The sequence below is a fragment of the Citrus clementina genome, unplaced genomic scaffold, assembly GCF_000493195.1.
Source record: "Citrus clementina cultivar Clemenules unplaced genomic scaffold, Citrus_clementina_v1.0 scaffold_2, whole genome shotgun sequence".
Classification (NCBI taxonomy): Eukaryota; Viridiplantae; Streptophyta; class Magnoliopsida; order Sapindales; family Rutaceae; genus Citrus; species Citrus x clementina.
Window position 1 is genome coordinate 32,616,135 of NW_006262688.1, and position 60,948 is coordinate 32,677,082.

The following is a 60,948-nucleotide window of genomic DNA, read 5'->3' on the forward strand; positions in this document are numbered from 1 at the left end:
AAACCATTTTTGAAGTAATAATTATTTTTCCTATTAATCGCAATGCTTGAGCAGCTCATTCGTCTTCCTGGCTCGTCAATCGTAGCAGGCTTGTCACACAAATATCTAATAATCTAGTTCGACAAAGCACGGGCAATTTCAGCACAGCATGTCTTGTAGCGCATAATCTACAATTCAGCCTTAGCTACTATTGCGCATTATACTTCAACTTCTCGCACCTGAGAATCAACAACCTCTGCTCCGCCCCAACTTTTTAAAACGAAGATCTTGTGGCTGCTATATACGCCGGCGCAGGACTTAGGTCCAAACTATTCCGGAACAAAAATTGCAACGCAGCACATTCATTATAAGATCCCCAATGCTTCACTTCTCAGCGAGCTTCGTAAAGAAGCTAAGTCAATAAGAACACATTTGAGTGACCTTCTGCAGTAATGGTGGATGCTATCATTGTGGTACAGTGACTCAGTGAGAGAACAAAATTATTTTAAAATTACTAATGGGATTGTTTGAGAGATAGGAGCTGATGAAATAATTTGATGGTTTGGACGGCCTTGGTTCCTTTACAATGTACGTCATACGCGCAAGCATCATCAAGTTATCGCGTCATGGGAATTTCCACTGGCGATTGGTCTGGGATTCTTTCGTTGTTCAATCTAAGTGCAAGTGACGTCTTTTTGTATGCGAGAGAAGTCCTTTTTCATCAACATACATAGTACGTACATCATTCACTAATTCCAACAGGGTACGAAACAGCGTTTAAGCTTTACAGAAGTGGATGATGCATCGTGTGTGTAAATATATAGGACAGACTGATTTAAGTAGCTAACTCGGCTATATATCTGATTTAAAGCCCTGGTGCCGGCCTACTCATGGTCATGGACAATTGGAATGCCAACAAACTGCTTATGATGATTTCATTTAGACAGTTCACTGAAAGAAAAAATCTCGAGATTTGATCAAATAACAAAAATTATTCAATCTATGTGAATTCGTCTAATCTATTAGCCTTTCAAAATACTTAAAATTTCAATAAGGAATTGAGCAGCTTCTTGCTTTGAAATCTCATCAAGAGTCATCAAACATAGATATATCAAATAAAGAAAAAGAAAACAGGTACCTGTCTCGAGATCCTCTATGCTAGCGGACATCAATGGCCGTGACAGTAACGTTGTTAATAGGACATCTATGTTGACTCCCAGAGGACTCGGAATCCAGGGCACTCTGCCCTTACTGTGAATACAGGTTGCTTTGGAACTGGTAGATCAACAATTTCACTACTAAGCATTGATATAACAGTCGATATGCTTGCCCTATCGTGCACATATTCTTGCACACACAACAATCCCACATGTATGCATCTTAAAATCTCCAGTTCGAAGTCTGATTCCAATAGCACTGGATCCATTAACGTGACAATGATGTCTTCATTTCACAATTTCTATGCCTGTATTGGGAAACATTGGTTTTAACGTCTATCTTGTGAGAGCAACAGTATGAAATAAGTTGTTGAGACTTACAAAGCTTAGAAGATTCAAACAATCATTCTCAGGATTAAAACTTGGGCATCTTCTACTGCTGACTCTCTCTACCAACGATACTCCAAAACTGAAAACATATGATTTCTCAGAGAATGGCCCTGCCATTGCATACTCAAAAGGACATGTAGCCACTGCATGTCATCAAAATATTGTCAACTCAAACCAAATGTACCATTGAGTTGAATTAACTCCAAGCACACGTCCCAACTACCCTCGCAGTGTTGGCTTGATCTTGATTGCCTCAAAAAATCCTTGCCATTCCAAAATCTAAAATTTTTGGATTAGTTCTTCATCCAATAAGATGTTATTTGCCTTTAGATCTCTATGTATGATCCGCAGTCCAGAATCCCTATGAAGGTAAAGGAGACCTCGACTGATTCCACTAATGATCTTGAAGTGTTTTCTTCGGTCCAGAAGTTCTTGCAACATTCGATCTTGAAGAATTGTGTAATCCGTAACATGAGGAAAAAAATGTGTTAATACACAAAATATTTCATGCGTGGGAAATGGCAAATGAGCAGAGTTTTTCTAGTTTGTTTCCTAATTTATTGATAAGATGTTAAAAATGTGGTAAGAAATTCTCTTCTTTGCCAATTTCACCACTTGAGCTTATCCTTACACATTGGAGTTGTTTCTTTCTGACACAACCGCTACTCCAGTTTCCTCTTTCTATTCCTCCACATTTTGGCTCAAAACCTTTCATGCAGCTGCAAATTGGTTTTTTCCTCTGAGTTGCATCTTCCAATCGCCGCACACTTGCCATAAACATTGCACTCGGTTTCTGGATATGAAGTTAGTAACCCCCCAATCATTCTCCCCATCAACCCGATTTGTTTTCACAAGTTTCCCTTGTGAGTTCAAGACAAAGATTGAGAATGGGTCGTTTGCAATTGGGTAACTGATATTATTTCTTCCTTCTTCATTATCTACAACAAAATTAAATCCATCACCATTAGCAGAATTCATGTTAGGTACTCCAATAAATATCCGACCATTCCATGGACCGCTTCGCCAGTGAGGGTGTTCCAAATAAAAACTTCAGTAATGTTTAAATGATCAATCCCAGCTGAGAACTGAGAAGCTTCCAATGGATGGATCAAAGGGGCCTTTCCATGATGCCAGCTGCACTTTCTTATCTGTTCTTACATCATCACTAAGTTTCATATTTGTCAAGAGCGTATCCGTCTTGGAAACTTTCTCATATGCTTATTCTACGTCAGGTGTCACTCAAGACAAGATTCCCAGAATCTAAAAGCTGAGCGGCTGTTTTAGGCTTAGTTACTGAATTTTCAACAGTCGATGACCAAAGAACCTCTTCCTGGCCATTCAAAAGTAGAAGTTTGCCATCCTCAGATATGGTGACGATCCCAGATGAATCGTTGAGAGGCTTGTTTCTGTTGGCTACCCAAATGACAGTTGCATGGGTGTCATTGTACCAAATTCCAACATAGCGATTGGTCAAAATAACTAGGGCTGAAAAATCCCAGCTGAAGACACTGCAATTGGAGATGATCGTTTCAGGATCTCTTATGAAATTAGAAAATGTTATGGTATCAATGGCAGTGCAAAAATATGAACAAGAACAAGACAATAGCTGCACAGCAAGGGCTACTGAAATTCTGCGGTTGATACGTTCCATAACATAACGTAGTTAATTGCTTCTTGTTGATCTTTATGAAACTCAAATCTTGAGCTTGATTAATTTGTCGACTTTTTCTTAAGGCAAAATAATTTGTTTATATCTATTTCTGTTCCACGTTTCAATTGGGTAGCTTTAATTAACCTAGATTGGTCAATGCTCCCCTAATTGAATAGCTTTGAGGTTGGAAAGTGTATCAAAATGATTGATATTGATTACTGAATGAAGATCATGAAACGATGAAAAACAACAGAAGTATTAGCTGTTTACGATAAAAATAAAAAAATAAATAATAAAAGGAACTTAATTTTAAGTGGGCCTTTAAATTAATACTAATTGTCAGACCACAAAACCATGCATTGACTTAGGAACTTTCAAGGAAATAGCAAGATGAGGGAATTGACGTTTATGCTAATGTTTGATAAAATCTTAAAAGCCTAAAAGAAAGAAATCTTGCAGCCTGCATTATTCTATTTCTATTCAACATTCAATATTAAATTAGTGATATTAGTATTAAGGGGAAGGCAGTTATAAGGCTTTCTTTAATTTATATTGAAAGTTGAAACAAGACTTCGCCTTGTTGGCAAGCTCTCTTCATGTTCCCATTGCATCTGTTGTAAAATAGCATTGATCGCCGACTTTTAGAAATTCATACCGGTGCCTGATTATTGATTTCATATAAATTCAGACCATATAAGGGGAGCGACTTTGTGGGAAATTTCATTTTGTAATCTAAATTCCAGAGTTATCAATATTATATTAATGATGCGTAAGTTGAATTCTCTTTATCTCCTTGAGAAATTTTATTTGAATCAATCAATACCCAAAATTTTAATATTGATTGCATGAATTTAATTGTATACATTACTGGTGCCTTTAATTTCAATCAGAATCAAACTCATGTAATCATGTTTACTTGTTAAAATAAAAGGAGGAATGAAATTCATTTTGGTGGGTTCCTAGGGATGGCAAAATCCTCCACGGATTTGGGGTCCCATGGAGCCCCACCTTAAATGGAAAAAATTTTGAATAATTTTTGGGGAATGGGGTGGGGAGTGGAGGAAAAATAATCTCCAAATTCTTAATGGGGTGAGGTTTGGTTTTGTACTCCCCACCCCCACCCCAATCCCCATTATATATAAATATGTTTTTAATTCTTATTTAATAATTTTTATTATATCAATTATAATGTCAATTAATAATTTTTTTAAATTTTTATGCAATATAAACAAGATATGAATGAAATAAAATCCTATAATATTTTTCAACTCTGAAATATTGTTATATTTTCTTTTCTCTTTTAAGGTGCTATACTCTTTAAATATTTTTCACTTTTAATATCATTTTAAGATATTGTTTCAAACTTTTAGATATTTTTTTTAAAAGAATTTAAATACTTTATAATATGATGATAATTTTATTTTAAGTCTATAATTTTTAACTTACTAAAATAATATATTTATACATATTATAAAATAGATAAATGGGGAATGAGGTGGGGATGGGGGAATCATTCCCCACATGGGATTCTCCATCCCCACCCCATTAAATTTATTGGGGAATGAGGTGGGGAATGGAGGCAAAAATTTCTAACGGGGTGGAGAATGGGGTAGGCCTCCCCACCCCCACCCCACCCCATTGTCATCCCTTGATAAATTTAGAAATTGGGAATGGAAATTGATTCCCAAAGCAAAAACTTCATAAAATACCCCACTTAAATTACATTGTCACAACTTTCTCCTCTATTTAAATAATACAAAAAATGAAAGCGAAAATCACAGCAAGCAACCAAAACCCAAATCTCCTCGCGTAGCACCTCGAAATTGCGTCATCTTTCATTCGGCAGCATCTTTGGTGTCTTTCATTGTTGATTTGAAGATGGAAAAGAAGAAGAAATGATAAAGAATAGAAACAAAAGAAAAATGAGAAGAAGAAACCAAGAAGAAGAAGAAGTAACGAAGAATTTGCATAAGAGAGAGAGAAAATAATAATAATAAAAAATAAAAAGAGAGAAAATAACAACAACAACTATTAGTATTAGATCAGAATTCTCTCATGATCTAATCATATTCTGAGCAAATAATTCAATTACTAATGGGTAGTTAATAAATAAAAATAAATAAAAAAAGTTGAATCTTACCCATACAATACTACTAAAAGACACATGTCAGAAAATCTTGAAAAGTTTAGAAGAGAATCATTTTCCATTAGTATGATCACTAACAATAATTTTCTTAATAATAATAATAATCATAATCATTATAATGAATAATAAAAATATGGTAATAATAAATTATAGATATTTTAGTAATTTGAAATAATTCATATTGATTCTAAGGTAGAGTAAACACATCAATGTTAATATAGCTTATTTATATTTCAATTTCTACAGTTAAAGTAAATAATTTATTTTTATTTTTATTCCCTAATTTGATTCAAATCAATTTATATTCCAATCCATTACAATTCTAACCCATTCTAATTACAGATCAGTAAATTCACCATGCATATAATCTTTATCGTATGAAGAGGTCAAAAACTATAATTCTAATTTATTTAGCCAATCTAGGTGTTTCCTACTTCCATCTAAAATAAAAGCCTTTGACATCTCAAATTAGTGATAATAGTTTATGTGATAATTCACTTAATAGAAAAACTTGAAAAGCGCTACTTTTCAAAAAAAAAAAAACATTCATAAAAAAAAAAAGAAAAGAAAAGAAAAGAGAGAGATGGGGATGGGGAGAGAATTTCATCAACCTGCTAACATCTCTAACTTATTAAACATTTATATATAAATAATTTTTTTAAAAAAATCAAACATACACACTACCCCATGCATTACCCAAAAGAAGAAAATAAAAAACAAACAAACAAAATATCTTCATCATCGAGGGGGCTCACGTGCATGTCAAGACTCAGGAAAGAGCCAATAGTACTGACCAGTGACCTAACTCATCTTCATCGAAGCTACGCACAACTTTCGCATCGCAGTAGTAAATGGCAGTAACTTAAATCAAATCTTATTTTATTCTATTTTAACTATACTCTTAGTTAGCTATTGCAAAAAAAAAAAAAAAAAAAAAAAAGATATGCACTCCACTTTCGTCCCACTAGAATGAATTTATAAGGCGATTTTATTATTTATTCAAATTTCAAAAATATTAATTACGGTTTCTATTTACTTTTATCCGAGGTTAGAGCTTAAGTTTCTATTTAATATCATATAAAGCAAAGACCATTTCTATTTCTACCCTACAAGGCTAACGCTATGTTTTTGGCGGCAATGTGTACACACATTTTGGGAAGGTGTCAGGCTATGTATAATTAAAAATAAATAAAAAATAAAAAATTCCTGTCTGGAAACAATACCAATTAAAGTTGTAGCATGGCGTTTTAGTAAATTGCCGTCCAAAACAAAACTTTAATGATTTTACCTTATGAATAGGAAAACGCTTGCCATGACCAAAAATAAACCTGGTGGCACCTTCCCATGCAACTTCGAGGAAGGAGAACCCTTTTCAGTAGACGAATCATACTCAGCAAAATGCCGGCAACTTCTACAGCTTCTGCAACTTACCTGTACCTTCGTTGTCATTCATCTCTCCACTCTTTCCTAGAACGCCTTTTTTTTTCCTCATTTTTTTTCTTTCCCCTTAAGCTTTCCTTTGTATTTCTCTTAATTTACACATCGCACACTTTACGTATATTATAAATACACCGCACCCGCATTCTCAGTTCTCACATTTCAGTAGTAATTAGTTGTTCAAAGCTAGCTCTAGCCTTAATTATTGAACAATGGCGTCTGCAAATAGTGGGGTTGTGTTTGAAGATTTCTTTCCTGCCATGGTCGAGAAATTGGGAGCTGAAGGGTTCATGCAGGAGCTGTCTAACGGGTTTCGTTTGCTAATGGATGAGGGCAAAGGTTTGATCACTTTTGAGAGCCTGAAGAAGAACTCTGCCTTGCTTGGATTACAAGACATGAGTGACGAAGAGTTGATGTGCATGTTGAGAGAAGGTGATCTTGACGGAGACGGGGCTTTGAACGAAATGGAGTTTTGTACTTTGATGTTTAGGTTGAGTCCTGGCTTGATGAAAAATTCTACCAATTTGTTCTTAGAAGCTTTAAATGTTGATGATTTTTAAATTGTACTTTGCTCATCATCTAGAGCTTCCTTCCTTATTATTTCTGAATCTTTATGTCTCTGGCTATATATATACATTACTTTGTAATGCATGTTAATTATTAATTAGATATAGGTATATCACTCTTCTTAAGCCGTAACAACGCAGTTGAGATGGCACCTATCTGTGACCTAACCTCCAATCATCCTCCTTGAACGGCTTTATCTGACCACCTTTGATGGTTTGAATCATCGCGCAGTGATTGTGGACACATTACATATCTATGCCCGCAGGACGATATCAGCATTACCCGATCATCTGCTGTTTTCGTATATTCACAAATTAACTAACAAATGGGCTTCAACGAGCCAAGCCCAGCCGAGTCATGCATCGCAACTTCAAAATTAATACGGGAAGAATGAGGATACATATCACTTCTGCTGAACCAAATACATGTTGCCATGTGGCTACCATTTTTTGCAAATTAAAGAGGAACGGAAACAAATTGTTTGGTGGAAGAAGACGCCCGGCCCCAACGTAAAATGGAAACAATTCTCTGGTTGAAACTGTTCCTAACAGAAAAGGGAAACAATTTTCTGGCCACGGGCTGCACACATTCAATGGAGGGCATGCTTGCCACTTATGTCCATGAAAAGATCATTTTGACTGATCAGTCAACATCATCACCATTGATGGGGACTCTACGTGAGTTGTATCTGTCATTCATACAATCCTATATTTGAAATTTTATCTTCACGCAGAGGATTTATAATTTTACTCAACGGGAAAGATGTTTCAGAGTCAAAATCTATTTCAGAATTAAAATCTTACAACACACACGGTTTAATTCCCTGCATTCTATTTGATTGTCAGTGTAAATGGCAAAGAGTATAACCACTTACTCTATACCAAATGTCTATAAAAAATATAATAAAAACACATGAAAGGATGTCTTCATTAGGGATGGCAAAACACCGGGCAGGGTCCGGTCTACAATGACCGGACCCCGCCCGGATGCAACCGGTCCGAATCTGGGTCTGGGTCGGGTTTTAATTCGGGTACCCGAATTTTATATTTTTTAATATTATATGTATATATATTTTTTATTTTTTGGTAATTTTATAAGTTTTAAATTTATTTCAATAAATTTTGACATGAAAATATAAACTTTAAGTGCTTAAAACTTTATATATGTATAATAAATTAGTCAAATAAATATAAATATTTAAAATAATATATATTTTATAATATTTTTTTAATAAAATCCGGGTTCCGGGTTTATCAAGTGATGTTCAAGACCGACCCGGCTTCATACCCGGGCCGGGTAATACTCGGCCCACAATGCCCGGGTACAGTCCAGGTCCAGACCGGACGGGTATTTTTGCCACCTCTAGTCTTCATATTACTCCAATCAGGGGTTTAAGACACAACAAATACGTGACAATATAAATATCACATGACAACTTATATTAAACTTCAAAATTTATAAATCGAACCCAAAACATTATCAATAAGTGACACGTGATTACTAACAAAATCACATGTCAATGGTTGAAATAAAGACAAAAATGGTTAACAAATCTTACGACATAAGGTAAAATAAAATGATGAATAGTGAAAATTTAAATCTAAAATTAAATCTCTCACCAAGTCTGCTTCTTTCGATCTATAAATACAAGCCAAAAAGATTTAGAAAGGACTTTTGGCTAATTTTTCTCACCCAAGTAAGAGAAATAAGATCTCATATCTATATAAGTTCATAAAATAAATATTGACAAAAGTATCAGTGCCTTCGTGGGTACATATACTCCAGTCTAATTTGTGAAGATATTTCAAAAACAAACCAAAAAACACTCAATCTAATAGCACAAACAGATATAATTCTTTAATTGAATTTCTAATCTAAACATATCCGGAACGTTGAAGGTTTTTTGAACATTTAATTACCCGTGATCTGCAACAAAATATTCACGTCGATGGATGCAAGTATGCATTAAAGTTGCTATTGTTATTCAGCAAAGTAGATTGATTTTTACCATTCTAAAAACTGGGTTTCGATGTGTTCTATGATATGACAATGGGAACAAGTTCAGTGGCACCTTAGGTATCCAACTGTATCCGGCAATTTATTAAGACTTAGATGGTCATGGCCTAGGAGCCACACATATTAGAGTCTTAAATAGCAGTTGAACTCAAGGGTTAGACACTAACACCAACAAAACCAAACAAAACAAAGCATAAAATTAAATAACTTTTTACTTGAGATTAACCCGTAATGAGCTTCCTGACCACGGACACATCAAAATAAATCCACACATCCTAACGACCCAATTTGAAAAATTCAGACAGTTAATGATAATTTATAATTTTATACAATCTATCTCGAAACTCGAATGGGTCGACATGTGTCAACGTCACCGGGCACCATCATTTGAAATACTTGAACAAGATAAAACAATAATAATGCCAAAAGGGCTAGAGTCTTATATTTCATTTTCGATATGTGTCTAAATACAGAGAAGAAAGTGATTAGTGGAAATAATTTCAGCCAGAAGATTGAAGCAAATTAAGAAGCAAGTCAAGTTAGGTCCAGTGCTTGACATCCATGTTAGCATCGGAACTAAAACACCTTGTGGATATCATGTGACGTGGGAAGATCTAAGTGGGCATTCAATTTCCAATATCCAATAGCTCACCAAACACACACCTAAGGAAGTACAGATTTAACTTAATACATCAAATTCGTTAATTTAATCACTCCATTATTTGATTGATAAAAGCATTTTCAAATGAAATTTTACATTTCATTTAAAGAGCCACGTCGATTTAAACTTTTAAGATTTTTCAAATGAGATTGTCCTTGTCTCAAAGGTGATTTATCTCTTTTTAATTAGTGATATATTTTTTACCTCATCATTATTAAAGAAAAAAAGTGCTACAATTATTATTATTTTAATAAAAGAAAAAATTTAATTAAAATAAGATTATTTATTTTTATTTAAAGAATTTTTGGAAAGGAGTTCTTGAATGGTCTAATAACCAATTATTAAAAATCTATTTTGGAACCAACAAAGTGTTGGCTCCACTGGCAATGGAGTCCCCTTAAGTGGCTTGATTGAGTTTGCTCCCCAGTTCGAGTCGCAGGGAAGTCGCCTTTGTTGGGAGAACATGTGCCTCTCGGTTCGAGCGGGGACTTCTAGTCTGGGTTGTGGTACGGGCTTAAAGGTGCCTCCTACAGTTGGAGCCCTCCCCAGGATATTTCGTGGTCAAAAACTAAAAAAAAAAAAAAATCCATTTTGAAGGGGGCAAAATAGTCAAATATTAACTAACTGCAAGTTGCCCTGATCCCTGAACCATGTGTTTAGTTAAGCTTTAAGCACAAGGTTGTCTAACATAGACAAGAGCAAAACAGGGGTATATAACATATTGGTTTGGAGTAGCAAGTGTAAGATTAAAATCTCTTTAGTTTTCTTTGAAAATGAAAAAGTGTGAGCTCTGTGGGTCTCCAGCCAAGATGTTCTGTGAATCTGATCAAGCTAGCCTGTGTTGGGACTGTGACACCAAAGTTCATGGTGCCAATTTTTTAGTGGCTAAGCATTCAAGAACTCTTCTTTGTCATGTCTGTCAATCTTTAACTCCCTGGAATGGCTCAGGGCCAAAACTCGGCCCCACTATATCTGTCTGCAATGTTTGTGTTGGTGACGGCAGTGGTTCTACTTCTAGAGAAGAAACGAATCGTGGAGAAACATATACTGATGATGATTATGATGATGCCAATGAAGAAGAAGATGATGATGATGATGGGGGTGATGAAGATGAAGATGATGATGAAGAAAATCAAGTTGTGCCATGGTCATCGACACCGCCGCCTCAAGTTTCAAGCTCTTCAACAAGTGATCAAGAATTTGCAAGTAAGTTTTGTAATGGTGGAGAGGGCACTTATTCTGAATCCCAGATGTCATTCTCTTTGAAGCATGTGCGTAATGAGATTACAAAGTTTCATTCTCGTCAAGTATGTTGTTTCTATTACTCCTGAATCTTACTAGATCTTCTTGGCAAACTTGAAATCTTCCATTAATATTATTAAATTGTTCTTGAAGCAGGATTATCATCAAGGGTACTCATCATCTTCTCAACAAAACAAGAATCCATACTTTTGAAATACATCTATGTATATCTCAGCTTGCTTTAAGTACCTTCTGGGCTAATGATGAACTAAAAAAGAAGTGAAGCAGCGTCAAGATCGAAGACCAATATAGTTAATCAATCCATTTTTCTGAGATAGCAAGAATAATGATTCATCACATCTCATGGGCCAAAAGAGAAAGAGAAATTTCGGGAGTTGTTGATGGCATTTTCATTGACTAATAGCTGCTTAAGATGATGAGGTATTTGACTTTTAAGTTATCTAGTTCAAGTCTTATTACATTGATGATCGATGTTGTCTCTTTTTGAGTCCTAAAGATTCACATCCTTTCTTCAATATCTTTCATGTAATGTTCTTTGATGTTTATATGAGTTTGTACCTTAAAAATTAACCTCCATGTTATCTTAATTCCGGGTCACTTGCTGGATATTTCATTGCCACACATAATGCTGCCATTAGCAAATGCCCATTCATAAAGCACACGAAATATCGGGTAATGGCCAGGCCATTATCATGAATGCATTGAGTTCCAAGACAAAAAGTGGGGGAAAAAAAAGAGTGGGACCCTAGTTCTACAAAGAATGTGGATATAATTGGCTAAGTCTCCAATTTGGATTCATCCTTAGACCGATGAAATACAAGTGAACAATCAACCAAAACCACTGAACTTTTTAATTCTAGAGAGGAAGGTGGTATTCATTGTTTCTTTAGCATGCGCCACAAGTTTTTTGGTTGTGCTTCTGTTTTTGAGAACCCTTTTGCACACCAGTGAAAATTCAAGGTACATTCCATTCCTTTGAAACGCTGAGATCATAATAAATTATCGAATGGTTTTCATTTACAGTTGGACTTGTGGCTCTCAAGCTACACTTTTTCTTTTTCTTTTTTTAATATTTTAAATTGGAAGGTTCGATCTGGGCTTTAAAATGGCCTATTTCTCTGCCAAGTATCCAGTAACATGCAACTTTAATGGAAGATTGTCAAACGTTCTTTTGTCAATCAACAACCTGAACCTGAACCAACAGAGGAAGACAGAGAAATAGTCTCCATTAGAATAAAGAGTCTTTTTTTTATTATTATGGTAATCTTAATTCTTAAACAGGAATCTTTGGATTATAATCTCAAGATAATTTTCACAATAAACATTTCATCTCCTTATCAGATCTATCAACACAACCGACCATCACTCTTGATTTATTTAGTAGTCCTTAAGTGATAATTCGACACCTCCACGTGATTACCATAACCCATGGATTTGTATTTTAATTGCAAGTTGATATCGATCTCTGTTCCTTAAAACAGAGTCATTATTCATGATAAAGGCTTGGACAAAAAAGAAGGAATCAATAAAGGAGAAAATTTAAGTGGTTATGCGATATGTTCTAAAATCGTAAGTATCCTATGGATAAAATCAAATAGATATTTGGAAATATTGGATCCCCCTTTGGAATGATAATAGGTTAGGATTCCATTACTAGCTACAACGACCTACCATAGATATTTTGAGTCAACATATGATAGCCGCAAATTTAATTATTCTTCTCAAAGAACATTGGCCCCCCTTTTTTCTCTTGCAATTATAGCCACTTGTACTCTCTTTATATAGAGAATATAAATACATACCTCTTCCAAATTCCAATTAATTCGAGTTGCATGCATGACATATAAATATTTAATTCACCCAAATACAGAAAGCATAGGCTCAGAGTGCTTCCATTTGTAGGAGATTCTCTGAGAGTTTCACATTTGTTTACATTCCATATCCATATGCAGCCAGCAATTATCGTTTCGTATATAGCACATCAAATGCTTTTGACCTTCCCGAAAAGCTCAAGGACCTTCGATATCCCTCACTCTCAGTTACTCTTCCGTCCGTGTCTCTCTGTGTGTGGTGCGCGCACATTTTAATTTTTAATATTTTTTCCCTGGAGACAAATTCTGGGAGGCTGAAGATCATACCATCAATGCTGGAACCCCCTGAAGCCACATCTTGCACCCCCGTGTAACATTTTGTCATTCTTTGCATCCAACATCAGGCTTGTTTCTTTATAAGACAACGACACTTGAAATCAGCTTCTCACCTTATAACAGTGTCGCAAGTCATCTCATGACAAACATTTTTCTCTCATCTTTTTTCTCAATTTTTCTTGTCTCTAAACATTAAGAGCAATGTGGATAAAGTCATTATAACAGTGGGTATGACATGCTACAATGCTAGAATCCAAATGCAAAATCACCTTACTTCCAAACCAGTACCGAAAACACATGAGATACCAAACCCCATTTACAGCAGCAGTATCACATATATTATGTATTAAAACTAAAAGCTTAAAGTTGCAAACTGGTAGAAAGGTTTCTAATAGACAATTTCCATTACAAGATTAAAAAAAGGGTAAACACTACTTACACTAAAATACCAAGAAGGAACCAAAAGAAATGATTTGTTATCCAAACTTCACAGGTATTCAAGGCAACAAGCAAATGAAGAAAACATAATCAACTGCTTCCACACTTATTCACAAGACATGTTCACACACCCACAAGCACCCCTCCAATTTTTGAAACCTGGCGTCTCCTTATCTGCTCAAGAAGCTTTCTCAATATCTGTGACAAATGAAATATTGCTCTCAATATCAAGTTTCACTTTAAAAAAAAGGGACAACGATTGCAGTACACATGACTAAAGGTGAACCAAAAGAGAATGGAAATAGACGGAGAGGGGAGAACAATTCCGGCACTTAGTGCATACCATTAACTTTCGTTTTAGCCTCTACTAGTTGGCTCTACACCAGTTGGGAGTGAAATATACTAGTATCATAAACATCAAAGTTTTTCACCATTAAAAAGTTGTCCACCAGTACCTACCCACTATACCATCTAAAACACGAGCAATGTTCTAGCAATATGAACTAGATGAATCTATATGAAACAGTCTTCCTACATAGTTTGCCTACAAGCAAAGATAGTCATAAAAAATCAAGGAATGTCAATCTATCTCGCTTTTTTGTTAGGGAACCCACAACTTCAGGAACCATATTTTCACCAACAGTAGAAGGCAGTCTCCACAACTTGAGATTGCAACACCAACATTCTTCGATATCATCATCTCAATGGAAAGTGGCAACCACACACCACAACAAAGATTCCATCACTAACCCATAGTCCTCATTTATCTCTTATTCACGGATTCAAAATCTCCAGCCTCAACAATAATGAACTACCAATCCTAAGAGGGTACCAAAACTGCAAGGCAACCTGCAGAAATACTTAGTCTGAACATAGAGAAAATACAAAAAAATATTATCAACTAACAAATTTTGCATGCTCAAGATGCTCCAACAAATATTCCAATTGTCTGCAAATACTTTGAATAACAGAGTATCAGAGAAACACTGTTGTCACTGCAGTATGCTTGTCATTCTAGCAAATGTCTGGATGCATGAATCAGTGCAACGTGGTATTTGCTAATAGAAAATTCATTGTTTGATAAAACTGGTTGCTTCACTACATTTTCACACATTTTTTCATTTAAACTAAGCATCACAGAGACCACAATCACCAATATTATCCTTGAAGTTATCACTCAGATAAGCAGTTCTCAGAATGATGCTGCATTTGCCATGATCCCCCATTTTAGTAAAAGAAACAACCAAAAGGAAAACAAAAACCTTCTGTCCCCATTTTACTTCACTCACTCTTAGGCAAACATGACAGGATCAGGACATTCACATTCAAAATTCATACTTCGCTGTACCAAGTTTGCCCTCATCTTCTGAAGTTGCTTTGCTTTTTGCAGAAACATACACAATTCACATTAAAATTTAAGATTCTAATAGAAATCCAAGTTACAATTCCCTTTTGAGTTTTGGTCATATACAAATATTTCAGGAACCTAGAACTAAAACCTGATTACTGTTTATGACAGTAGATATAATTACAAGTCCATATATTCTCATATATTTAATATTGTAACAAAACCAACATGGATTCAAGAATCTATCATTGAATAGAAGCAAGAACTCAGTAACAAACTCTTTTTGCATCAATGAGGAACACTGGTTGCTATAGAACTTTTTCTAAAGGACAAAATTATTCTCAAGACTAATGAAGCCTCATAAAGATATATGTCTACCCAAAGTCCCAATTCAAGAAGAAATCAACAAAACAATAAAAGCAGCTCTTGTAAGGATTTACTTGAGAGAGATCCCTCCAACCCTAGGCCACTCACAAAAGGACACAATACTTCAACGGTTAAAGCAACAATTAATTTCTACACAGAAGATACTTCACAAGATAGAAGATTCCATATTGATCTTCATACCAAAAAAGAATCGAATGAAAGTGCTCCACCAAACAACTATATAGTAAAAGTGACGTAAGAATTCAATTATCGGACCTTAAATCCAGTTTCTGTTACTTCTTGTTTCTTGTCTTCATTTAAAAAAAAGGAGAAAATTAAATTCCCTTTGATTTCCTAGATATCAAATTGTTAATAAGTCCAAATGGATGCTGAATTTGCATCATGAATGTTGGAATACTGAACTCAAAACCCGGAAAAAGGTTGAAACTGTTTCTAAACTACACTTTCAAAGTAGACATGTCCCCAAAACCTGGAACTTTGAAATAGTGCTTGCAATGGTGCCATGAAATTTAATTAAATGGGAGGGTCAAGGAAAGAAAGATTGTTGCACTGCATGTGCTTTGAATACAATGCCCATTAACTTATCTTGAAATGCTGAGATGAAAAATAATTTTTTTGCATAAGTGAAGTACCGACAAATGCATGAATGAAGCGGAAACGATAAATTACATTGTAACAGATGAACTGACCACAAACAGACAATACTTAAAATGATGCGGAATCTAGGAGTGCATCTTCTTTCTTTTTTCGGAATAAGACACATCAGCAATTCTAAATGGACTATCAGCAGGAAAAACAAAAAAAAAAAGAGTTTACAACTTGGGAAAGGAGGTGCCCTAGAAATAGAAGTATTTTGAAGAAGATAAATTGATACAAAACTGCAACACCTTTTATGGACTGTAAACAGGAAAATAAAAATTATGCATACTTGCCCAACCAAAAAAAAAAAAAAAAGGGACATTTCCATATGACAAAGGCAACAGTCTCTAAAAACTTAAAGCACTATGAACTAAAACTAGAGTGTCCTCATTTTCCCTTTCATCCAAATAGAATGATCCAGAATTGCTAATTTCTGGGACTAACCATTTGATGCAACAAAATGAAAAATGGTCAAGAAAAACATGGTTAACAACTGATACTCTATAGCAACACAATGTCAGGACTGAAACACTGATCATCATACAAAATGATCTTCAGTTAAACAGAAACCTGTAAGTATATACAAGGAGTGAAAATTTTATAATGAATAATTATTATACACTGTCAATATCAGCAATAAGAACTGCCTAGACCACAATTAAAAATGAGGCAACAATCGCAATAAAGACCATAATCTGGGAAACAAAAATGAAAGAAAACTTGAAGCATTTGACGTTGAAAGTAGGATGAAATTGTAAAAGAAACCTGAATGTTTATCGAAAGCATCATGGTACTCCTGCTCATCCTCTTCCGCAACCGTACAGAGCTCATTCTCTCGACCAAGTTTCACTCCATCGGATTTGGAGGCAGCATCAGCATCACCATCAGCAGCGTCTTTGTCATCAGAAAACCTAACAACAATAACAGGACAAACACAGTGATGCACACAATAATCACTCACACTCCCTAGCCTACTCTTACTACTCTTCTTTGCAGCACCAAAGCCTCTGCTTCCCATAATCACCGCACTCAGCCCCAGCCTCTCCACCTCCAAACACAGCCTCTCCTTCATATCATGATCCTTCACTATGTGGATCTTGAACGGTATCTGCGCCTCCACCAGCGGCTGCGCCAGATCGTTGGCTTTAGTCGTCGTGAACTGATCAAAATCATCCTCCAGCTTCCGCTGCGACTCCTCCGACTCGCTCATTTCCAACGACACCTCTATCGCGCCCCAGTCCGCACCGTACAGCACGCTCGTGGGACGCACGTGCAGCAGAACCACGGCGTCCCCCGGGCGCAAGTAATTCTGCACCGCCCATTTCACGGCGAACGCGCTCTCGTCGCTCAGATCCACGGCGATCCCGATCTTGCGGTGGGCCCCACCGGTCGTTGGAGAAGATAGTGGGAATCTCGGGGAGGACGGTTGGACTATCACCGCCGTTGCTTGGCGGTCCGATAATTCCGGCGGGTGTTTTGGCGACGTCATGCTATATTTATGTAAGTATATAATTAAGAGCTACAACAGAGTTATAATTTAGTTTTTCGTAATTGATTGAGGGAGAAATGAAACGCGGAGCGGCAGAGGGACGCGGGGGTGCTGTGCATTTAATAATATTTTATTTAAGTTTAACGGGGGCGAGTTGCTGCAGAGGGAGCCACGTTGGAAGGTATCAGCAGTATCAGTGGCAAGTGCTTGGCACATTTTTTTTTTTTTTTATTAGTAGAATTTTCTAATATTTTGTTTTACCTGTTGTCTTGTCCTTCGTCTGCCAAAATTGTTGTCTTTGTTGTTCTAATAAACTAAAAAAAATTAAAAAAATATATATATTATTTTATGTTGTATTAAGATTTATATTTTTTTATCATCTAACTTATTCTTCATTTTAATACAGTCAAAAATCTTTAATTAAAAATTAACTCTTGTATAGATAAAATTATTAAACCTGATAACTTAATAATATTTTTGGCTCGGTCATTAAATCATATGTCTTAATAACTTTCTTAGATTTTAATAAATTCAAAATTTTGATTTGAGATATTTCTAATTAAAAGATAATCTTTATTTTTAAAATTTTGTTAAATTATGTATTGAAAACACACACACACACACACACATATATATATATATATAAAAGAATTGTATACTTATTGTTTCAAAAGTATAAAATAAGAATTATGATTAGGGTACGAATTCATAGGGTTATTTAGTTCAAAGATAATACAGACAGAACTTCAAAATTAAAATCACTCCGTAATTTTATGTGAACTATTGTGAAATATAGTATAATCGGTTCGTACGTTGCTATAGAAGTATTAATCAATAAAAAAAGAAAATTAATATTAAATTGTATATAATTACTCCTCAGTTACTAAATCTAGATTACTCCTCAGTTACTAAATCTAGAATACTCCTTAGCCTTGTTAGGAAAAATGAGAATGCGAAAGGCGAATTGAAAAATCATCCTACGTAATGTGCGCTAAATTACTGTGGTCCACACCACATGGTGGGCTGTCTCTCTCCCGCATTATGAAAAGTAAAAAAATCGAGGTAGAAAAATTGTTTAGGAAGCACCCGGGTAGCAGCAATGCACGGGCTCTGTGAACGATCTGATCCGATCCATCTGGATGACCAATCTTTGGCATGTCATAGGAGCTTTTCGACATAAAGGATAACAATTATAAGACACAGTTTTGGGCTGTACGACATTAACGACAACAAGAGTTCTTACTAGAGAATTTTGAACTGCTGAAAATTAAAGAGTCAAGTGTCCTGACAGAATTTCAATAATGTTCAGTAATATCAGATGCAATGCTTACCCTACATAGCATTCACATAAATTGAAAGAGTTGATGCCGGTAAAAGCTTGTCAATGGGAATCAAGAAAGTGCAGAATCTGTGTTGATTTGTGTTATATATTTACATCCATTCAAGAAGCATATATAAAAGCTTCAGGCCTCGATGGATCTCCTACGATTACAATCTGAGAGTAAGGGCGACAATAACAAAATTTCTAACTTCCAGATAGATCTTAATTTCTAGGTGCGGTGAAGCTCACAGAAGTACATTTTGTGCAACAGCCCTCCCTATCTGATAGAAAAGGATCCATGATCTTGAACCGATCTTATCTGGGATCGCAAATCCCAAGTTTGTCTATGAAGAGCAGATCTAATTGTATTAGTGTCTATAATTGATTTACAATTCTCTGATGAATTTTCTACACATTGGAATTACACTAATAACCAAAAAATTAGGGATGACAAATAGCGGTTTCAAGTGCTAATGGCTTTGCCGCTTTGGCGGATGTTAAATAAAATTTTATTGAAACAGAAATAGACTTGCACAGGGTATCATCTTTACATGCGTATGTTACTATCTTTAAAACATTTGACAATGAAGCTATATATAAACAACTGTTGCAAAAATGATAGCCTTCTATCAAAATTCCCAAAATTTTATAAGTTTTGGTCTCTTCATATGTGAAAGTAATACGCTATTAATGTCGCATGAGTTGGAGTCAGACATTCAATGGTGAAGTGGTCATTGTCAAACGCCTTTTATAATGAGAGCAACGGTTATTTCACAACTATTTGATGCAATATCAATAGATTGTAATATAATATTTTAAAAAAACGTTTGAGTATTTTATAACCCACCATAAACTAGTGTTGTTTGTATAGAATTTAGTTTTAGTGTAATCAAAATCTGACGATCAGAAAATTAATAATTCTCACCTCCCTTCGCAATTTTAAACAAAGAAATTAAAGACCTATTTGAAATTATTTTTTAAAGGGCCAAAAGTGATTTTAAAATGCTAAAAACTTATTTTAGTGCTTGGTTAATTTTAATAAAAATTATTTTTGACAAAATTATCTCATTTTACAACATATTCTGAAAGTAAAAAAGGAGCAGTTTTTAAAAATTTAATTTTGATAATCATTTTATGCATACCTAATACACTTCCATATATAACTCCACGTGCATTATAAAAATTCAAAATTATCTTTATTCAATTAGCAAATAATTTGAAGAGATTATATTATTACCAATTATATTGAGATAATGAAATAAAAATAAAAATAATATAAAATATATATTATTTTATTTATCAATTATTATATATAAACAATAAAAGATCTTATATATATTTTATAAATGTACAAAATAAATTTTATTTAACATTATATTCATTTTAGTCATTTACATTCTAATAGTAGTTTAACTACAAGATTTTCCAAACACAAACGAGTGATCTTAAAAATCACAGCACTTTCAAAAATAAATTTTATCAAACATTTAACTCATAGCTGATTTTTTTTTTTAACATAGTTAACGTCAGCTATTTTAAAAGTAACAATATTATCAAACTCTTCCTAAATATTTACTATTAGGAACATGCCGGTTGATTTTTCCATCAAGTAATTAAATTTTTTTGGACCGTTCATTGGGGTTGAAGATATAATATATTATCATACCCTATTTATTGCTATCATACAATTTTTATTTACTTTAATCGCTATAAAATATAATTTTTTTACAATATCCGTAAATATGTTGTAAGTATAGAATTATAACAAGAAGTAAAAGAATGTGTATAAGAGCTGAACTAGGGAGCATGATGTTATTACTCCTTGTGAGAATAAATCTCAATTCGGATAGTATCATGGTACAACTTATACAAGGCGAGAATTCACATATTTATAGCAATCAGAGACCAATACTAATTAGCCATGTCATGCTAGACACGTAATGCAACTTAAATACCTAACTTAGATCGGTTATTTTCGGTTTGGCTTGTAATATGTATATAAGCACTTGATGGTTTAGCCGAGAGTTGGCAATCTGGGTCAGGATTTGTTTGTTCAATTTGATTCTATTTGATACAAACTAAATAGGTTTGACTTTAAAAATATTGATTTATTTAATAAATAGATGAATCCATTTCGATTTGCTAATTAAAATAATCGAAACCGAGTTTGAGGATATTGATTCATTCATTTGTTCATGACTCATGTAATAAATTGATCATAAGCGAATCCAATATGAACCGTTCCTTTAAATTTCATTTATTATTAATTTAATTATATTTCTTATTTATCCTTAAATATGTATGAAAAAAATTTAAAGTTTGAAGGTTAATTTAGTGATTATAAATGATAATAAGTTTATATTTTGTAGGATGTTAAATTTGTGGTCTTTTTATGTTTTATTTTACTTAATTTTATTTATTAATTATATTTTTATAAACGAGTTCATATGCAATTTAATTTGGTATGGATTCATTATATGATAAATGAATCAAATATTCATTTAATAAATAATTTGAATCTAAATATTGAGATTTCAATTCGTTTAATAAATGAATCAAATCTAAATTATTAGAGTATTGACCTAATTCATTTGCGATTTGATTCGACTTAATTCATTTGTTGGTTTTGCATCCAATCAATCCAAGCAGTGTTTAAAGACATGCCATGCGTGCGTCACTCAAGTGCATGTAGCCAAAACAACCATGATCAGATTAGGCACGTGGTAGAGCTTATTCTTCCCAGGACATCACTCTTTGGTTATTCAGCCATATCTGACCACGTGTCTTTTGCTTACTGCATACTTGCAAACCAAACTGACCAATGGTGGATAGCCGCCAATATCACAACAAAATACAATTAGTATACTAAAATGACCAGAACCCTTAAATATCTCTTAAAAAGGGTGTTTTTTTTTGGTTAATTTTTTTTAATTAGAAAAAAAAGCAAAGAAAAGAATGCTTAATATCATTCATATTGTCGTTGGCCCTTTAGCGGTTTAGCCCATTCCCTTAATTCAAAAACTCGCCAGGAACTCGTTTTCCTTTTGAGAATTTGAATGGGCGATAAGAATTAAGGGAACTGCCCCAAACTCATAAACATATCCCATGCTTTGATTGAAGAGGTTTCTGGGCCTTGTTGGGAAACGTTTTGGGTTTTACTAAATTTAATGTCCTAATAAAATATTAAATCATAAAAATTTCAAAAAGAAAAAACATAAGAAAATGATACTTACACCAGATCAAACCCCGAATTAAACGCGTCGTTTTACTCAAGCAAAAAACGCACCATTTTTGCCAAGTTAGTTTATTTCCCATTTCCGTGCTCACAACCCAAGTTATTTCCCCTTGCCATCACGCGTGAAATTGCGCACAACTCACAACTATTCAGAATTTACAATACGCCTGCAAATCAGCCACTACCACTACCACCAATGACAACTATCACGCGGCGGCCACACCAACATGATACTTCTACACTTGGGGTAGTGCTTCAATCTTTGGTTGATTTTAATCCTTCCGGGTTTTATTTGTCATCTAGGTATCTCATCAATTCGTCACAAGGCCCACTGACTCTTTACTATGAACCCCACTGTGTATACAATCAAAATTTTCTGGAGAAGGATTTGGTCGACATCGTCATTATCCTGAATTAAAGCGGCTTCTTCCTAAATTTACTTTGGTTTTTGGACAAGAAGATGCAGTTAAACTTGCTAAGCTGTTGCATGCCAAGTGTATATCAATAACCTCAACCTTTGAAGCTAAGGCAACAACAATTTATTGTGTGTTTACATGTTTTATTTCCTTCTTTGTTTTACGGGTTTATTGTACCAATGAAAAATGGAGATCTTGATAACAAAGTGTTGTGAGTATAATTCAGACGGAAGGAATAGTTGAATCATTCAAAAAAATTTGACTTTGAGTTAATTCCTTCAAAAAACTATCATTTGATTTTTCCTCCTCGTCACACTTGCTGATGGTGAAATTTTGAGTTGATTCTTTCAATGTTTCAAGTTTTTCCTATGAGATCTAGCTTGCATTTTGAAGAATGAAGTTTGACTGTAAAGCTAAAACGGCGTCGGTTTACTGAAAGAGTTTTGTAAAAGAGAAAAAAAAAAAAGAGTTGTTATTGTGAGTCTCAAAACGACATGGTTTTATTGAATTTTCGGGGCTTGACCCGGGATTTGACCCGGGTAAGTAGGAGCTCTGAAAAACATATCATTCATTTTGAAATGAGTTCTGCTATTTGCCCCGGGTCAAATCCCGGGTCAAACCCCGAAAGTAATAAAACGATGCCGTTTCAATTTCGTTTTTTTTTTTGTTTCATCCCAGCTAAAACGGCGTCGTTTTAACTGGGTTAAGGCTGCGAAAGCATCAGATTTGTCACCAAGAAATCATTTGCAACATTAATTAACAAGGGTAAACAAAAACGAACTCCAGTTTAAAACAACAGAGACATACATTGTTCTTTTTTCAAAATGAAGCAATAAGAGTGCAGGCACCAGAAAAAAAGAAAAAAGAAAAAAAAGAGAGACCCAATTTCGTAAGATTACAACATACAAGCTCTTAGTTGCCTGCATTTTCGTTCTTTCGTCTTCTACCAATTAATAACTACACAATTGCCTTTGCTACTTTCAAAATAAAAATTATAGCAATATTAAATAAGAAAAAAAAACGAAGAAACAAGAGGGTAAAAATATACAAGCTGGAGCAAACAAAAGAATCCATAAACGAGAATCGTTTTGGTTTGTTCTCCACGCATAACCTCCAGCTACAGAACCATATTGATGAGAAAATTTTGTTTTGCCTGCAATACACAACAATCAAAAAATTTCTTGGGTGGCCGTGTTGTCTAATGCGTCATCATAGGAAAGAAAATGGCTGAGGAGGAGGTCGACGTGAGAGTAGAGGAAGGTTTGTGAAGAAGATGAAGAAAGAGGTTTGTGAATGAGAGAGATGGGGGTTTTTTGCAGAGAGGTAAAACGAAGAGGAAGACAAAGCAGTTGGGTTTTCCTTGGTTTTATCTTTTCTATGCCAAACGGTGTCGTTTTATAGAGAATCAAAACATAAAAAAGGCATCGACAAAACGACGTCGTTTAAGGCAATTTCGGGGTCTGACCCGGGGTTTGACTCGGGGCAAGTAGCATTTTCCTTTTGAAATAAAAAGCTTTAATATTCTGTTGAGCCCGTATAAGCGCCATGATTAGAATCACCCACGGACCCACCGAGGTTTGGAAAATTATTAACCGTTGGATTGAAATCAACCAAAACAACGGACGGCGCCGATGCCCATCTTTTAAATCCGACGATAGAAAGTAAAACTCCACTGTCTTTACGACCAACATCTATACTTATCTCTTTAGGATACAAGTAAAATAAACCAAACAAAAATACTCGGATCGAATTCGATCTCTTTCTTTCGCTATTTCTAGGGTTTCACGTCTGTGGTCTAGAGCAATCAATTTGGGTTTTTCTGTTTCTTTTTTTTTTCCCAATCAGACAACAAAATCAAACGATGCCGCAGAGGCACTCAAAGAACAATAACGATCTCGCCTTTTTCACGTACGATGAGAAGCGTAAGCTCGGATATGGCACGCAGAAGGAGCGGCTCGGCAAGGACTCGATAAAGCCCTTTGATGCATGTTGCCTTTGTTTGAAGCCGTTCATCGATCCCTTGTGTTGCCAGAAAGGTCACATCTTCTGTAAAGAATGCATTCTCGAGTGCCTTCTCTCCCAGAAAAAAGACATTCAAAGGTTTGCTTGCCTTCTGCCGTGACTACATACTTCTATTTTTCTTTTTCTTTTAATAATTTTACGAGTTATTTTTTTTAATTTTTATGCACAAGATTTAGAAATTCCGATACAGCTATGTTTATTACACTTGATTGGGTACAGTGGAGCTTGTAGGCACAAAACTCAATTGTATTTCATGTGAATATAATGAAAATCAAATCATAATATGGAGCCCCTCCACATGAATCTTAAAACAGTTAATGGAAATTGGAATGATCAAATCATAAAGTAGACTTGTTAGTAGCATACAAGTTAACAAACATGCTTCAACGTTAGTATGTGCTGTTAACTACTGTAACTTAAAATGAGGTATGTATGCTAGTGATTTATGCCAGGGGAACAGATTAAGCATGGAAGTTATAACTTCTTGTTTTCCACTGATTTGATTTGAGAAATGCTGTATTCATTGATTTCTATTAGATTGGGTGTATGAAGTTGCGGTCCAATCAACCACTGAACAGGGAAAGGATTTTTGGAGAACTAAAGACAATCAATTGTTTGTTTGCAATTGTAATAGTGGAATCACCCAATAAGATAATGGTACATGACAAGTAGAACATAAGTGTTTTTGGATCACTTAAAATCGTGTGCAATTTTCTTTTACTCTAAATGTTTACGGATCTATATTTTTCACTTGTTACCATAATTATATGAAGTGATGATTGATTTGCAGTTTTATGCTCTTAATTGTGTTATACATTTAGAACATTAGTGTTTTTGGAATCGATATTCATATGTTTTTTTAATCAAATAATTCTTCTCTTTTTCATATATGTTTATTGGCTATTGTGATATGAGTTTTTGGTTTGTGTACATTTTTTAAGAATTTTTTGCCGAGGTATCACTTGCCTTTTGTTGGTAGAAGCTTGGGAAACTCATTCCAAAGTTTGTTCCAAAAGTATCCTAACAGTTTCCAGTCTCTGTTTCTCCTTACCTTTTAGGAACATATAATTTGGTTTACTTCAATCGAGAATCTTCATTTAAACTTTTGCTTCTGTTGCGTCATTTGTTGGAAATCTGAGTTATTTATAAATGACAATTGCACTGTAATGGAACATATATTTTAGAGGGAAAAACAAAATTTCTGGTTGTTTAGTTGAATGCTTATGCAATAGCTGCCATGTACTCGTCCCTCGAGCATTAGTTTTCTGAAAGAGAACAAAGGAAGTAGAACATTCTACACATTTCTTGATTAATGTTTTGATGAGCAGTCTGCTTAGTTTTCCTATTATCTTGTGAATTCCATGCCAAAGAGCTTATTTTCCCTTTTCCTGGCAGAAAGCTAGTTGCCCATGCTGCTCAGCAGAAGCAGGAGAAGGAAGAGGAAGAAGAGAGGTTGATGTTGCAGAAAGCCAGGGAGCTTGATGCATTTGATCAGCAAAACCATGGTGCTGTACCACAGTACAATGATAGAAATCATAGCCAAGACAAGAATGGCTTCCATGGGGCAAATAGTGTGAAAGTCACATCTTACGAAGAGGAAGCCCTCCGAACAATGAAAGCATTTTGGCTGCCTTCTGCTACCCCTGAGGCTCCTGTTAAGGTTGAGGCCCCCTCCGCTAGCACAATATGTCCAGAAGGCAAGGAGAAACTGAAGCTGAAATCCCTCTTCCCTGTCTACTTCACCGAAGACAAGAGTGAAGAGAAGAAATCCAGTTCTAATGATAAGTCTTTTATCTGCCCCAGCTGCAAGGTTACCTTGACCAACACATTGTCCCTCGTGGCCCTTAGCTCTTGTGGGCATGTCTTCTGCAAGAAATGTGCTGACAAGTTTATGGCCGTTGATAAGGTTTGTTTGGTGTGCAATAAGCCATGTAAAGAGAGAAACCTGGTGAATGTGGAAAAAGGAGGGACAGGGTTTGCTGCCCATGGTGATCGACTGGAAGCAAGAGACTTCAAGCATTTGGGTAGTGGTTCGGGATTGGGGCTGGTGAGACCTGCAGCCAAGACATAATACTTTTTGCTAATTCAATTGTGTGTGAATTGCTCTTTGGCCAAAATAGGGGAAAAAAAAGGAAAAAAAAATTGCACTCAATGGCCCCTGCTAATGTAATTTAAATTAGCATATTCTTCATGTGTTGCTGTTATAACATTATAAATATGGTTCTTGTGCAATTCTCTTCATGTGTTGCAGTTATATTGTTGCTTGTGCAATTCAAACTGATCAATAGACGTGAGCAATTTACTCCTGCAATCTTTTGTCGATGATATCTTTAGCCAAATTCTTGCCAATAGTTTTGTGCTGCTGTCGGGGTGGTGGCGAGATTGCTTCATCTCCCCGTGTTTGCTTGCTGTCATATCAACTTGCTTGCATGAGGTTTTTCTTTTTTGGAAAATTCAACCTTGTATGAGATGGCTTCATTATTTTGCTGTCAGCCGCATCATTATTTAATGCGGTGGCAAACCGGCGGCGTAAAGGTTATTGCCTATCTTGTGAATTTGAAGGGAACACGATTCTCTCCGGATTTGAGTATTATTGAGTTTTTAATGATATTTTATTATGTATTTTTTAGTGGTAGTGTATGTGTAAGATTTAATTTTTTTATTTTTTTATTTATTAACATCAATTAGTGATTGAGTTATTTGCTCAGGACATGATCAGATCAAGAGAGAATCATGATTCACTTTGAAGATAGAAGAGAACAGCAACCAAAACTCCCAAAATATAATTTATATGGACCACGGAAATTCTCCAAGAAAATAGAATTCAAAAAATACTTAAATGTAGTGACTAGGTCCGAATATGGAAAATAGGTAGAATTGATATTCCTCCAACACTAAAAAAATGAGAGTTGATATTTGAATTGAACTGTAATATGATTATTTAATAAAGTCGCTGATTGTGGATTTTATTAGGGCTTTAATTATAATATATCAATATAAAATAAAAAAAGAAGAATCATCAAATGCAGTACAGTTGACGAATGTCATGTCTTGATTGCGACCACAAGGTCACGATTATTTGAATCGTTGAATGAGGTCCCCTTTCAGACTAATGCGTGGCGGCTGAGCTGCTGGGCTGCCAAAGCCCACCTGCCCAATGTTTGCCCGGTCAGTATTTTCAATCCAGTATACAGAGTGAAATAGCCATATTACCCTTGTAAAGTAAAATATAATTATATCGTAATAAATTGTAATTTATTGTATTTAATGAACATTAATCTAATTATAATATTTATAAAAATAGTAAATCAAAGTCGGCGACTTGGTGGCAAAATCAAAATGTGGCCGTCACAACACATTCAATATCGTTGAACTGTATTTCTTGTAATTTATCCTATGGTGGGATCATCGACGTCAAAGGAGCAGCAAAGAAGCCACAATTATTGCCTGGCCGGCCAAATTCGTAGCTGTTGCCTTCGTAACACCGCCGTCAAGTGGTGGTGATTTACGGCACACCCACCAACTAAATATGGCTTCCAGTTTGACGCACTCTTTGAATCAATAGGTGGTGCCTCGTAACTCGTTGCTCTTTCACGGCGGCCTTATAGTTTTACTATAGCTTAAAAAATACATAACTTTTTTTCAGGCTAGTGATTTTATTTCACAATAATTATAGCTTAAAAATAAAACACTTCAATTCTAAATAAGGCGTAAGATATGAAATCCAAAGTGTTAGGTATGATCTGGTTCCAAACTTGGGCTGAGTGTTGCAGGCAAAGTTGAAACATGGATGATTTTCAAGAGAGTTAGCTTCCCACACCCTTTTAAAATTCTTATAACACCCTATTTTAAATTTTATTTCTTAAAATATTCTAATTTAATTTATAAAATACAAATACATATATTAAAATTAGAAAAAAAAATCCTCTCTTGATATGAACTCTCATTTGCTTTTAAAAATTTTATGTCATGTGTGTTTAAGTGATAGTGTATGGATAGAATTTAATTTATTTTTTTTTAATTTTATTAACTACCAATCATTATATATTTGCTTACTCAGGAGAAGATCAGATTATGAGAGAATCTTGATCCTTAAAATTAATTATGTTTTTCATAAAACTTCATCTTAAAAATAAGTATTTCTTTTAGGTTTTAATTTATAAAATCCATATAAATTCTAAAACGTTAAATAATTTTTTTCTTATTATATGTTTTTTATCTCCATCACTCTAAATTCCTATAATTTTCTAAAAGAATTTAATTATATAAAATATAAATTATGAAATGAGGTGGATTTAAAAATTTTTATTAAAAGAAAAGTAATTTAACTATTTAATTGAATTTTTTCTAAAAATAAATAAATTATCTAATCTCTGATTATTTAAGTAATTTCAATAAAAAAAAACCAAACTCCCTCACTAATCAACTTGCAACAAAATGGCTTTTTGCACGTGGGGCGGTTGTTATTTTAGATAAGAGTCATACAAAACTTTATCAGGAATAATAATAATATGGTTTCAACAAACATTGCGGAAAAAAGATATAAGAAAAATATATGGTGCAATTGTGGTATTGTGTTACAGTTCTATTCAGTCGTTGGATGTTAGTAAACTCTACCAATCTAAATACATACACCGGTTAGATTCAATTGTGTCACGATATCATAGTTGCATAATAGTCTTATATATATATAAAATCACATATGAGCCACGTGGGTCCCGCCACCCAGCCTGACACTGCTGTCCACTCCAAGTCGAAACCAACCGATGATCATGCTTTTTCTTTCTTAATAATATTCCAAAGCCTACCACTACCAGTATTATCATTATTATTATCTTCTTCTATTCTTATCATGACATCTAACTTTAATTATAGATTCTTTTTAAAAATAGATAACCTAACCTAACTTCAACAGCATTTTAAATGTGAATATGGTTCTGAGCACGAAACTGAATTTTTAGGCTAATAAACGGCGGTTGCAACTTTCAGGGGCTGTTAATAGATCCTCCAAAGATAATACTTTTTTTTTCCCCAATTGGGAGGTTCTTATATTAGAGCGTTAATTATTTGTTCAGTAATCACGGGTAGTGGTGATTGTATTGTATTGTATTGTATTGGTAGTGATCCTCTCCTATATTTGAAAGGGTAATTTTTAAAAACCTCCCCTGAGGTTTGGGCTTGTTGCAAGTAGATGGCGAGAATTGATTTATTTGTAAAAAACCCCCTACCGTCAGTTAAGTTTAACATTGACTGTTAGTTGACCGTGCAAAGACAATATTACCCTTAACAATAGTTTGTAAACGAAAATAACTAAAAAAAACCAAAATTATTAGTGTAAAAAGCACAAATCCTATTTTTTGACAATTTTATCCTTGTCAATTCTAAAAATTTACAATATCATAGGTAAAGATTATGACTATTTCATTTTTAAATTTTAAATTTTATCTTTCTTGTAGGAATTTTAAGAAAATATCAATAATTTAAAGAGGATTTTTTAATTTTTTAATTTTAATTTTTTATAAGAACTTTAAGAAAATATCAATAATTTAAAAAGTGTAAAATAGCTAATAATTTTAGTTTTTTTTATAGTTATTTTCGTTTATAAACTATTGTTAAGGGTAATATTGTCTTTGCACGGTCAACTAACGGTCAATGTTAAACTTAACTGACGGTAAAGGGTTTTTTACAAATAAATCAATTCTCGCCATTTACTTGCAACAAGCCCAAACCTCAGGGAGGTTTTTAAAAATTACCCATATTTGAAATCCAACGTGGCAACAGCTGTATCGTCAATTAATGAGCCACACTAGGCCCCACTCTCCCTCATTAATTGCCCGCCATCGGCCGAACTTCCTAACACACACAGTCGTCGTCACTATCCCTCCCCTCGCCGAACTCTAAATAAAGCAAACCCTCCATTATTATTTGAAAACACGGAAAATGCGAGAATGAGAAAAGCACATTGAAACTTTTCCAAGAAATACATAAAATAACAGCAGGCTCCTTTTCAATTAGCTGAAGCGGGTCGTTTGAAACCGCGAACGAAGGGAGACGACGGCGTATTGATGGCGGAAACGGACAGGCAGCAAGATAAGACGGGTGGTGAAGAGGAGGAGAGCTTGCTCGAAGGGATGGCGGTAGTAAATTTCGACGTCCTGTGTTCGACGGTGGCATTGCAAACTCAGGGGAAATGGAGGACACCGGAAGGTGACGGCGCGGACGTTGATATGGACGGAGGTGAGTTCGGCGCCGTTTTGAGGATGTGGGAAGGTGAAGTCCTTGACTGTTTCGATGACCGTCCCATCGCTCTCCAATCCGCCTGGTTAGTCTGTTGCTTCTTTCTTTGGATATTTGCTTTTGTTTTCTCTAAATGATTTTTATTTTTCCCGAATTAATTAAACCCAAGACAGTAATTAAAACAAAATTTTTTTTTGTTTTACGGCAAGTAGCTCGTAGGTGGATTTTGTATTGAATAATTTTTGTAATTTGATGATTTTTTTTAATAATTTATAGAAATATATTAATTAGGGCGTGTTTGGTGTGCTTCTTTAGATATGGGGCTTCAGCAGTCATCTATTGACTGCTTCTACAGAAACCTAAAAACTTTTGGGCAAAAATCATTACGTGTATATTAGCAAAAAAAATTTATTGTGCTTATGAATAACGGTATGAATAACAGTGTCATTGGTGTTGCAGCTGTCCATGCTACCGGTTCGGGAAGAACATGAGACGGGCTGGTTTTGGTTATTGTTTTGTTCAGGTAAATCTTGCAGCTTTTGGAGAATGCAAATATTATCGTCTTTGATATATTTTTATACTTGTTCTCTAGCACTTAAGAGTTGCAGAATTTGATGTCATTGTTTATGAAGCTGATTTAGTCAGACCCTGAGTTTCTTATTGAAAATTTTCAGGGATCCGCTTATTTCATTCTGGCCATTGGTGCCATTATGAATTTCATTGCTTTCATCGTCACTAGGCGGCATTGCTTTTTGTATTTGGCTATGGCCTTCTTCATTTCTATAGGAGGGTACTTGGGATTTTTGCGAACGCAGATGAGAAAGAAATTTAATATTTTGGTGAGTTTGTCGTTGATGCTTCAACATTAGTATGTTGTGTGCACTAGTGTTGTACTTTTCCTCTTCTTTTCATTTAGTTTTTTGTTCCATATTTTAATCATGTACTGGTTCATAATGAGTTTTACATATCAAAGGGATCTTGTAACCCAAAAGTTAGCTCACGAGTTGAGGGAGGCAAGATTCATTCTCAGTCAATGTGGGATATTGTCCCTAACAGTCATTTCCGCAAGTTGTATATATTCTCCAAGCACTTCTGTGTTCTTTGTTACCTTGTTCAGCCTTTTATTTATTTATGGGTTTTTAAAAACGTGCATAAGGTCGTCTAGTCTTTTCTGGCTTTCACTTTCCTGATGAGTTTACCTCATACATTTGTTAGTGGAACCTTGTATGTAGAGTTTAAAGTCACCAATTCTAATGTATCGTTTAGAAGTTTCAACGTTTTGGGCACATTCTCTTATGTCTTATAATTCGTTTGTATCATTGGAAGAGTTTGGTCCTTGTTCAATTATCTTCATTGTTAACATGAATGAGAACATGGCTTCTGCCGACCTTTATTTAGGTTCCAACCTTTGTTGAGTCTTTTATTGTGATAATCCTACCTCTCATTGCTCTTCCATATTTCAATTATGAGAATCTTTTGATGAGTTGAACCTTGCTAGAATTCTTATCTAATGACTAGTGCACTTTCTGAATCTTATGCCTTTTGATTAATAGTATTTGTTGCATTTGATATGTGTTGAAATCTCTCTTCTTGTTTTAATGGAAAAATTTGATGGTTTTCAGGGTAGTGATAGTTCTATGGATGACTGCATCTATCATCTTGTCTGCCCTTGCTGCACATTATGTCAGGTATATTTTGTGCCTTCCCTTATTCGCAGAAATCTAGTTTCTTGTTTAAATGGTACTGCAAACTTTTAGAAGTGAGGATATGACGTCATTTTATAGAATATGTAAATGCGACTTCGGTGAAACTTGGCAAACAGTTCATACATCTGAAAATTGATCACGAGTATGCTTTAATTATGAGCAGGAAGCTAGAACTTTGGAGATGAACAATGTTCAAGATGGCACTTGGCATGGCAGGGGTGATACGATATGCATAGGGAGCTATAGTGAAGGGAATAGAGACTTCTTTAAGCTGCACCAACCCCCCGTCTCAACGAAGTGGCCCGAACGCTGCATCATGCAAAAGAGTAGAGATGGGGTGATCACCCTTGAGCCAGAGAAGCTGTGAATTTCAATAATTGCTCTGTTTATCCCTCCATGGCTGCTGCTGTGTGCAAAAGTACCGACTTCCCATTTCTTTGCTGAGGGAGCAATATTGTACTGGCTCCATTGACTGATGATTCATGTCCAAGAGTTAGTAGCAGCCAACAAAGGGAAGAATATAGCCTTGGCTGCCAGATTACCACCCTGCATTTGCAAATCCAGATGCTTACCTGTTCAAACTCTTGATGGAGATATCTCAGGTCCTTGTACATAGTAGAAAAATGGTATTTATTAAGGTGGGGTTTTTTTAACCACCCCTTTTCAACCTTTACCTGTAGTTGTTTGCCAAAAGTTTCGGCTACGCTCCATTCTTCCTGGTTGATTTGAAACTTAAATATGTGTTCCATTTTGGAACAAAGTTGAGTCTCCTGAAAGTTTCTGTTGAATAGTTGTATATAGATTGATTTGTTTGCGTTCACACGCATTTAGTTTTTATTTATATTGATAAGGCTTCAACTTTTTAGTTTTCTATTTGTCTCTGATGTTGGTTTGGGATTGTTCATTTATCGTCATTTCACGTGAGCTTCTTCAGTGCTTTGACTAGTATTTCAATCACGAGGGGTTGAACCGTTGAACTTTGACTAGAGCTTTCTTGCTACCCAAGCTTACTAGAAAATTTGTTGCCATGGCATTGAATATAAGCATGTGATAAACGCTCTTCCTGTCGTTACTACGCGGTCTTCAAAATGTTATTTTCATCTTCGTGGAAACTTACTAGTAAATCCACAATATAATTCAAGTGACAGTCGTCACCAATAGTCATAAACAACTCCACTCAAGTGTGAATGATTTGATAAAAGTTAATGATAAATCGAAGTTTCTATCGATCGTCTTTAATTTGTTCTTAATTAATTATAGACCGTCAGACAAAAAATTGATCTTCTTATTTATAAAATGAAACTCAAGCATGGAAGTCAGCCAGTCTGCCACCCCGTCAGAAATTGAAGTTGCCAGCTTGTCTTTTTAAAAGAAAAAATTATTCTTCCCCACGATATGTACATTAAATTGTTTACTTTTGTATTCTCCAATTTCATTATATTGGATTAAGGTCTTAATCCTTTTTTATTTAGCAACTTGCTTATAAAAAATGACTTGATACCCTTTTTTTCCCCCAAATTAATTACGTTCACGTAGTCCGAAGCTGCTGACCTAAGGTGACCCTGCGTCACCACCAAGGCAACATGCCAGCCATCCTCACAGTATATTAACACGTGGGTAAAATTAAAATTTAATGAATCAATAATCATGTTGACGGAGTCCTTGGTGGAGTTAATTATGATTAGTTAACGACTATTAAACCAATGAAATAATTAAACACACGCTTATGAAGCTGACCTTGCGCTGGATTCCAAATTTGACCTCTCTCGAAGCTTTCATCAGTCAGTACTCGGTTTGGTCATTTGCAACTTTTTGGTTGAAAATTGGACGAAAGAAATTATTGCGGACCAAAAAGTACTAAGACCAATACCATAGGGAGCTTCTGGCAAGCATCTATCTCAACTTAGGAATTATCAAATCACAGTTGTCTTTTAAAAATTCAGAGAGAAATTCATCTTCCAATTTCCTTTTCCTACATGTCTACGTGTTTTTTTAGCAAGAATTTTACAACAGATTCCGATGGTATCTTTAGAAGGGCGTTGGATGTGCTAGATTTGTTGTGTTTAATGGCTTACTTAGGAAGTAGCTCTTGTTGCCTTATTTCTACGAGTTCATCTGTCTCGTTTGCTTAGACTTTGGCTCAGCCTCAGGGTGATATGAATATGCTATTGTTCCAATTTGTTTATCAACTTGTGTACAGCCTCAGGCGGACTTAGGAACTTAATTTGATCGGATCTACAAAAGTCTATATTTATTATATTTTTGTGTGTGAATGCTTGTGCAATTAAAAGAGGGAATAAAATAAGTCCTTAACTCTAATTAAAATGACCTATTGCTTTTTTAAAATTGAATTTTAGACGTCAAGAGTAGCTTAACTATAAAATTGTATTAATTAATAGATTATTTTTTTATATTGATTTAGATAGTCTCTCTCTCTCTCTATCTATATATATCTTATCAATCTCTATATATTAGATTTAACATGCCCCACTGATTAATTATTAATGTAATATATACTTTACATCTATATCACTTTCACTAAGAATAACTAAGTCAAAATAATTACTTTTATTAAATAATAAGTGAAGAAAAAACATATTAAAATATCTAAATAAATAAATAAATAAAAAAAACAAACAAACAAAGGGTGAGTGATATGGTAAGCACTAAACAATAAAGTCCCGACAGCTTTTTATGTATAGAGCAAAAAGCCTTTTTTTTTTCCCCTCCGAATACTTTTATTGTGTGCTTACTAGTCAAAATTGATCTGAGGAAATTTGTGACATATATAATCCAAATAAGCAGGATAATGGCATCCCTAGGTATTAACCAATACTTTGGGATGGGCCCTCTCTGCTGAGAATACGTGTGCTTTGTCCTCATTGAAAATAAATTTTCTCTCTCTCTCTCTCTCTCTCTCTCTATATATATATATATGTATATATAGCTGAGCCCCATGAACTGCTTTGAGGGGCTGAAAGCGAGTTAGATCTCCACTAGAGGAAAGATGGTGAAGGCTCCAGGCAGTGAGAAGCCATCTTTGAGAAAAGGATCATGGGCTCCTGAAGAAGATCGGAAATTGATAGCTTATATTAGGAGATACGGCATTTGGAACTGGAGTGAGATGCCAAAATATGCTGGTATATACATATATAAACATAAATATCTCGGAACAACAAAGTAGGAGGAAAAAAAAAAAAAAACAAAGGAGAGAACCTCAATAATTTTTATCATGAAATGAGAGAATATATGAATAATTAGATGGCTAGCTAGCTAATCAACGTCCGTCTCCGTTTTGTTCTTGTAGGTTTGTTGAGATGTGGGAAGAGTTGTCGACTTCGTTGGATGAATTATCTCAGGCCAGATATTAGGCGCGGAAACTTCACTCAGGAAGAAGATGAAACCATAATCAAGCTGCATCAACAACTTGGAAATCGGTAAGTGATCTGATATTTTAGCTTAACTTGGTACGTAGCAAGTACATAACATCTATACTTGAACATTATCTTTCTTTATGATTGGCTTCTCTTCTATGAACTTTCAAGTACATCCTTTAATTTAATTATAAGCTCAGTTGGCTTTGATAAATATCATATTGAAGCTCAATGGCCTCACTTGTACTCGTTACTTAGCTCAAAAGAGTTGAAGGTTGTTTTAAATCGAACTATTCTCAACCGTGTGCGACAATCTCTTAAATCTGTAATTAATATATTTATTGATGCCAAAGTCAACTGACAGTCTTAGCTGCCACCTAAATTTATTATTCCATTTACAATAATTTTGTTATGTGAAGTGAAAAAAAAATCCTGCAATTGTATTCAGGGTTTCTGTAAATTTCCAGCAAATTATTGATCAATTATGTATATTGCTACTGTAGAATTTACACATTAACTAATTAATATGTGTATGAATACGCGTCATCAGATGGTCTGCTATTGCATCAAGGCTGCCTCGAAGAACAGACAACGAGATTAAAAATCACTGGCACACTCGCTTGAGTAAGAAACGCTTAACTAAGGACAACCAGCAGCAGGTGCTGTCAGTTACTGAGTCTTTGCAAGACACTCAAACTGCAGCCATATTTGAATTTGATGAAGCTAACAAGCAGAATCAGAATCCACCTGAAATATTATTAGCTGATCCCTTACCTATTGTTCCCAATAACTCTCCGAAACCACCAAACGTCCTTACTGGGTGTACTTCCCCTTGCCCACAACTTTCTACTGATAATTGTTCTTCATCAACCAGCTATGTTTCTGCTAATTATGAAGAAATTTACACGATCCAGATCTCAGAAGTGAATAATTATGATCATCCATCCGAAAACTTAGATGAACTTCACAATTTTTGGGAGCAGCCATTTACAGTGGATACCTTATGCATGACTATGGCGGAGGGTTATGGTCAAGAGGCAACACATACAGATCCTGGATTTGCGGTATCAACTCCTCTGTGGGAGTACCAACAAGATTACCATTTTCCAACTGCTTCCAGTGCTTCCTCTTATGATGCTGACGATGATTTATGGGTCTGTTTCTGATGCAAGGAAATTAATATGGTGTCCAAGTCCATTAATATTGGCTTTTTCTTTTAATTTGCACTTCATACATATAATGTGATATGTTGAAAGCAATATATGTCTACTGTTGCATATTGGATGCTAAGTTCATCGATCGCTTGTTCTGATTATTGTATCAAGTCTATCTAAATAAAGTGTTTGCTCGAGCGAATCACCATCGTACATGGCTTGGATAAAAGACCAAACCTTATGTTCCTCAATAGTTACAGTTTGAAGATCTTAAGTCTCAATTAGATTGATTAAGCCCAAGACCACTCTAACGAGTTTTTTTTTTTTTTTAGTTCACTGCCTATATATTTTATTCCAAATTTCCAATTGGTTGATGCTAGAGACAGAAGATTAGATTCGCCCGAGACGACGTCACCTGTGAAAGTGCCAAAGTCCGCACAATCAATGTACTTGAACATTAGGAAGACACTTATGATAAAAATAAGGTTTTTGATCCTATTACAGTGCCACAATATGCTATTATTTTTATTTGGTGGTGTCTTTTTGGTGGCTCAATATCATTTTTCGGAATACTAGAAGTTTATCTAGCGTTCTTTTTTTATAAGTCAATCTAATGTTTTGTTTTTTTATCATGTTTACTGCATCTTACCCATAATTATTAGGAAAATAATTCTATGTGGCCAATAATTGATAGACAAATAATATGAATTTTAGGCAATTTTCGAATAGTTATCAAGGTCATTTTCAGTTTGGATCTAAATTGTGTAAGATGTTGTACGATGTACAACAAGCGTATGATGGTTTTTTTTTTTTTTTTTATGGGAAAGGAGAATCAGAGAGAAAAAAATGAGAATAAAATAGGGGGAATTTTAATTTTATTGTTTTGTTTTCTTCCTTCTTATTTCATTTGTCGAAACCAAATATACAATAATAACTAATAAGAGCATGAAAAGTATAAAAGCAGCAATGAAAACAATGTGGATGAGGATTTGGAAATCTGAAGCAGCATTTTCAACAAATACATTAATGCAACTAAAGAGAGTTTTTGTCAAACTAGCAATTTCGAAAATAAAATCTGCATAAATTTTGCGCAACTACGCGGACTGTAATTAATTAATTAGGAAAATAAATTTCTCAAGAAATTAATGAATCTCTTCACAAAATTAATTAATATGAAAGTGAATGTCTTTGTTTTTTTAAGGAAAATAAATTTCTCAGGAAATTAATGAGTCACTTCACAAAATTAATTAATATGAAAGTGAATGTCTTTGTTTTTTTAGGAAAATAAATTTCTCAGGAAATTAATTAATTAATGAATCTAGGTTCGGTTAATATGAATGTATGATTTTAGCAAAACGAGTTTGACCCGCGCAAACAGGTTTGACCGACTATCAAAGTTGTAAATTAGCTACTTCCTTTTTCCATTCTTTCTTTTTAATATCATACATAAACAAATTAAACCGAACCTAGAGCAAAGAAGTAGAAAAGAGAATGCCATTCTTGTTTCTTTCATCTTCTTGAAAAATTTAGATTGTATTGATAAACTGAGAAGATCTCTATTTTGTTAGTGGGATCCTCTATGTTGGGCTTGTTAATTAAGGAAAAAGTCCCATCATTAGTTGAGAATGACGTAACAGTGTTGCACTGATATATAAGTTTGAGACAACCTTCAACTTAATATAATGACCTTTTATATGATATTAAAGCTAAATTCACTTATGTGTTGGCCCACACTATTTTTCCACAACTAAGTAAAAATATCAATTTGCATATGACGAGGGTGCTAAGTGAAAAATCTCACATTGATTGACAATGAATCTCAAGATAAATACATAAATTTAAGACAAATCTCAACTTTTAAGCTAACTTTCAAGTATAAGCTAGGCTTAAAAGTGACTTTCTTCAACAAGTGAATGACACTTTTGCCACTACATTTATTGACTGTTATTGGTAGCCCTCTGCAGTTTTCATCGAGGACTGAGCTAGTCTTGGGTAAGTGGGGACACCTGCCCCCGCTTGATTAAAAAAGTCATTAAATTGCATAATTATTTTAGCCCCTGTCCGCCTAAACTCAATTGAAATACCGAGTGAGTTGAAGAACTTAAGCTCTTGCCCCGTGATCTTATTTGAAATGTCCCATGAGTTGAAGTTTTTATTACACATTCTTATATATTGACCTCATTCTAAAATTTTTTGCCTATAAACTAAATTTCTAGCTTCGTCCCTAGTTTTAATAAAATTTTGCTACCAAATAATGTAAAATTTTTACACCAAAAGCTCTCTTCAACTGCATAGTTTTATAGTTAATTTAAAAATATTTTTTTTTAAACCGCATGACTTAAGAGCATATCCACATTAAAAAATATGAGAAGACCTAAACCTGAGAATGGTAATATATATATATATAATTTAAAATTTTTTTTTAAATGAACGACAAAACTATGCGGTTGAAGAGAATTAAAAACTAATTTTCTTAAATTTCATGACTTAAAAGCATGTCCGCATAAAAAAAATGAGGGCGAGTATATATATATAGTTTTTCTTTAGTGAGGACATCCTCACTTTGAGCATGTCACTAAAATATTTATAAAAATATATATACTTCAATATATTGATTTTTTTAATGTAATATTGTTTTGAAATTTATATTTTTTTATTTGTTAGTAGCATTCTACTTTAATAAAGTAAGGGTGTTCTCAATAAAAAATAATCGCAATTATATATTATCAAAAGGATTGAGATGTAAGTGGTGTTCAAAAAGTATAAGGGAAAATGTCAATCTCCCTTCTTAATTAATATGAACTCTTTAGATACTTATATTCACCTGAGTGAGATTTTTAGTTTTTAAAAATTAAGTAAATGCTCTTTTAGTCATTTTACATTGAGCTAATTACCCATACTTACCGATTAAAGAGTTGCTGTCCATCGGCATGATGCGCACTGCAAGGTAACAATAGCTTGGGCAGGGAAATCGATGCAGGAAATGAACACTCTTAAGTTTATTAGTCATTACTTGACGGAGATGCTTGGACATGCTAGATTCAAAAATTTGAAGCAGAAACCGAATTCTCCAAAGCCGCTTTCTCAATTTGAAGCAGAATGAGCTTGCGGGATTGAGGAGCAATAAGGTGACAAGAGATATCGTCTTTAAGCAGGGAAGCATCCGTGAAGCCTGCAGCGTAAGTCTTCAACGGATGAAGCTTTGCATCTGCAACATGCTCGTAAAGCAATGAACAAGTTATCAGGGGAGGATCATGGATTTTTTGAAATCTCATTCAGGTGTCGTGTATCATTGTTTACATTTCTTCTCAAGATTTCCCTGCTATGCATATATCCTCTTTCCATGGAAATGGATTAGCGTCAAAGTTCATGAAATGGTGATCTTGTTGTCTCAATGTCAATCTTGATGTATTCATTCTGCCCGTTCTGATGTTTCTTCAAAGTTCAAACCCCAATCCATCTTTGGTCAAAGGTGATGCAGGACATTCATTCTCTTCCATTCCAACACAGCACCGATTTGTTTTCATAACTCCATTTCTGGAAATAATCCTGAATCAAACAGAGACAAATTAACAAGCATGCTACTCAAGAAAGAAGGAATAAATTTGCAAGACAATTAAAAGTTGAATAAATTAGCATGCTAAAGTCAATTTCTTCCGAGTTGCGGGAGTGAGTTGAAGAGAAATCGTGCAATAATAACAAGTATCATTCACAAGCTAATTAAAGTCAACAGTAACAACCAACAAAGTGTTGGCTCCACCGGCAATGGAGTCGCCTTAAGTGGCTTGACTGGGTTTGCTCCCCAGTTCGAGTCGCAGGGAAGTCGCCTTTATTTGGAGAACATGTGCCTCCCAGTTCCAGCGGGGACTTCTAGTCTGGGTTGTGGTACGAACTTAAAGGTGCCTCTCACGGTTGGGGCACTCCCCAAGATACCTCATGGTTTAAAAAAAAAAAAAAGTCAACAGTAACAGTTATCGTAGGTTTCAATTAAACTGGGGGCATTTTATTTAGTGGAAAATTAAGAATATTGAGATAACGGACTACCCTGCCACATTCGACTAAGATTAGTACAGTTTTAACAACCTCAGTGTAATTAAAAATTCTCTTTATTAGAGAACAAACACACTTTCGATACTTGTTCAAAATTTTGATCAATTCATAAGTAAATATAATTCTAATTATATATGAGTCATTCTTTAGTGAGAGCATCCTCAATTCATTACTAAAATATAATAAAAAAAATACATATTTCAATATATTAAAAATTGTATTTTTTGGTCTGTTAGTATATTGAAATATGTTTTTTTTTGTATTAACAGTCTCACTCACGGATGATTATATACCTATATACACAAATCATTCTTGCACCCTCATTTTTTAATAGAGACACTTTATTAAGCCGTGCAGTTTAATATAGACAACTTTTAATGCTATTAAATCATGCGGTTTATAAGCGTGTTTACATGAAAAAAAATGAGAGCTTCCACACATATTCGTTGTCACTATCCCTCCTCTCGCTGAACTCTAAATAGAGCAAACCCACCATTATTATTTGAAAACACGGAAAACGCGAGAATTAGAAAAGCACATTAAAACTTTTTAAGAAATAAATAAATAACAAGCTCGTTTTCAAACAACAACAACAATAATAATTTTTTTAAGGATTAACTTAATTGTTAACTTGGAATTACGTAGAGTCATGTATCATAGTTTCTAATAATATTAATACACATTTATAAAATCATGATATCAATTATTTATTTAATAAATTATAAACATAAGTCGATTTTTTAAAATTAAGAATTAAATAAATTTAAAAAACTTGAGCTAATAAAATATATTAAAAGATTCAATTTCAAGTTATTTATAAAATCATAAAATTTTAAGTTTACTTTCATTAAAAAATTAAACGTGCTTGTTGCGTACTTTTTCGTGTACCGTGCTTTGACCCATCTCTAATCATGTCATGCTTTTAAGGCCCAAGTGTCTAAAATATGAGCCCGACCCAGCCTATGTGCATACCATGCCGTGCCGTGTGCTCTACCGAAACGTGTATGGACACGTGCCATGTCCGTGCCGTGCCTCGTGCCATCTGACCTATTGGCCACCTCAAATTATATTTTGTGCATTCCCTTATTCACATAAATCTAGTTCTTGTATAAATGGTGCTGCAAACTTTTAGAAGTGAGGATATGACGTCATTTTATAGAAAATGTAAATGCAACTTCGATGAAACTTGGTCAAAAAGTTCATATATCTGAAAATTGATAACGAGTATGCTTTAATTATGAGCAGGAAACTAGAACTTTGGAGATGAACAATGTTCAAGATGGCACTTGGCATGGCAGGGGTGATACGATATGCATAGGCAGCTATAGTGAAGGGAATAGAGAATTCTTTAAGCTGCACCAACCCCCTGTCTCAACGAAGTGCCCCGAACGCTGCATCACACAAAAGAGTAGGATGTGGTGATCACCCTTGAGCCAGAGAAGCGGTGAATTTCAATAATTGCTCTGTTTATCCCTCCATGGCTGCTGCTGTATGCAAAAGTACTGACTTCCCATTTCTTTGCTGAGGGAGCAAAATTATACTGGCTCCATCGACTGAAGATTCACGTCCAAGAGTTAGTAGCAGCCAACAAAGGGAAGAATATAGCCTTGGCTGCCAGATTACCACCCTGCATTCGCAAATCCAGATGCTTACCTGTTTAAACTCTTGATGGAGATATCTCAGGTCCTTGTACATAGTAGAAAAATTGTATTTATTAATGTGGGGTTCTTTTAACCACCCCTTTTCAACTTTTACCTGCAGTTGTTTCCCAAAAGTTTCAGCTACGCTCCATTCTTCCTGGTTGATTTGAAACTTAAATATGCCTTCCATTTCGGAACAAAACTGAGTCTCCTGAAAGTTTCAGTCGAATAGTTGTATATAGATTGATTTGTTTGCATTCACACGCATTTAGCTTTTGTTTATGATGATGAGGCTTCAACTTTTTAGTTTTCTATTTGTCTCTGATGTTGGTTTGGGATTGTTCATTTATCGTCATTTCACGTGAGCTTCTTCAGTGCTTTATCGTCATGACTCAGTTCCCAGGCCAATAAAATTGGGTAAGGATCTACTTGTCTTTCCGTCATTTGGCGTAGATTAAATATTTTTCGGTATTAAGTAAGGGTGGAACTTCAAGTTAAGCTATAATACAATTATTAAAGAGAGTTCCAATCGAAAATTTTTATTGTAATTTATCAGTATATATATATTTAAAAAAAAAAACTTTAAAGCGCTATTAATTATAGACCCTTTTGACCTTGGGGCAAATGAGGTTATGAATTAAGACAAGGTTATGAACTAAGACAAAAAAAGTGATCGAACAAATTCCTAGAAGAGGGTGGTCGGGTTCATGGACAAACAAAAGTCAAATTCTACCATGAAATTCGGAGTGAATTGAAAAACAATCATGGAAATGCAATTTTCCTCCCGAATTCTCATGCTATTGTAGCAATTGGTGATAGACATCATAAGTTTCACTGCTACGAACAGACGGATCAATCGATGGTCCCAGTCATAAAGTGATTGGTCTTTGCAGGAACGGGGATCGTGCATTCCAATTTTAAGCCGAACTTTAATTAGATCTATTAAGGTCGCATTTACCTGCAATACCCTTTCGCATATTACATTCAGGAGAAATTAATACATTTTTATCCACCTCAATGTAGTTTCAACTTGCCATTAACAATGAAAAAAAAAGTCACTTTCCATCACCAAACAACCCTTGATAAAATTCGAACCAAAAATATTTAATTCTTCATGGTATGCATGAACGAATACTAGGTTCACTTAGTTTTCTAAGCCAAATAATGGAGCTAGTATTTCAATCACGAGGGGTTGAACCTTGACTAGAGCTTTCTTGCTACCCAAGCTTACTAGAAAATTTGTTGCCATCCATTGAATATAATCATGTGATAAACGCTCTCCCTGTCGTTACTAGGCGGTCTTCAAATAGGTCATTTTCATCTTCGTGGAAACTTACTAGTAAATCCACAATATAATTCAAGTGACAGTCGTCACCAATAGTCATAAACAACTTCACTCAAGTGTGAATGATTTGATAAAGTTAATGATAAATCGAAGTTTCTATCGATCTTCTTTAATTTGTTCCTAATTAATTATAGACCGTCAGACAAAAATTTGATCTTCTTATATACACAGTGAAAATCTAGCGCGGAAGTCAGCCAGTCTGCCACCCCTTCAAAAACTGAAGTTGCCAGCTTGTCTTTTTGAAAGAAAAGATTATTCTTTTAATTTCATTATATCATGGATTAAGGTCTTAATCCTTTTTTATTTAGCAACTTGATTATAAAAAATGACTTGATTTTTTTTCTCCAAATTAATTATGTTCACGCAGTACGAAGCTGCTGACCTAAGGTGACCCTACGTCACCACCAGGCACCATGCCAGCCATCCTTACAGTATGTTAACATGTGGGTAAAATTAAATTTTAATGAATCAATAATAATGTTGACGGAGTCCTTGGTAGAGTTAATTATGATTAGTTAACGACTTCTAAACTAATGAAATAGTTGAACACACGCTTATGAAGCTGACCTTGAGTTGGATTCCAAATTTGATCATGTAGAGAATGTAGACCAATCTCCCCGGTCGAAGCCTCAGCAGTACTCGGTTTAGTCATTGCAACTTTTTGGTTGGAAATTGAACGAGGGAAATTATTGCCGACCAAAAAGTACTAAAACCAATACCATAGGGAGCTTCTGATAAGCATCTCTCTCAACTTGCGAATTATCAAGCCACAATTGTCTTTTAAAAATTCAGAGACAAATGTATCTTCCAATTTTCTTTTCCTTCATGTCTACGTGGTTTTTTAGAAAGAATTTTACAACAGATTCCGATGGTCCCTTTAGAAGAGCGTTGGATGTGCTAGATTTGTAATGTTTTTTGGTTTACTTAGGAAGTGGCTCTTGTTGCCCTATTTCTACGAGTTCATCTGTCTTGTTTGCTTAGACTTTAGCTCAGCCTCAGGGTGATATGTATATGCTATTGCTCCAATTTGTTTGTCAACTTGTGTACAATCTATCTAATGACGTGGTGAGTGAATGCCAAAGCTTTTCATGGGCGGACTTAGGAACTTAATTTGATCGGATCTGCTAAAGTACATGTCTATTATTATTAATTTTTTTTTTTTTGTGAATGCTTGTGCATTTAAAAGAGGGAAAAAATATGTTTTTGATAAAATAAGTCTTTAACTCTAATTTAAAATGACCGATAGCTTTTCTAAAATTGAATTTTAGAGGTCAAGAGTAGCTTAACTATAAAATTGTATTAATAGATTATTTTTTAATATTGATTTAGAGATATTCTTGAGAGAAATTTGAAAACTCTATTATAATGAAACCTCTCTATCCTAATACTCTATATATGTATCTCTTTTATCAATCTCTATATATTAGATTTAGCATGCTTCATTGATTAATTATTAATGTAATATATACTTTACCTCTATATCATTTTTATCATTTTTGCTAAGGATAATTAAGTCAAAATAATCACTTTTATTAAATAATAAGTGAAGAAAAAACCATAAAAAAACACCTAAAAAAAAAAAACAAAGGGTGACTGATATGGTAAGCACTAAACGATGAAGTCTCAAGGGCTTTTATGGATTCTATTAGGATCTAGAAAGTAATTATATTTTTTTTCTATATAAATCAAAATTCCTTTTTTCCCCTCTTCCGAATGCCTCTATTGTGAGTTTACTTGTCAAAGTTGATCTGAGGAAATTTGTAATATATAAAATCCAAATAAGCAGGATAATGGCATCTATCAGGTATTAATCTATACTTTAGGATGGGCCATATCTGCTGAGAATACGTGTGCTTTGTCGTCAGTGAAGAAGTTAGACATTTAAAAATAAAATTTCTATATATATATATATATATATCCGAGCCCCATGAACTGCTTTGAGGGGAAAAAAAAAATTGCTGGAAGTGAGTTAGATCTTCACTAAAGAGGAAAGATGGTGAAGGCTGGAGGCAGTGAGAAGCCATCTTTGAGAAAAGGATCATGGGCTCCTGAAGAAGATCGGAAATTGATAGCTTATATTAGGAGATACGGCATTTGGAAACTGGAGTGAGATGCCAAAATATGCTGGTATATACATATATAAACATAAATATCTAGGAACAACAAAGTAGGAGGAAAAAAAAAAAACAAAGGAGAGAACCTCAATAATTTTTATCATGAAATGAGAGAATATATGAATAATTAGATGGCTAGCTAGCTAATCAACGTCCGTCTCCGTTTTGTTCTTGTAGGTTTGTTGAGATGTGGGAAGAGTTGTCGACTTCGTTGGATGAATTATCTCAGGCCAGATATTAGGCGCGGAAACTTCACTCAGGAAGAAGATGAAACCATAATCAAGCTCCATGAACAACTTGGAAATCGGTAAGTGATTTGAAATTTTAGCTTAACTTGGTACGTAGCAAGTACATAACATCTGTACCTAAACATGATCTTTCTTTGTGACTAGCTTCTCTTCTCTTAGCCTTCAATATGATATATATCATATTGAAGCTCAATGGCCTAACTTATACTCAATACTTAGATCAAGGGAGTTGAAGGTTGTTTTAAGTGTATTCTTAATAATTAGTCCTCGAACCATTCTCAACCATGTGCGACAGTCTCTTTAATCTGTAATTATTATATTTATTGTTGCTAAAGTTAGCGGAGAGTTCTTACTTGAACAAGGTAATTAATTAGCTGCACCACGTAAGTTTATTATTCCATTTACTATAATATTTGTTATGTGAAGTGACAAAAACATCCTGCAATTATATTTAGGGTTTTGTAAATTTTCAGGAAATTATTGATCTATCAATGGCGATCCTATCTCAAACTCCAGGATGATCTTGTCTCTTAATTAATGTGTGTCAACTCCTTACTATTTTAGAGTTTGTTTATGCAGATACATGGATCCATGTATTAATGCATGGTGCTTATGTAAAATTTACACATTAAATTTGTGTAAAATCTGGGCTCATAATTTATATTAATGCGTAACGCTCCGGAGCTGCCAAAAAGATGCGAATCTAGCTATCAGCTGAGAATCAACTATATATTGCCGATTAGATTAATGCTTCTGTAAAATTTACACATTAACTAACTAATATGTGTATGAATTCACGTCACCAGATGGTCTGCTATTGCATCAAGACTGCCTGGAAGAACAGACAACGAGATTAAAAATCACTGGCACAGTCGCTTGAGTAAGAAACGCTTAACTAAGAACAACCAGCAGCAGGTGCCGTCAGTTACTAAGTCTTTGCAAGAAACTCAAACTGCAGCCATATTTGAATTTGATGAAGCCAACAAGCAGAATAAGAATCCACCTGAAATATTAATAGCTGATCCCATACCTATTATTCCCAATAACTCTAGAGAACCACCAAAAGTCCTTACTGGGTGCACTTCCCCTTCCCCACAACTTTCTGCTGATAATTGTTCTTCATCAACCAGCTATGTTTCTGCTAATTATGAAGAAATTTACAAGATCCAGAGCTCAAAAGTGAGTAATTATGATCATCCATCCGAAAACTTAGATGGACTTCACAATTTTTGGGAGCAGCCATTTACAGTGGATACCTTATGCATGACTATGGCGGAGGGTTATGGTCAAGAGGCAACATATACAGATCCTGGATTTGTGGTATCATCTCCTCTGTGGGGGTACCAACAAGATTACCAATTTCCATCTGCTTCCAGTGCTTCCTCTTGTGATGCTGACGATGATTTATGGGTCTGTTTCTGATGCAAGGAAACTAATATGGTGTTCAAGTCCACAACTATTGGCTTTTCTTTTAATTTGCGCTTCATACCTATAATGTTATATGTGTTGAAAGCAACGTATACTGTTGCATATTGGATGCTAGGTTTATCGATCACTTGTTCTGATTATTGTATCGAGTCTATCTAAATAAAGTGTTTGCTTGAGCGTATCACTCTCACACATGGCTCGAGTAAAAAGATCAAACCTTATGTTCCACAATAATTACAGTTTGAAGATCTTGAGTCTCAATTAGATTGATTAAGCCCACGACCCCACCCCCTTTTGGATAATCGAATCTAACGATTTTTTTTTTTAATGTTTTTGTTTATTTTTAGTTCACTACCTAAATATTTTATTCCAAATTTCCAATTGGTTGATGCTAGAGATAGAAGATTAGATTCGCCCAAGACGACGTCACCTGTGAAATTGCCAAAGTCCGCACAATCAATGTACTTGAACATTAGGAAGACGATTCAGATAAAAATAAGGTTATTGTTTGTTTTACAGTACCACAATATGTTATTATTTCTATTTTGGTGGTGTCCTTTTGGTGGCTCAATATAATTTTTCTAAATATCATAAGTTTATCTAACTCTCTTTATTTATAAGTCAGTCTAATGTTTTGTTTTTTTATCATGTTTACTGCCATCTTACATAACATTATTAGGAGAATAATTCCATGTGGCCAATAATTGATAGACAAATGATATAAGTTTTAGGCAATTTTCGATTAGTTATCAAGGTCATTTTCAATTTGGATCTAAATTGTGTAAGATGTTGTGCCATCTACAACAAGTGTATGATGATTTTTTTGCTTTTTTTTTTTTTGGAAAGGAGAATAAGAGAGAAAAAAATAGGGAGGATTTTAATTTTATTGTTTTCTTTTCTTTTTCCTCCCTCCCCTCCCCTCCTTTCCTCTCATTTGATTTGTTGAAACGAAATATATAATAATAAATAAAAAGAGCATGACAAGTATAAAAGCAGCAATGCAAACAATGTGGATGAGGATTTGGAAATCTGAAGCAGCATTTTCAACAAATACACTAATGCAACTAAAGAGAGTTTATGTCAAACTAGCAATTTCAAAAATAAAATCTGCATAAATTTTCCACAGCTACGAGGACAGTAATTAATTACTTAGGAGAATAAATTTCTCAGGAAATTAATGAATCTCTTCACAAAATTAATTAATATGAAAGTGAATGTCTTTGTTTTTTTTTTTTTTTTGGGGGGCCCAACGTATGGCTATGCATCGATACTTAAACATACTATTGGCTAAATAACAGTAACAGATGCTAGAACAACAAAATGAGGGAGCCTAACCCGCGCAAACAGGTTTGACCGACTATAAAAGTTGTAAATTAGCTACTTCCTTTTCCATTCTTTCTTTTTTTTTTTTTTTTAACCACAAGGTATCCTGGAGAGAGCCCACGAGGTATCCTGGAGAGAGCCCCAGTTGTGGGAGACATCTTTAAACCTGTACCACAACCCAGATTAGAAGTCCCTACTCAAACCAAGAGGCACATGTTCGACCAACAAAGGCGACTTCCCTGCGACTCGAACTGGAGAGCAAACCCAATCAAGCCACTTAAGTGAATTCCATTGCCAGTGGAGCCAACACTTTATTGATTTTTCCATTCTTTCTTTTTAATATCATACATATACAAATTAACCGAACCTAGAGTAAAAAATGAGAAAAGAGATTGTTATTCTTGTTTCTTTAATCTTTTTAAAAAATTTAGATTGTATTGACAAACTGAGAATATCTCTATTTTGTTAGTGGGATCCTCTATGTTGGGCTTGTTAATTACGGAAAAAGTCTCAGCATTAGTTGAGAATGAATTAATGAGTGTTGCACTATTACATAAGTTTGAGACAACCTTCAACTTAATGTAATGAGTTTTTATATGATATTAAACCTAAATTCACTTATGTCTTGACCCACGCTATTTTTCTACATAACAAGAACTAAGTAAAAATATCAATTTACATGTGACGAGGGTGCTAAGAGAAAAATCTGACATTGGTTGACAATGAATCTCAAGCTAAAAACATAAGTTTGAGGCAAACTTCTCCTTTTAAGCTAAATTTCAAGTATAAGCTAGGCCTAAGCACTTGTAGTTTTATTGGACTTGTTTATAAACTAAAAGTGACCTTCTTCAAAAGGTGAATGACACTTTCCCACTACATTTTTGGACTATTATCGGTAGCCCTCTGCAGTTTTCATCAGCTAACCTTAGGTAAGTGGGAACACCCGCCCCCGCTTGATTAAAATAGTCATTAAATTGCATAATTATTTTAGCTCCCGTCCCCCTAAACTCAATTGAAATACCTGTGAGTTGAAGAACTTAAGCTCTTACCCCGTGATTTTATCTGAAATGTCCCATGAGTTGAAGTTTTTATTACACATTCTTATATATTGACCTCTTTCTTAAAATTTTCCCCTGTAAACTACATTTTTGGCTCCGTCCCTAGTTTTAATAAAATTTTGCTATCAAATAATGTAAAACTTTTACACAATATTTGGGTCTCCTCATCTTTTTTAATGTGGATATGTTCGTAAGTCGTGCGGTTTAAAAAAGTTAAAAATTAATACTTTTAAATTTCATGGCTTAAAAATATGTCCCTATAAAAAAATGAGAGTGTATATATATATTTCAATACATTGAGGTCACTAAAAAAACACACACATATATTTCAATATGTTGAATTTTTTTATGTAATATTATTTTGAAATCTATATTTTTTTATTTATTAGTGGCATCCTACTTTAATAAAGTGAGGATATCCTCACTAGAAAATGATTATATTATATACATATATAGCAATGATATATTCGGGCGTCCATATATTATACAAATGATTGAGATATAAGTGGTAAAGTTCAAAAAGTATAAGGGAAAATGTCAATCCCCCTTCTTAAAATGAACTCTTTAGATGCTTATATTCACCTGAGTGAGATTTTTAGTTTTTAAAGACCAAGTAAATGTTCTTTTAGTCCCTTTAAATTGAGCTAATTACCAATACTTACCAGCTAAAGAGTTGCTGTTCGTCGGCACGATGCGCATTGTAAGCTAACAATAGCTTGGGCAGGGAAATCGATGCAGGAAATGAACACTCTTAAGGTCATTAGTCATTACTTGAAGGAGATGCTTGGACATTCCCGATTCTAAAATTTCAAGCAGTAACCGAATTCTCCAAAGCCGCTTTCTCCCTTTGAAGCAGAATGAGCCTATGAATTGCGAGAGTAATTAAAAGTTCAATAAATTAGCATGTTAAAGTCAATTTCTTTCGAGTTGCGGGAGTGAATTGAAAAGAAATCGTGCAATAATCACAAGTATCATTCACAAGACAATTAAAGTCAATAGTAACAGTTATCATAGGTTGCAATTAAACTGGGGGGCGTTTTATTTAGTGGAAAATTAAGAACATCGATATAACGAACTACCCTGCCACATTCGACTAAGATTATTACAGTTTCAACAACCTCAATGTAATTAAAAAGTGTCTTTATTAGAGAACACACTTTCGATACCTGTACAAAGTTTTGATAAATTCACAAGTAAATATATAAAAATAATTTTAATTATATATGAGTCTTTTTTTAGTGAGAGTATCCTCACTTCGTCTCCAAAATATAAAAAAAAAACACATATTTCAATACATTTAAAATTGTATTTTTTGATCTGTTAATGTATTGAAATATGTGTTTTTTATTTTTATTTTAACGGTATCATTAAAGAATGATTATATATATACATACACAAATCATTCTTGCGCCCTCATTTTTTAATGCAAACATTTTGTTAAGCTGTGTAATTTATTAGATAATTTTTAATATTATTAAATCGTACAGTTTAAAAGTGTGTCTACAAAAAAAAAAAAAAATCGGAGCGCCATACTAGAAAAAGAATATATTCTATACATACATACACGTGAACAGAATACTAATTAATTTCAATTTTTCCTGCCTAAATGGAGCTTCTAGTCATTCAATGACGCGAGGAATAGGGGTGGGCTTTAACTAGAGCATTTGTTGCCTGCCTGCGACTAAATGAAAAATTATGGCTCAGGTAATAATTAGAATAAACTTAATTATATTCATCTTCGTGGAAAATTACAAGAAAATTCGCAATAATCAAATTATAATTAACCTATTAAAAATTATTAATAATTGAAATAAAATGTGAAAGAATTGATATAGTTAATGATAAATCGAAGTTTCTATAGCTACTCATAGTCTTACAAGAGGGTAAAATGGGTCAACTTAATTTTATTGTGAAACCTAACTGGGGTCAGCCAGAGGCCAGAATGCCTTACCTGCCACCTTTTTAGAAAAACGAAGTTGCTTCTCAAATGCCAGCTTGTCTTTTCTGCTCCACATAAAAGAAGTGTTGTTTATATATGGTTCTCCACACTCTAACGAGTAATACGGAAAATCTAGTGAGCACGGGTGCTTCTTCTTCTTCTTGTTGTTGTTTTCTCTTGTTGGTGATGACATCTTTATTTGAATAAAGTGAGAGAATTATTATTTATTTGAATAAAGTGAGAGAATTATTATTTAATAAGGGATCTTTTAGGTTACTAAATTAAGGAATAAACTATAAAATAAGTAAAACACACACTTTAAAGTGGTGTATTTTGTCTTATAGCGCAATTACTTAATGTGTTTTTCTTATATTTTAACTTATCCACTACTTTAATAACTTAAAGATCTCTAAATATGTTGATTGTGATCACATGTAAGGATGGCCAAAAAATTCAGGTTTGGCCTGCATCAGCAAAGATTCAAAAGATCCAGATCTAAATACAAATGCAAGTGCATTTGGAAAGCCGAATATCCGGATCCACATATCTTTTAATTCAAATATTATTTATTAAATTAAAATTCAATTAGAAAATATATAAGTTAAATGATTTAAATAAAAAATCTAAAAAAATCTAACCTAACCCTAAAGTAAAACACACCAGCTTGGAATTTATATGGATTTGTGGTGATTTTATTTGTGAATTCGTGGTATTGTTAGACTTTGATTGTTGGATTTATATTATTCTTAATGTTTGATTTATGTTGTGATATTTTTATTTGTGGATTTATCGTGTAGTTGTATGTTATGTTGAATTGTTGATTATTGAATTATGATTGGTTTTTATTTGATTTTATTAGGTAAATTCGATAATTTTTTTTATATTTGAACTTGATATTATGCAGATAAGAGTATCCAAAAAATCCACCCAAAATCCACACGGATTTGTAGATCTCGATACAGATGCAAAAATATCAATACTGATTTAGATGCAGATATACTTATATTCGGATCCAAATTTTACCATCCCTAAAGCACACGTATTATATAAATGTACTCTTAATCCCCTATTGTTTTATTGGCATACTGAAATATAAACCAACAGAAATTCTAATGGTTAGGCTTTAATATTTGGACTACCAAACCAGCTGTAAGGTCCCAAAAGCAGATGTCCCAACGTGGTTGTGGGCTATCTTAGTCCCATCTGGGCTGAAATTTTTACACTCCCATCCCTAGCTTGTAGTTGTTACCACTTTCACCTCCCCAAATTTCCCTCAACATAATTCATTTGCTTCTGAAAGCTCGGCCACAGCCCGCTTCCCAACCTGCTGTCAAGCACATAAATGGCTTATAACTTCGACAAAGATACTACGATCTTTAAGAAAGCTACCAGCCTGAACGCTGCTTCCTCTCTCTTATCCCCACCTACTCTCACAATAATTTCTCACCTGCAGGCTGCTGCAGCCAGTTACTTTGCATAGTTGTATCCATTAATTTCAAAGCAATAACAGAAAGAAAAATTGGTAAATTGAATTCCATCCATGCATTGACCTTGCAAATTGAAACTTCTCAAAAAAAGATTATCATCTTATTGAATTGAAAGCATTTGTTATTGCTTTGCCGCCACCGAGCGAGAGACATTGAGACATAACCAAAAAACCCAATAACACAAAACAATTATATAGAGTAGCACTCAACATTGCACTCCTCCAATTTTGTGCTTTCATTGTACAAAATCTTCTCTTTATTTAAATTAAATATTTGCTTGTTTCCTTAGTTGAGTTGGGGGTTGTGCCTCATTGTGAGCTTTCAATATCTTCTGCTAAACTGCTTCAAATTCAAATCAGGACCATCCGTTACCTTTCTTTTTCACTTTTTCTTTAGACGTTGACAATGTGCTGCTGCAATTCGGACCAATTTCGCTGTCTTTCAGTGTATTCAACAATTTTGAATACGAGAAAGCTGGAATTCGCCTTCACTGCAAAAACCATTCATTTTGCGTCGCTTGATTTCTCTCTTTTCTGGCATCATAGTTGTAGTTGTGATGCCACTATTCGTGATTTGTTGGCTTTCTGATTTCGTGCATTTGTAATCCACCACACTAAATTGAGTTCTTGAGCTTGACAGTGTATCTAAAATGGACTCACAGCCGTCCATTTCCACCATTTCTTGCATTGTATCGAAGCATTTTGACAGGTCCTCCTAGATAAAAAGCACAATGCAAGTTAAAGTAAGGAATACTGAAGCAATCAAAATGTGAGACATGAATAATAAAAATTTATCGATCATTAACTTGTTGCATACTTTATTTACATAGTCACTACTTAAAATTGAAGTCTTGAAAGAAGGGAACTGCAATGGGAACAGTTCATATGATGACAGAAGAACTGCTGATGCCGCAATTACTGATGGCTTGAACTCTAGTAACTTGATTTCTGCAACCAAAAAAAAGAAAAAAAAAAATCTGGGTTTGAGCTACTTTTTTACCCATAATAATAATAAATTAATAATGATGATGATGATGATGACGTCGATGATGATAATGAGACAATAAAATTTGTTTATGGTTTAATCGTTTAGTTTGATAATTCATATGTTACCACTATGAGCTCTGAAGATGATATCTGTAGCTCGATCTTTGAGAGCTTGTGTCAATGGAGGATCTTTCGGCTCAAATAGAGAAATAAAGAAACAGAGAAATGAGAAAGGTGTTATTGATCTCATTCTCCAATTTAATGCATCAAGAATGAGAAGCTCCATTCGGTGAATCGTTTGTGCATCGAAGATGAGCTCTTGGTCACCCTGTTTCATTATCATAAAAATTTTGCATGAGTTGCTGCTCTCGCAATGTCAGTGTTCCCAAATATCCCACTACATCTCATAATTAATAGAGAGTAAATCCTCTACCTGGAGCTTAGAGAGGGGGAAGTGGGTGTTCTTCATCTTCGCAGCTAGAGAAATGCAAGATACCGCAAGAAGCCTTAGAACCCATGGCTTTCCTTGCTGCAAATTCGACGATTAATTAGAACTGTTAACTGAATGTGTTTGTATATTCAAAATTATTCTCTGTTCTATTACAAAGGCAATGCAGAAAGAATTAATTGTATGCGCAACATTTGAAGATTTTCCATTCTTTAATACTAGGTGACACTTCTCTGCAATGAAACAGAGCATACATAATGTGCAAACAATCACAATATATGTCAAAGTGAAAATATACATGTCAAGGTCTATAATTATTACCGGAATTTCTTGCCGAGAGATGAACCGGTCCAAGTAAGTAACAGCTAGGTAGGAAATGAAGGGCTCAAAATTGCAGGCAAATTGTATCTGCCCAACAAAACAAAATTAAATTAAATCAAGGAGGGAAATAAGTCCCAAAGTGATAAGCAATACAAGTTATGGCCCTATTTTTACCTGTAAAATGAGTGAAACGGTTTCTTGACGAAGGGAAACATAGAAATCAGTGATTTTTAAACATTGTACGAAGTTATGTGAGGGCATATGATCAGATTCAGTGGCAAAAAGATCCAAAAGAGTATCAGATTGGTGTTCTTCAAAGCTTGTGAAGGGATTCTCAAGATCAAACTCCATTTTGTTTTTTTTTTCCCTAAAAATAAATTGGTTGTGTTTTGTAGATGCAATAGAGAATGGTCAAGAAAGAGAGAATGCAAAAGACATAACAAAAAGAGAGAGAGAGAGAGAAAGAGAGAGAGAGAGAGACGAGCAAGAGAGTGAGTAATAATTATGGAAAAGAGAAGCTTCGCTTTCTGTGCTGAAAAAGAAGCTCTGTAGTCTTCAACTTCACTACTTCTCAGTGCAAGAGCAGCAGCACCACCTCCATTAACTTAATAATATGTGTATGTAAGTCCCTGCCTCTCCCTCCTATAGTCCTATCTCTCTTTCTCCTTGGAAAAGAAAACATTAAATTAAAGTCTGTCAATAAATTTGTAAATAATCCTTATGTGAACTGTATGTGGTACAGTGGAAGTGATAAATCTTGGATGAAAGACTTTCAACTTTCATATTTTATGGATGTCAAAATTAGTGATTATTCGAGACAAAAAACAGAAAAAGAAATTATTTATTATTTATTATGTATATCTATCTAAAAAATTTAGAGATACAAAATCTTTTTTTTTTCTTTTGTCACTTTTGACTACAAGAGTAATATTATTTATAAACATACCGCAGTTGAAAATTTCCTCAGTCAGGTCACATGTATCTCCCACACTCACTGTCAAATTAAATATACTTGGCATGTAGCTAGCCCACTTCCCCTTACCTATGAAGTATGAACCTAATCCTTCAACTCAAAGTTCAAGAATGTTTAGACCATAAAGTTGCAATTTGATAAGTTCGGGTTTTCTTAACTTATATTTGATGTAATTTATAGACATGTAAGATGTATTCACTAATCCCCATGATTCCACTATTTTGTTATTATTTTTTTGCTGAAACTACTATTTGTAAGTTACAATAAACGTAACCTAAGAAAATTAATAAATTTAAGGATATTTCAACCTTAAATGTTGTAATCATTAACACGAAATCTTAGATACTCTTACTTGCTGAATTATTAACACGCGTGTATCTAGACTAATATATCTTGTTGAGAAATGTACATAGGAAGAATATCTCCAATTGAGGATGTTGAATATAACGAAAGTAATCAAAATTTTCCTGTCTACATGTCACTGACAAAGGCCAAGTTCCTTAGATCCTAATCTTTCACTTTAATAACCATAAACTATCTCGCTTAATAAATTCTACAGAGTGTTTCGAATTTTCTTCCGGGATACCATTAGTTCTCTAAAATGGAAAAGAAAAAGAGAAAAAAAAGGGGGAAAAAAATTAATATGCGACGCGGGGGTTCTTTTTATTAACATTAAGCATATGAATGGTGCGATACACCTTTAATTCGCATCTAAGATCTCTCTCTAAGGATCCAAGTTCATTTGGCTGTTTAAATCGTAAATGGGATCTGTAACTTTTTTTTTTTTTTTGGGGACATCATCATAAAATGGTTGAATTGACGATAAAGTTAGAAAGCCTGTCTTTGTATGGCCAAAATAAAACTTGTACCACGATTACGCAAAACTAAATGGCCAAAGCGATTTACTGCTTGGCTGTAATGTTATGGATGCCAATCTTCCCATGCCAATTTTCCCGCCTTCACCTCTCAAGGGTCTATCATTTTCTATGTAAAAGACATAATAGATAGCTGAGAATCACTTTTGGTGTGAAGTCACTTCCACAAAACAGTGCGTTTAATTGCACGATTCAACCCAGACACGACCTAAGACATACAACATGGTGACCGTAAAGCATTTCCCTTTTGTAAGGGCATCTTCTAGATGACAAAATTAAAGAAACAAGACGAATTTACAAGACATTCAATAATATAAAAAGAAAAATAATCAAACATTATAAACGACTTAAAGGATTCGTCTTCTAAATCTACGATCACGCAATAATCTTGCCTGTACAACATAATTGTCTTGATTCTTATGATTTGTGTGTGTCTTGATCCTTGTCGTATATACATCGCATAATGATCTAGATTCTTATCATTTGATGAAGGCATGCACCCATGCATGTATGTGCCCCAGCTTTAATTTTTATGGTGACTAACGTTTCTCTTGCAGCTAGCTTGCTAACCTGCCTAGCCGCTCCTACTTTCAAATACATTTTTGGTCCATCGCCTTTCCTACTTTTATTTTATTTACTTCCTTGAATGGATGGAAATATTATATTGTAGACCTTGTGTTCAATGATTTAAATTAGCGAATGCCGATTTAGATTTACAGATCTGGAGACTGGAGTTGACTGCAATTTTGCTTACCATAAGTCACACGGACACCTAATGTTAGCTAGCTTATCTAATCTAAATAATTAGCCTAATTAATGCATCAGTTAATTAATAGCTGGGGACTGGGGACGGTCACAGAAGTGATGGAAATGGCAAACCACGTGTCAGGCTGCCATTCCATCAAGTCCCATCAGATTGGAGAGATCCCTAAAACAAATAACTCTCTGGCTGGCCTCCGCAGACTGCCCCAAACCTGGCGAGTGCCCGTACATGTGACTCACGTGTTTGTTATAAATGCCAATGTCCGTTGCCCACTATGTTGCGACTTTATCTTTATATATATATATATATATATGCATGAATGGAGATTATTTGCTTCAGTCCTAAACACTAATTGAATTATAGATTAGAGGGTATTTATTTAATGGCAATCTTTAATTTGTGATTTTTTTTTATTATTATAAAGAGAATTTGCCTGACACTGACAGAAGGCAGAGCATAACCCCACCGCAGCGGGCTGGTCAGATTCCTGGAAATTTCTTCTCTACTCAAAAAGATGTAATAGGTTGTGTGTGCTTGTCAATTCGCTTACACTGTCGATCGGTGATTTATCTATTGTTACACACAAAGTCATAAAACCTGATTAATTAAGTATTAATTTCTACTTCCAAAAGCATGATAAATTTGCATATGGAAATCAAATCTCCTGAGTCTCCATCAATAAGTATGTATATATAATTTAGTATCCAATGCCACATTGAGACTTTATTGTAAGATGAGAACAAATGAGATGTATTGCTACCCCACAAGAAACCGGCTGAAGGCATACATATATTAAAAAGTTGTTAAAGTCGACTACATTCCTAAATACAAAATATCAATGGACCGCGGATACATATAATGTTAGCTTAGCTTGTGATAGATGAGAAGCCTCGTTCTCCTCGTAAGCACCTCATCATAATTTGGAAAGAAAAAAAAAAAAAAAAAGTTCCGCCAAAGGAAATTACCCGAATTGAGTTGGGACAAGGGAGGCCCCATCAACGGAGACGAGGCATTTCCTTCCATGTAAATTATTTCAATATGAAGAAATGCTCAAATCATGCGACAATAATATTGCCGCCAGAAATTTTTCCTGCAAGTGCGTTTGTTGTTGTGGTACTGAAAGGAAAATTTAAAATTCTCTTTAATTTTCTTCCAAAATATCAAGCATTTAAGGGCGTAAGAACAACGCTTTGCGCTGCTCTCGAGCTGTATTGCCCAGCAAATTGAGCCACAGTATATGAGTACGACCGAGACCTTTCCTTTCAAAAAATTTAAATCAATTAATGAACGTTTGGTCCATGGAATAAGACATACATTCATTAATGGCGTACGCCATGTTATGCGATGAACGTTAAAGTGAACCATTCACACAGGCTATGTGTGTCTGAAACTTCAGATTTGGGTGTTTCATATCGTATCAAAACAGGAGACCCACCCACATTAACCCGTGAAAGGGACCCCTGTAAGAGAAATAAAGATGAATTGACTTGCTCGAAATTTCCAGGATAATTCTGTGCTACTGGGGACAGAAGGAAAGATACTCAAAAACCAAGACTATTTTGTATTAGTTGTCTTCAATGTGGCAGGAAGAATTTATAATCCATGTGGAGATATCCATGTGAAGCATGCCTTATGTATACACATAATTTCCTATATATTTTCTAAGTGGTGCTGCAATAAAGCAAAATTGAGAATACCCAAGGATTGCGATGAAGAGTTCTTCCAGGAAATTAAAGAATCAACTACTTGATTACCTTCGTCTAGGATATGCAAGAAGTGATAATCCATATTTTTTCAAAAAACAAAAAATAAAAAAGAGTGATAATCCACACTTAAGTTTTTAGAGGTATATATGACAATTTCATAAAATCGTTTATGTAAACTTAACAATGAACTGAAGTAGAGAAAATCCATAGGTTTGGATAAAAATATTCAACCTTTACTTTGACCATGCTCCATATGCTTTTGGCCCTGGAATTACTCAAGACATTATAGAAATAAAGCCGTTGGTCCTCTTTATTCATTATTATTGCAGTCTTGGATCATCATTGCGTCAGTCAAACAAGCCATATGAGCTAACTTCCTTTCGTGCAGAGATTTATTTATGCAACATAATTTCTAATTAGCATTAGATAGCTTCGTCATGATGAACAATCATTAGCTTCTTTTGCCAGGAAAGGCAAAGAAAGAATAAAAAGAAACACGAAATATGATATCATCACCGCTTACCACTGACTGCAATACACAGAAGTCATATCATTTTCTTATCATTAATACCACTTTAAATTCAAGGAAGAAATTAATGATGCCGAATATACGCTCATTACGTTTCTCTGACAAAACCTATTATATTATAGTTAAGAATATGATTAATTCTACGCTTTGGATCATACGTCTATTAGATAATTTTCTTATCACTAATACCACTTTAAATTCAAGGAAGAAATTAATGATGCAGAGTAGACGCTCATTACGTTTCTCTAACAAAACCTATTATATTATAGTTAAGAATATGATTAATTCTACGTTTTGGATCATACGTCTATTAGATAATTTTATATAAATGGTGGATTCATTATAATTAATTGAGGGGACGTATGTAATGCATTAATATGGTTACGTAATGATATATTCATCAATGTTGATGGTATCACGAGTTTCGAATTATCATAAGTCTTGTTTAATATTGGACAACTGTAACTTAAAAAATATAGTATTAAAATATTTGATAAACACTAATTGTTATTACTTGAAAGTTAAGTTTTGATCC

The 60,948-nt window shown here is 34.3% G+C and overlaps 7 protein-coding genes and 1 pseudogene across 12 annotated transcripts; 6 read left to right on the plus strand and 2 right to left on the minus strand.

Moving 5' to 3' along the window:
• Positions 1-6,834: 6,834 nt before the first annotated feature.
• Positions 6,835-7,396, plus strand: LOC18052412 (calcium-binding protein PBP1). Its single transcript, XM_006449115.2, has one exon. It carries the CDS (start codon positions 6,973-6,975, stop codon positions 7,318-7,320), a length of 348 nt encoding a protein of 115 aa, XP_006449178.1. The 5' UTR covers positions 6,835-6,972; the 3' UTR covers positions 7,321-7,396.
• A 3,330-nt stretch (positions 7,397-10,726) lies between these two features.
• On the plus strand, positions 10,727-11,837 carry LOC18052413 (zinc finger protein CONSTANS-LIKE 4). Of its 4 annotated transcripts, none has more exons than XM_006449117.2 (2): positions 10,727-11,311; positions 11,400-11,837. In XM_006449117.2, exons 1-2 carry the CDS (start codon positions 10,778-10,780, stop codon positions 11,457-11,459), a joined length of 594 nt encoding a protein of 197 aa, XP_006449180.1. In that variant the 5' UTR covers positions 10,727-10,777; the 3' UTR covers positions 11,460-11,837. The 4 variants fall into 4 exon arrangements, with proteins under 4 accessions (XP_006449180.1, XP_024046259.1, XP_006449179.1 ...); XM_024190491.1 differs by having other exon boundaries at positions 10,727-11,275; positions 11,403-11,837; XM_006449116.2 differs by having other exon boundaries at positions 10,729-11,311; positions 11,403-11,837.
• Positions 11,838-12,974: 1,137 nt separating this feature from the next.
• On the minus strand, positions 12,975-17,929 carry LOC18052414 (universal stress protein PHOS32). 2 transcript variants are annotated; one of them, XM_024190493.1, is made up of 2 exons: positions 16,992-17,929; positions 12,975-13,490 (listed from the first exon to the last, which is right to left on the minus strand). In XM_024190493.1, exons 1-2 carry the CDS (start codon positions 17,713-17,715, stop codon positions 13,408-13,410), a joined length of 807 nt encoding a protein of 268 aa, XP_024046261.1. In that variant the 5' UTR covers positions 17,716-17,929; the 3' UTR covers positions 12,975-13,407. The 2 variants fall into 2 exon arrangements, with proteins under 2 accessions (XP_024046261.1, XP_006449181.1); XM_006449118.2 differs by lacking the exon at positions 12,975-13,490 and adding an exon at positions 13,667-14,050 and having other exon boundaries at positions 16,992-17,928.
• Positions 17,930-24,385: 6,456 nt separating this feature from the next.
• Positions 24,386-26,963, plus strand: LOC18052415 (E3 ubiquitin-protein ligase CSU1). The gene is made up of 2 exons (XM_006449120.2): positions 24,386-24,787; positions 26,105-26,963. Exons 1-2 carry the CDS (start codon positions 24,549-24,551, stop codon positions 26,778-26,780), a joined length of 915 nt encoding a protein of 304 aa, XP_006449183.1. The 5' UTR covers positions 24,386-24,548; the 3' UTR covers positions 26,781-26,963.
• A 3,533-nt stretch (positions 26,964-30,496) lies between these two features.
• Positions 30,497-33,520, plus strand: LOC18052416. Of its 2 annotated transcripts, XM_006449121.2 has the most exons (5): positions 30,497-31,031; positions 31,406-31,469; positions 31,621-31,785; positions 32,569-32,634; positions 32,816-33,520. In XM_006449121.2, exons 1-5 carry the CDS (start codon positions 30,775-30,777, stop codon positions 33,017-33,019), a joined length of 756 nt encoding a protein of 251 aa, XP_006449184.1. In that variant the 5' UTR covers positions 30,497-30,774; the 3' UTR covers positions 33,020-33,520. The 2 variants fall into 2 exon arrangements, with proteins under 2 accessions (XP_006449184.1, XP_024047514.1); XM_024191746.1 differs by lacking the exon at positions 31,621-31,785 and having other exon boundaries at positions 30,500-31,031.
• Positions 33,521-35,615: 2,095 nt separating this feature from the next.
• Positions 35,616-37,485, plus strand: LOC18052417 (myb-related protein 308). The gene is made up of 3 exons (XM_006449122.2): positions 35,616-35,792; positions 35,960-36,089; positions 36,577-37,485. The coding sequence occupies exons 1-3, from the start codon at positions 35,660-35,662 to the stop codon at positions 37,190-37,192; spliced, it is 879 nt and encodes a 292-aa protein (XP_006449185.2). The 5' UTR covers positions 35,616-35,659; the 3' UTR covers positions 37,193-37,485.
• Positions 37,486-46,208: 8,723 nt separating this feature from the next.
• On the plus strand, positions 46,209-47,999 carry LOC18052419 (annotated as a pseudogene).
• A 6,179-nt stretch (positions 48,000-54,178) lies between these two features.
• LOC18052420 (putative cyclin-D6-1) lies at positions 54,179-56,030 on the minus strand. The gene is made up of 6 exons (XM_006449125.2): positions 55,742-56,030; positions 55,568-55,654; positions 55,232-55,327; positions 54,925-55,126; positions 54,629-54,759; positions 54,179-54,526 (listed from the first exon to the last, which is right to left on the minus strand). The coding sequence occupies exons 1-6, from the start codon at positions 55,916-55,918 to the stop codon at positions 54,263-54,265; spliced, it is 957 nt and encodes a 318-aa protein (XP_006449188.1). The 5' UTR covers positions 55,919-56,030; the 3' UTR covers positions 54,179-54,262.
• Between the last annotated feature and the right edge of the window lie 4,918 nt (positions 56,031-60,948).

What these genes read in the sequence shown, in the direction of transcription:
- LOC18052414 (XM_024190493.1), bottom strand. Translation starts at nt 17,715, where the DNA reads ATGACGTCGCCAAAACACCCGCCGGAATTATCGGACCGCCAAGCAACG. An exon ending in TGCTTTCGATAAACATTCAG is followed by an intron (nt 13,491 to 16,991) that starts GTTTCTTTTACA and finishes TGTCTTATAAAG; the next exon opens with AAACAAGCCTGATGTTGGAT.
- LOC18052412 (XM_006449115.2), top strand. Translation starts at nt 6,973, where the DNA reads ATGGCGTCTGCAAATAGTGGGGTTGTGTTTGAAGATTTCTTTCCTGCC.
- LOC18052417 (XM_006449122.2), top strand. Translation starts at nt 35,660, where the DNA reads ATGGTGAAGGCTCCAGGCAGTGAGAAGCCATCTTTGAGAAAAGGATCA. An exon ending in TGAGATGCCAAAATATGCTG is followed by an intron (nt 35,793 to 35,959) that starts GTATATACATAT and finishes TTGTTCTTGTAG; the next exon opens with GTTTGTTGAGATGTGGGAAG. An exon ending in CATCAACAACTTGGAAATCG is followed by an intron (nt 36,090 to 36,576) that starts GTAAGTGATCTG and finishes ACGCGTCATCAG; the next exon opens with ATGGTCTGCTATTGCATCAA.
- LOC18052415 (XM_006449120.2), top strand. Translation starts at nt 24,549, where the DNA reads ATGCCGCAGAGGCACTCAAAGAACAATAACGATCTCGCCTTTTTCACG. An exon ending in CAGAAAAAAGACATTCAAAG is followed by an intron (nt 24,788 to 26,104) that starts GTTTGCTTGCCT and finishes TTTTCCTGGCAG; the next exon opens with AAAGCTAGTTGCCCATGCTG.
- LOC18052413 (XM_006449117.2), top strand. Translation starts at nt 10,778, where the DNA reads ATGAAAAAGTGTGAGCTCTGTGGGTCTCCAGCCAAGATGTTCTGTGAA. An exon ending in CAAAGTTTCATTCTCGTCAA is followed by an intron (nt 11,312 to 11,399) that starts GTATGTTGTTTC and finishes TTGTTCTTGAAG; the next exon opens with CAGGATTATCATCAAGGGTA.
- LOC18052416 (XM_006449121.2), top strand. Translation starts at nt 30,775, where the DNA reads ATGGCGGAAACGGACAGGCAGCAAGATAAGACGGGTGGTGAAGAGGAG. An exon ending in TTGGTTATTGTTTTGTTCAG is followed by an intron (nt 31,470 to 31,620) that starts GTAAATCTTGCA and finishes GAAAATTTTCAG; the next exon opens with GGATCCGCTTATTTCATTCT. An exon ending in CTTGCTGCACATTATGTCAG is followed by an intron (nt 32,635 to 32,815) that starts GTATATTTTGTG and finishes AATTATGAGCAG; the next exon opens with GAAGCTAGAACTTTGGAGAT.
- LOC18052420 (XM_006449125.2), bottom strand. Translation starts at nt 55,918, where the DNA reads ATGGAGTTTGATCTTGAGAATCCCTTCACAAGCTTTGAAGAACACCAA. An exon ending in CATCTTCAGAGCTCATAGTG is followed by an intron (nt 54,760 to 54,924) that starts GTAACATATGAA and finishes TTTTGGTTGCAG; the next exon opens with AAATCAAGTTACTAGAGTTC. An exon ending in GTAGTGACTATGTAAATAAA is followed by an intron (nt 54,527 to 54,628) that starts GTATGCAACAAG and finishes CTTTTTATCTAG; the next exon opens with GAGGACCTGTCAAAATGCTT.